Raw genomic sequence first — 63,379 nt, 5'->3', positions numbered from 1 at the left:
CTTTAAGTATCTACGTGTAAGCCCTCCCCCTTCTGTTATGTGGGCAGGTTTTTTTTTTTTTTTTTTTTTTTTTGTGGTAAGATGACAGCAGGTTGATGTTCATGGTGCTGAAGGAAACAACGGATCTGAAAGACAGAAAAAAAAAAAAAAACGTGAAATGTTGTTGTTGTGAAAGATTGTTTTTGGGGTATTTCAAATAAAGTTAACGTCCCCACCACCACCACCACCACCAACAACACCACCAAGTCTTTGTTGTTTTCGTGCTCGTACTAATTGCACCTGGATTCCCAAACTACTACTACTACTACTACTACTACTACTACTACTATACGAGAGCTATGAGCAGAACTACAGGACCAAAGACGGTCCTGGACCCTAACAAAGAGGATAAGGTTGAGCATCAAAGCAAGGAAGAAGAAGAAGAAGAAGAAGATGAGGATGAGGAGGATGAGGATGAAGAGGATGAAGAGGATGAGGAGGATGAGGAGGAGGAGGAACAACAACAAACGCTCCTCTCGAGAAATGGACAAATAACATGGTACACGTCTCCGTTGCAGGCCGACCGGTACAGTGGCTGCGAGGAGAGTGACGGTGGTCTCCGTGACGATAGTGATGATGATGCTGCTGCTGCTGCCGCTGATGCTGATGACCACCAAAGACAAAGGAAAAAACAGCACCAACAACAACAACAACAACAACAACAACAGGGACCCACAGAGTACGCAAGAGCTCGCATTCGGGACATGGTTTCGGCCTTTCGCCTCTTTCTAAAGCATGACATGGAACAGCTTATACTAGACAGCACAAACGCCGCGGGTCTGCGAAAATACGGCATACAAAGAAAAAACGGGAGGACCGTGAAGAGACCCAGACTCCTCGCGGGCGCAGCGGAAGTAGACCAGGACAAAGAACAAGACAAACGACACGAACAACATCAAGAAGAAGAAGACAAACAAGAACAAGAACAAGATGATGATGATGATGATGATGGAAACCAAGAAGAACATGAAAAAGAAAAGCGACGTACGCGTGGTGGTGGTGGTGGTCGCGGAGGTGGCAGTAGCAGCAGCGGCAGAAGCAGCAGCAGCAGCGGTTGCGGTCGTGGTGGTAGCAGCTGGAGAGAGATGGACGCGGTGGATCTGCGAGCGTACGTGGGCCTGCTCATTCTCGCGGGTGTGTATCGCTCTCGAGGAGAGGCTGCGGCCAGCCTGTGGCACGCAAAGAGCGGACGCCCTGTCTTTCGCGCAACCATGCCTCTCAAAGTGTTCTACTCGTACTCGGCCGCGCTGCGTTTCGACGATCAAAGTACCAGAGCGGAGAGACGCGCCACGGACAAGCTCGCGCCCGTAAGGGAACTGTGGGACATGTGGACGGACCGATTCTCTCTTCTCTACGAGCCCGGCTCCGAAGTAACTGTGGACGAGCAGCTGGTTCCGTTCCGAGGTGAGTGGAGTGGAGTGAGTGGAGTGAGTGAATGAATGAATGAATGAATGAATGAATGAATGAATGTTATGATGATGATGATGATGATGATAATAATTTTTTTTTAATCGTGTGTGTCCTTTTCTTTTTTCTTTCTTTTTTTTTGTTGTTGTTCTTGGACATCGTTTTTTCCCCGTTTTTCTCTTCAATGACCACCACCACCACCATCACCACCATCACCATCACCATCACCACCAACGCGGCCACCTCTCACAACACCAGGTCGTTGTCCATTCCGCCAGTACATGCCCAACAAACCAGCCAAATATGGAATCAAATCGTGGGTAGCGTGCGACGCCAGGTCCAGCTACGCGTGGAAGATGCAAATCTACACGGGGAAAAGACAAAAACAAAAACAAAAACAAACAACGGAGGCAACAACAACTGTGGCTGCTGCTCCTGTGACTGTTGCCGCTGCCGCTGCTGCTGAGAAAAACCTGGGCACCAGAGTCGTGCTCGAAGTGACCGAGGGACTCAGGGACCGCAACATCACGTGTGATAATTTCTTCACGTCCTACGATCTCGCTATGAAACTCCTCTCTCCGGCGGACCGCAACAACACCTTGGTACGCTTCGAAAGAACAGACCGGAGATCCCGGCCGCCTTGCTCGCGGTCAAGGGCAGGCAAATCTTTTCTTCCCTGCACGCGTTCACGAGCCGAGCCGCGCTCGTTTCTCACGTAGCTAAAAAGAACAGAGCGGTGGTGCTGCTCAGCACGTGCCCCGAACACCGCAGCTGTAGCCGCTGGAGCGCAGGTGGTGGGCGTGATTCTTCTTCTTCGGAGGAGGAGGAGGAGGAGGAGGATGCAGCAGCAGCAGCAGCAGCAGCAAGAGGCAAAGAGGGAAGCGCAAGAAGAAAAAGAAGAGGAGGAAAGCAAAAACAACAACAACAACAACAACAACAACGAGTCCAAAAGCCCGAGATCATCCTTAGCTACAATCGCAACAAGGGAGGCGTAGACAACCTTGACAAATGTGTAGCCACGTACAGCTGCCGGAGGATGACCTCTCGCTGGCCCGTGGCCGTTTTCCACAACATCATTGACGTGTCTTGCTACAACGCCTTCGTGCTGTGGCGAGAAATCAATCCGGATTGGTTACCGCGCAAGCGCAACAAGAGAAGGCTGTTTCTGGAGCAGCTGGGACTAGCGCTCGTGGACCCTTGGATCCGACGCAGGACCCACATGCCCCGCGGGGCTCCGGCTTCAGCTTCCATCGTGGTCGTTGCCTCTGCCTCCGAGAACAACAACAACAACAACAACAAGAACACCAACAACTCTGCCTCCGCCTCAACCAAGAAAACCAGAACGCTTGTCGAGCTTAGGAGGGCAGCATCGGCAGCGTCAGCAGCCACAGGAGCAGCAGCAGCAGCAGCATCGGCATCATCAGCAGCAGCATCACAACAAGAACAAGAACGAGAACGAGAACGAGAACGAGAACGAGAAAGAGGACGAGGACGAATACGAGGACGAGGACGAGGAGGAATACGAGGACGAGGAGGAATACGAGGACGAGCGTGTGTTGGGGGAGACTACGAGAGACCCGGAAGAGTATCCGAACAACAACATCGCACCTACTACAACATCCTCATCCTTGTGCTCAGATGCCAACGTTGTTCACGTGGAGGAGGAGGAGGACGAGGAGGAGGACGCCGCTGTCTCCGCCGATGATGCAAACACGTCCCCGGCCACAGCGTTGCCAGCGGCAACAAAACAAAAAAGCAAAAGGAAACGATGTCAGATATGTCCCTGGAAAAAAGATTGTAAAACGGTAAATGTGTGCTACGCATGTAAGAGATATGTGTGCAGAACCCGAGCGGTCATGTACTGTCCGTCTTGCTGTAACGCAGATGCGGAAACTTCAGCGGGCGCGGTTGTACCGGGAGACCGGAGAAAAAAATAAATGTAAAAAAAAAAATAAATAAATAAAAAAAGAAAAAGAAAAGAAACACAATAAATCATTGCAACAAAATCATGGTCCTTGTGTTCTTTTGGGTTTCCTGACTGACAGCAAAAAAAAAAAAAAAAAAAAAAAAAAAAAAAAAAAAAAAAATAAAAAAAAAAATAAAAAAATAAAATGACAGAAAAAAAAAACAGGGATGAACTCCAAAAAAAAAAAAAAAAAGAGGTCAGAGAGCTAACACGATCCCAAAGGCAAGAAAAAGAAAAAGAAAAACGAAAGAAAATCAAACCAAATAAAGTATGAGATAAACCAAAAGCCTGTGGTATACATTGAAATGAGCGAAGAGAGCACAAGGGTTAATAGCATGCAGGGGGATGGAGATATTCAGCTTTACAAATGTCCTCCACAGAGGACAAATTTGAACTAGTAGTCAGGAGGATATGAACTGAACATAAACTTTATAAACTAACAATGACTTAGGCCCAATCCCATTTCACCCCTTGCCCCTTACCCCTTACAACGGAGCTAGAAGGTGTAGGGCTGAAAAATCAACCCCTACGAATTGGGACACCCCTTCAACAGTTACATATGTCATCAGTAGTCACGAAAGAACATTTTACACAGGAACTGGAAGAAACTAAATAAAATCAAAACAATAAATATATTAAAAAATATTAAACATGGGGCTCAAACAGGAAAAACCAGCAAAACTGCTGGCTGTATTTAAAAAAAACTAGGAAAAACTATATTGTGCATCGTTGCCGTCTGTGAAGCTGAAATATCTCCCTCATCACTGCGTGTCAGTCTGATCTATGAGCAGTGAGCGAACCGCTGCTGCAACGCGACACTGCGTCTTCTTGACATATACGCCGGGACACCGACCCAGAAGTAATGCAGCCCACTGGGAATCCTCTAGAACTTCTTAGTTAGCCGGCATTGCTCTTAAAGTGTATTCCAGCGTGAGAAATAAGAGTTTTAGCGTGAGAGCGTAAGAAGCCAGTCAAATGCATGAGTCTTACGGCCGATGCGTGACAGTAGCCCTGTAAACAAATGCAGCGTACCGGCTCGCACAGGTTAGTGGTTCACCACGATCTCATGCTGCTACATGCTGCTGTCAAACATGACATGAGAGAGATCACTCTGCAAGAGCGTTCAGTCTAGATACTTCATAGTGAAACCTGTTGTCATACACAGTCTATGGTGAAGTAAGATGGGGGAGACTAATAAAATCGCGGCGGCAAACTTGTTGCGCTCATTTTTTCATTACAGTGCAATTAATTGACTTATTGCTTATCGACAGGCATATGTGGGACGTAATGTACGAATTTTGCATGCAATTAAAATTAATCGTGTGCTGGTATACTCTCTTTTACTCTGAGGCTGTTTTTTTGTTGTGCGAGTGTGTGTTGCCCTGCACCTCAAGAAAGCGTGATGTGCGTAGAAACACTTGCTTTCTCATATAGAACAGGAAATTTTTCATACCCCTCCGTTTCAAGTGGGCCTCTGAAAAATCTTCGTTTGAAGGGGTATATAGCCCTACCCCTACCCCTCTGTCCTAAAAGGAATTGGGACACCCCTACCCCTTCACGTGAACGCGCAAAACGGAGGGGAAGGGCTATGGGGTAGGGCCAAGGGGTGAAATGGGATTCACCCTTAAACACTTTTTAGACATTTTTTTAAACTATTTATTGTTTTAATATTTTAAGCTTTTCCCCCAAAATACAAGGCAACTGTATCTGGGCTACACTTGTTTTGAATTAAGTGTGGCGTATTATTTTATTTCATCTAGATTATTTGTTTTAGTACATTTTAGTTTTTAGTTTGCATCCATGTGTAGCTGCCCAGGTGTTTTGTGTTCACTATAGTTTGCTAGCAGCTCCTAGATTAGCTCATACTTCTGTCTGCTTTAGTTAAACTTGCAATCCAACTAAAAACATAGCTGCCCGGCCAGCATTACGTACCTAAGTTAGCATAAATTCAACTTCACACACAATATCAACAAGTGGCTACTACTGCTACAATCTATGAAGCTAGTAAGTTAGCCAGCGGTTTGCGGTCGGTTTAAGGTTATTGTTGGAACATTACAGCCGGTGGTTTAATGTTACGTTATACACCACCAAACGTTTTGTTAACTTATCACGTTGTCTTTGTGGTGAATTGTGACATGTCTCATCAGGTTTGTTGTCATAAGGTTTTTAAACTCCACTTCAGTGTAGCGAAAATGGGTTCACATATCACGTCTTCTCTTTCTCTTGGGCCCCGTGCAAAGCATGGCCACTGATGTTTCACTTTTAAATTTTTGCCATGAATCCACATCCTGTCTGTTCCTTGTGTTTTTGCGCCTGCACGCTGCAGGTTTGAAAGAGTGTGTGTGTGTGTGTGAGTGGCGGAAAAGCCGAGGAGACAGGATTTGACAAAATCATCTTCTTTTTTTTAGCTCAGTTTTTATTTATTGAACTACTTTTTTGTCTCATCTTTATTAGTCCACGAAAATGCATTCTGATTTAGTCCCAGTTACTGTTTATTAATGGGGATTTTAGTCTTGTCTAGTTTTTATCCGGTGAAAAATATGCGTTGACGGAAATATTTTCGTTTAGTTTTCATTAACGAAATTAACACTATGAAGTATTGATCATCATTCTTAGTATTGATATCGACTTTAAAATTTTAGTATCGTGACAACCCTACCACCACCCAGCTGGTCTGGGGCTCCTGCTGCATGGGAACTGCTTAGGGATGTTTAAGTGAGTTAGCATTGCTAGGTGGCTCCGCACCGGCTACAGGGGACTAGCTAGCTACTGGGTTAGCTTCCACTGTGCGAAGCCAAGCTAAATCCAGACCTCCAGGGGTTAATGATTTTGATTTCCATTGATCATTCTTTTTTTTTTTACTGTTCTCAACACATTCTACTGTTTAATAAATAACGATTTTTGACTGGAATATTTCATTCAAGATCTAAGATGTGTTGTTCAAGTATTCTTAGTTTTCAGTAGTGTATAGATCTACACGTATATGACTGAGTCCCACTGTATGTCTGACAATAAGGTTCCCCATAATTACCTTTGTAATCTAAGCCCTGTATTTAATTGTACTGAGTGATCCGTTATTAACAGTCGACTAGTATTTTGGTCAATGTTTATACTGCGGCTGCTATCATTACTTCCATGATCAGACTGTTTCAGCCTGTCGGTGTGATTTCAAGATGATTTACGTTTTTGTGGTCAATATAACAGTTTTAGTCAACAAGTGTTGACTACCATGCCAGCTCATTGTCACATGGGCGTCAGAAAAACACATCTTAACTCCATTTACCAATATTTCCTTTTACTGCCAGAATACTGAGTAGAACTTTGGTCAACCATGCCCAAAATCACTGTTCGATCCACTGGGCCACCATTACCAGGTAAATCTGGTATAGGGGGGATACACTCGATCAGGACCATTTTCTGTCTTTCTATGAATTGGTGGCAAACTTGCCAGTTTTTGGTGGCGTTTTAATTCTTCATGCAGATCAATCAGCAGGATTTGATCTGCTGATGAGGAGAAGGTTTCTCTTATTCTGCCTCTAGCGTCCCTCGTTTAAACAACTTTTCCCTTCATCCACTCATTTGGACTTGTTAGACATCCCAGGTGTGTGCACCGAGTTTATGCAGGTCTGTCTTGAGTCAGTCTGGATGAAATCAGGCTGAGCTGTGTTCCTAGAATGACATGATGCTTCAGTAGAAGATGGTGCTGGTTTGACTTTTTCAGGCATCTCTCGAGTGACTTTCCTGAAACACCCCCATGAACAGGAAACAGAAACCTGACAGAGACATACTGTAAACAACTCATTTACTTGTACAACTTGGCTTCCACCATCAGCGTGTGAATGAATAACAGATTCACAATGTAAAGCACTTTGGGTGCCTTGATAAAGCACTAAATAAATCTAAACCATTAGTATTATTATTACTCTGTTATGACTAACAAAGTACATAGTTATATACAGTATTATTTAATTCAAACTCAAATATGTTGCGACAATCACCTCACAGTTGCTACAGAACAGCTGCAGAACAGTTTCTCTTCAGAGGGAGGTCGTCTTTCTATGACTAAACTTCATAACTTTACTAAACATTTACAAGAAGTGGCTGCAAATCCCCCTACCGTTTGCCAAAACTTTACAAATATGCACAATATCATTTTGTTTTACCTCACAGGTCTTCTTAGTGATACCTTTGTTAATAAAGTTTTAATCCAGCAGTACACATTAGTTTTTCCACAACATTTAGTATAATTTTTTTTAATAGTCTGAATGAATAAAAGCTGCACCATCCTCCTGGCAAATTTAAGGTTTCTCTCCAGTGTGAATACGTTGGTGCCTTTTTAAAGCACCTGACTGATTGAAAGCTGCTCCACACTGATCACACCTGTAAGGTTTCTCTCCAGTGTGAATACGTTGGTGACTTTTTAAAGCACCAGATACAGTGAAAGCTGCTCCACACTGATCACACCTGTAAGGTTTCTCTCCAGTGTGAAGACGTTGGTGACTTTGTAAATGACCTGAATGACTGAAAGCTGCTCCACACTGATCACACCTGTAAGGTTTCTCTCCAGTGTGAATACGTTGGTGACTTTTTAAATGACCTGACAGACTGAAAGCTGCTCCACACTGATCACACCTGTAAGGTTTCTCTCCAGTGTGTATACGTTGGTGACTTTTTAAAGCACCAGATACAGTGAAAGCTGCTCCACACTGATCACACCTGTAAGGTTTCTCTCCAGTGTGAATACGTTGGTGATTTTTTAAAGCACCAGATTCAGTGAAAGCTGCTCCACACTGATCACACCTGTAAGGTTTCTCTCCAGTGTGAATACGTTGGTGACTTTTTAAATGACCTGATCGACTGAAAGCTGCTCCACACTGATCACACCTGTAAGGTTTCTCTCCAGTGTGAATATGTTGGTGACTTTTTAAATCACCTGACTGACTGAAAGCTGCTCCACACTGATTACACCTGTAAGGTTTCTCTTCAGTGTGAATACGTTGGTGCCTTTTTAAAGCACCAGATACAGTGAAAGCTGCTCCACACTGATCACACCTGTAAGGTTTCTCTCCAGTGTGAATACGTTGGTGACTTTTTAAATGATCTGACTGACTGAAAGCTGCTCCACACTGATCACACCTGTAAGGTTTCTCTCCAGTGTGAATACGTTGGTGACTTTTTAAAGCACCAGATACAGTGAAAGCTGCTCCACACTGATCACACCTGTAAGGTTTCTCTCCAGTGTGAATACGTTGGTGCCTTTTTAAAGCACCAGACATAGTGAAAGCTGCTCCACACTGATCACATCTGTAAGGTTTCTCTCCAGTGTGAATACGTTGGTGACTTTGTAAATGACCTGACTGACTGAAAGCTGCTCCACACTGATCACACCTGTAAGGTTTCTCTCCAGTGTGAATACGTTGGTGACTTTTTAAATGACCTGACAGACTGAAAGCTGCTCCACACTGATCACACCTGTAAGGTTTCTCTCCAGTGTGAATACGTTGGTGCCTTTTTAAATGACCTGACTGACTGAAAGCTGCTCCACACTGATCACAGGTGTACGGTTTCTCTCCAACGTGAATCTTCTGACATCTCTTTGGTCGTGATGCACCAGTGAAAACTTTCTTACAGCCTCGACCACCTCGATGTTTAGGTTTTCTTTGGCCTCCATGTTTCTGTAACGAGCAGGAAGAAAACATTTACATTTCACCCAAACTAAGTATTATGGACAAGTATTATTCAACCTCAAGCATCTGGTAGGTACCACAAACTGATTCTTATTTACAGCTGGATGACTGCAGACACAGTAGCAGGAGGTCATGTAATTCCTTGATCTGTTAGTGTTTGTAGTCTGTGCTAACAACCCAGAAGCTGCTTTAGTCTAAGAGAGGTGTCAGTCTAAAACTGAAGATGTTGTCTGGACCAGTCAGGTCACTGTACTGTAAAATGATTTGAATGAATGAAGTCACAAGAATCTTAAAAACACTGATAAGTAGAGAAATGTGGAGAATTTATTTTTTAGATTTCATATCAAACTTCCTTGTTTTCAAACTCAAATACTGTACTGTTCTCTCTCCAAACTCTGTCCTCAGACTCAGAAAGTCTCTAAAAACAGATTTAATGTGAAGCAGTCTCAAATATGATGCTGACCATACAGATACTTGGACGTGTGTATGTCTGTATTTGGAAGGATGTCCAGATTATAATCCTACCAAAAAAATCTAGTTAAAGACATAATATAGTTTGACGATTTTCACATTTGTTATGCTTTAATTAATTTCACCACTTTCTAGTGTGTAAAAATAACATGAACACTTCTTATATGTATTTTTTTATCCATTTATTTCTTCTGGTGCCAAAATCATAAAATGATCCATCCATCCATTTTCTTCCGCTTATCCGGAGTCGGGTCGTGGGGGCAGCTGCCTAAGCAGGGAAACCCAGACTTCCCTCTCCCCGGACACATTCACCAGCTCATCCAAAGGGATCCCGAGGCGTTCCCAGGCCAGCCAAGAGATGTAGTCCGTCCAGCGTGTCCTGGGTCTTCCCCGAGGCCTCTTTCCGGTGGGATGTGCCCGGAACACCTCACCAGGGAGGCATCCTGACCAGATGCCCGAGCCACCTCATCTGGCTCCTCTCGATGTGGAGGAGCAGTGACTCTACTCTGAGCTCCTCCCGAATCACCGAGTTTCTCACCCTATCTCTAAGGGAGAGCCCGTCCACCCTGCGGAGAAAACTCATTTTGGCCGCTTGTACTCGCGATCTTGTTCTTTCGGTCAATACCCACAGCTCATGACCATAGGTGAGGGTAGGAACGTAGATCGACCGGTAAATCGAGAGCTTTGCCTTTTGGCTCAGCTCTCTCTTCACCACGACAGACCAATGCAGAGCCCGCATCACTGCGGACGCCGCACCGATCCGCCTGTCGATCTCCCGCTCCATCCTTCCCCCACTCGTGAACAAGACCCCGAGATATGTAAACTCCTCCACTTGGGGCAGGACCCCATCGCAGACCCGGAGAGAGCACTCCACCCTTTTCTGGCTGAGGACCATGGTCTCGGACTTGGAGGTGCTGATTCTCATCCCAGCCACTTCACACTCGGTTGCGCATCGCTCCAGTGAGAGCTGAAGATCAAGTTCCGATGAAGCCAACAGAACCACGTCATCCACAAAGAGCAGAGACCCAATTCTGAGGCCACCAAACCGGATCCCCTCCACACCTCAGCTGCGCCTAGAAATTCTGTCCATAAAAGTTATGAACAGAATCGGTGGCAAAGGACAGCCTTGGCAGAGTCCAACCCGCACTGGAAACGATTCTGATTTACTGCCGGCAATGCGGACCAAGCTCTGACACCGGTTGTACAGGGACCGGACAGCTCTTACAAGCGAGTCCGGCACTCCATACTCCCGGAGTACCCCCCACAGGAGTCCCCGGGGAACACGGTCAAATGCCTTCTCCAAATCCACAAAACACATGTAGATTGGTTGGGCAAACTCCCATGCCCCCTCAAAGACCACAAAGAGGGTGTAGAGCTGGTCCACTGTTCCACGACCGGGACGGAAACCACACTGCTCCTCCTCAATCCGAGGATCGACTATCCGACGGACCCTCCTCTGCAGCACCCCTGAATAGACCTTACCGGGGAGGCTGAGGAGTGTGATCCCCCTGTAGTTGGAGCCCACCCTCCGGTCCCCCTTTTTGAAGAGGGGGACCACCACCCCAGTCTGCCAGTCCAGGTGGACTGTCCCCGATGTCCACGCGATGCTGCAGAGGCGTGTCAATCAAGACAGCCCTACAGCATCCAGAGCCTTAAGGAACTCCGGGCGGACCTCATCCACCCCCGGGGCCTTGCCACCAAGGAGATTTTTAACCACCTCAGCGACCTCAGCCCCAGAGATAAGCGAGCCAGCACCAGCTACCCCAGACTCTGCTTCCTCATCAGAAGACGTGTTGGTGGGATTGAGGAGGTCTTTGAAGTACTCCCCCCACCGCCTCACAACGTCTCGAGTTGAGGTCAGCAGCCCCCCATCCCCACTGTACACAGTGTTGACGGAGCACTGCTTTCCCCTCCCGAGCCGCCGGATGGTTGACCAGAATCTCCTCGAAGCCGTCCGGAAGTCATTCTCCGTGGCCTCTCCAAACCCCTCCCACGCCCGAGCTTTTGCCTTAGCGACTGCCGAAGATATAGAAGCAAAGTAAAGTAACCAGTAGGGGTTTGCAATATCGTATCGTTCACAACAATATCAATTAGGGCAGGGTGATATGGCCAAAGATACTTATCATGATATAAATTTGAAAATGTGCAATAATGATATAACTGATGATATAATTTACGCTAGACAAAATACTTCAAAACTGCACTTTATGGATGCACATTCAAAATAGGAACAATTTCTTCTCAACTGAACAGGCAGGCATAACCATGTATACGGTTAACAAAAGTAAAACAGAGTTGCTTTGCAACATAAAACTGCAGTGTGCAAAATAAAGAAGTTAAATAAGAAAATTGCAAAAACTCTTGAGTAAACATAAAAATAACATTTAGCTGAATAATGTTACTGTTTATGGAGGTAGAAATTATCTACATTTGTTCAAGTTTTAAGATTCTTTGTCAGAAATACTAACATGTTCACAGTTGTGGGCTTAAGGGATGACCTTTGACAAGTTACTGTGTTTCCACCTGTGCTGAACAACCTTTCAGATGCAGAGCTGGTAGCTGGAATGCATAGGTACTTTCTGGATAATCTGCTGATGTGGGGAAAGTTTACTGTGTCTTTTCCACCACATAAGTGGATCACAGTCACTGTCTACTGGTGGGTTATTCAGATAGCTGTTCAGCTCAGATAAAACCTTTCTGCAGTTACATCTGTCTTGGCACTAACTGCTCCCTTCAAAAAGCTTCCAGGCTCGTCTTTGGCTTTTTAGCAGCACCCCGACTCATCTAATCACCTGATGATGGAGGAGAGGTTTCTAAAACACCTGGAGCTGTGCTACCCTGGTCTGACACTAGATGCTCCAGTTCACTAAGAGCTTGGACTTTGCTGGCTTCACTCACCGGGATATTCTGTGTGAAAGCGTGGATCAAGGAGAGAAGCCATGTTACAAAGCCTCTCTGTGACACTGTCTTTGTAGCTTTTGTTCATGTAGTCAAGTATTGCTATTCTTTAGTGCTGGGCAACGATTAAAATTTTTAATTGCGATTAATCGCATGACATGCTGCGATTAATCGCATTGTTACACGCAAAATGTCTCTCTCCTTCAAAAAAGGCCTACAGCTATAAAAAGAAAATGCAGTAAGTTTTGGTTTACAAACACGACATCAGGGGTCTCCAACCTGCAACTCTGGAGCTGCAAGTGTCTCTCTCCTTTTATAAAGGTTTTATGCTTTTCTTTGTTTTAAAACCTTAAAAATGGAAATAAAAATGTGGTTCTTCAAAAATAACAAACATCCTATGGTGGCTCTTCATTAAAAATATATATTAAGTTTCCTTTTTGAAAAGTCTGGTAATATTTGCGTCTCTAAAGGAGTTTTATTTAGCTGGCTGAGGGAAAAATGTCTCTTTGGATTGGAAAGGCTGCAGACCCCTGAACTAAACACATAAACAGGTTTAGCAGCAGTTTTCTCTTTAAACAGCAACAGTTAAAAAATTTCTTCATATATAAAATCACATATTTATGAGAAAGGATGAAATGTTCAGGATTTACTACCTAAAAGGTAAAAAGTCAGCAGGATGGATTTAAAGCTGTGAAGCTGCTTCCTTCTAAACACAGAAGGAACAATATGTGATGAATATCAGCATCAGGTGAACAGACAGAAAGCAGGATGAGAATCTCACAGCTTCTAGATGGTGAGGAGAGAGAAATATTCACAATATGCACAATAACTTCCATCCATGCACCTTCACTGCTTCATTATCCAGATTTCTGGCCTTTAAATTCTCTAAACTTTAATTTTTAGTTTGACTGCACCTGCAGCCTCCGCTGCCCGGAGTTAAAGGGTTAACATCTCGTTTCCGGTAGCGTCATATGGCAAGCCGTTTGAGCATTTATTCCATATTCTTGATATCAAACATCAGTTTCCTTCACTAGCTTGCATTATGCACAAACTAGTTAACATGTGCTCATGTTTTATGGGCATTTTTAATAGACTAGTGGAACTCAAAATCTGACTAGTAACAGTTTTTTAACAACTAGTGACACTTTTGTGCAAGTAGTTTGAACAGAAGTTGTACAAGTGAGGCCACTTGCTATAATAGTCAAATAAAATGAATATCTTGTCAGCGTTTGAATGCACTAGTAGGACTTTGGACCAAACTAGTTGACTAGTATGTTTTACTAGTTAACTAGTGAACTGCACAATATCAGCATGTTAACTAGTCAACATATAGTCTTCTCCTCTAGTTAAGTAGTGGCCAACAATAATCTGCACTAAATTACCAGGCGAAGCCCAAATATTTAACTAATTATCTAGTAAAGATAAAAAAGCTTACTACTTAATTAGTAAATGCCAGTTTTGATCTTACTAGAGAACAAGTGTGACTAAAGAGGGATTACTAGTTAACTAGTGAAGCCAAAATACCCTCTAGCAATACTAGTAAGTGACATACCTTCTCAGCTTGTGAACACCTGACTGACGAAATCATCACTAGTGGACTAGTTAAAACGTAGCACTCCCTAGTTCACCTAGTTAATTATATGCAAATAAATAGGTGGGGCAAAGGCTTATTGAGGCCTCCCATTGGCTCCCCAATTCAAAATTTAAAATGCCTACAAATCATATCTCCAGGATTTCATTACAGCCCACCCAGTTCATTACCATTTGAGATACTAGCTAACATGTGGTCCAGTGAACTGCAAATAGCCACCTAGTGGCTGCAAGTTGCAGCTTACACGTAAACTTGTAAAGACAAAGTGCTAACTAGTTGACTAGTTGAAGTATATTTTGATGTTACATGTTCACTAGTGAGACTAAAGACCATGGACTAATTAACAAGTGTAAAAAAAAGGCTAACATGTAAAACAAATGACTTACTAGTAGCATATACATATCCACAAGTAACAAGAAATGAATAACTAGTTAAAGGACAGATCTAACATGTAAGAAAAATGACCAACATGTCATACCAAAGGCTTTACATGTTTGACAAATAGTCTGGCTGGTAGGAGACAACACTCTCCACTTGTTTACGTGTGCAAAACAGAATAGGTGTCACTAGCTTACTAGTCACTATTTTGGTAGCTAACTAGTTCACTAGTAAAATTGTAATTGTGTTACTTGTTAAAGAGTGAAAAAACAAAAGTGGAACTCAAACAATTTGTGCCTCACAAGCTAACAAGTAAATCTTTATGTCTTACTTGTTAACTTGTAAAATAAAAAGTAAACAAGTAAACCTTAGCTAGTCATCTAGTTGGCATTTTTGTCTTGATAAGTTGGCATGTAACCTCTTAAAACCTTATCATATTGCTAGATCAGTAAGAAAAGACCGTAGCTAGTGCAACTAGTAAGGATTTGGACCTATAGTTAACATGTAAAGAGAAATAAGCTGCCCCTAGTTAACTTGCATAATCTTAATGTCAGCAGGTTCACGTGTATATTGTATGTAAAGAGGCGGGAGAAGGATTCTGATTGGTCAGTGATCAAACTGTGTGCTTCAGAACCTTAAAGGGCCCTTTTCTAATAATGTGATATAATAAGAATAATAATATCATCATCATCATAATAATAATATCATCATCATCATGACCAGTTGTTGTTTGTGTGCACAGCGACAGTGTGTGAGGGAAACTATAATAAATTTACTTTTTAAATGGCTATGTATGTATTTGTGTGAAGGTTTGTTTTATTTTAATATGCAGACTCCTCCCACAGCTGCAGACTCCTCCCACTGCTGCAGACTCCTCCCACAGCCGCTTTAGTTTTATTCAGAACGAGTTGCAGACACCTGGACACACGTCGCTCCTTCTCCATCATTTTCTATGTAAACTTGCGTGAGGAAGTGAAAATCGCTGCCCTCCTCCAGTCAAGCGACAGGCGACAGTCGTGCATGTAAAATGTTGCGTTCGTGCACGCAGACGTGCACACGGGGGCTTGCGACGCAACACAAAAAAATAGAAAAATTTTCAATTTTTGTAAGTCGCGACTAAATAATCCACCAGCTCCCAGAGTCACAGAGAGACAAACGTTATAAACAAACAGAACTTTTTTCTCTATTAACACAGTGAACAATCCGGGATTTAAGAACCTCATCAACACTTTGGACAAACGGCATCACTGCCGTCTCACCACCATGTTAGTGGACTGTCTCTTTCTTCCCTGTATGACGAGTGTAGTGAGGGTGTGTGAAAGACGTGGTGACAGTCCGATGTTTCTCCACCGCTACGGACCTGTGGTAAAGCCGCACCAGAGCCGTATAGAAATGTCGCGCTACATTTTATTGACGTGGATTTCAACGTGAAAACGAAATGTCTCCAGACTATTTTTTTCCAGATCAGACCAAGCGGAACAAAGCTGCTGGTCTGAGACAAACAATAGCTATGGGGACCTGGTGGAAACAAACTAGTCGGCATTACCACAGTAAACACTTCAAATGTCCCCCCCCAAAACCTCTTATCTATAATCGTGTTAAATAATTGAGATCTCAATTTCAATCAAAATAATCGTGATGATCATTTTTCCCATAATCGAGCAGCCCTAGTGCATACAGTCCTTGTAAGTAAAATTGTACACATGAAGTAATGCTCTGTGTTCTTCTTGTGTTGAAAGGTTTACTTTGCAGTGCTTCTGTTGGGCAGAATTTCCCAAACAGCAGACGTCTCAGTTTTAGTCTTCAGGACGAAAATACTTTAGTTTTAGTCACATTTTAGTCATGACTAAGTTTGATAGTTTTAGTCCAGTTTTAGTCCAATGAAAAATGTATTAGTCTTTTAACAAATGAATTTAGGTCAATAATATGTATTAAAAAGTGGAATAAAGGTCGACAGGTTATAACAAGTAATTCATAAAACAAGTTAACCTTAAAGCTTTTACATAATAACCAGGTCCTTTACCAGACTGAAAGCTTTAGCCGAGACTTTCCCATCAACAGGGAAGAAATGCTGCCGCGTTTTACTTAAAATGCTGTTGGACAGAAACCTTTAATTTCTATATTTCAGCTTTTTTCATGAATTGATGCTTCATCATACAAACATGTCACACAAGAAAATAGCAGATCTATAAGTTTAACATACAGCAACACATTGTGTTTGGTTATTTTCATCAATAATTAGAAAATTAAAGGAAGGTTTGTAGTAGGGCTGCACAATTAATCGGATTTTGATCGTGATCACGATTTTGGTGGCCACAATTAAATGAACCTGATCGTCAACGATATTTACATTAAAAACGCAGCTCTGCTGCTTCTCTCATCACACACGTTCTCAACCTGCAGTCGGCCAACCACCAGGGGGCGAACGCGAGGTCAAAGCTTCATTAAGCTGCCTAAAGAACAAGAGCGCGCACCTTTTACAGTCGGCAGCTAGTTGTACTCAGTGTTGCTAGTGTTCACTCACCTCTAGCGACTTATTTTCAAAAAACGACTAGCGACTAGTCTAGCGACTTTTTCTAGTGATATTGGAGACTTTTGGAGACTGACGTGAAAGAGCGTATAGTTCACTCTTCAACGAGGAGGGGGGGCTCCGACCCTCCCCCGTCCAGAAGCACTCAGAAGAGGCTTGGTCCTCACGCAGCAGCTGGACTCAGAGCAGGAGACGATCTGTTTCATGACCAGGCTGAAAATGAAACGTACATAACTGCTGCTGGCTGGCCCCGCGCTGGCTTACCGTCAGATATTAATGTTTTTAACGAAGAGTGTTGACATTAACATTTGAAAAGTGTTGTGACGTGTTGCAGACTCCTAATAAAAAAAAAAATTACACTTATTAAAATTAAACTTAATAACAAAGAAAATATTGACTGAAGAAATAAATTTTTATTATTTCTTTACTGTTCTAAACATTTTTATGTTGTCTTTTCTTCAATGTTTGCCTTTCTCACAACATCCCTCCCACGCTACCATCCATTACTAGTGATGGATGTTCGGCTCTTTTCAGAGAACCGGTTCTTTTGGCTCCCAAACGACTCTTGATTTAGCATCTTTTGTAGCCCCATAATTTACATTAACTTCTCAAAAATGAATGGTAACTGTATTTATTGCATTATTTATCATCTATTCTAATTTAAAGTTTACTTTTTCACAAAAAAATTGTTGCAACATAGTTTGTTTATAATTGGTGCAATAAAAATACATGTTTTCCAAACACAGTGAATAATCGTGATTAATAATCGTGATTACAATATTGATCAAAATAATCGTGATTATTATTTTGGCCATAATCGTGCAGCCCTAGTTTGTAGACTTAGAAGGTTTCCAACCAACAGCAGATACTTTCTGATCTACTTCGGGTGATGCTTTGTACAGATAAAGTTCTAACTGTGGAATCAGTTACTCCAAAAAAGCAAAGAGCAACAACATCCTGACTTTGGTAACTGTGGCTTTATTTCTGAGAATTTTCTGAAGTGTAAAACTCCACCCTGAACACACACATGTCCACAATATGAGCAAAGGATGAGGAACACATGCTCAACGTGACCTGGTCTGCCAGTGAAATTATGATGGATTATAGTTAATATGTCCATGTATCGTTTCATCGCTTCCACCAAACCCCTTCAATTTAATGAAGACAAGACAGATTATTCTGTTTGGTAGCAAAGAGAAGAGGGTCAGCATGTTCAGAGAATATAAACCTAGCAGAGCTCTTAGATCCAAAGACTCTGGTCAACTAGTCCAGACCAGAGTCCAGACTAAACATGGAGAAGCAGCATTTAGCTGTTATGCTGCAAAGAAGTGGAACAAACTGCCAATGTCGACATTTTTAGATCCAGGTTAAAAATATTTCTTTTCTCATGCGCCCATGCATGAATTCTGAACAGTAACATTATAACTTAACGTTAACATTAGCAGCTAACATGAGGGCCTGCAGTTTTAGCGTTAGCAGCTAACATGAGAGCATACGGTTTTAGCGTAAGCTGGTAACGTGAGAGCCTGCGGTTTTAGTGTTCGCTGCTAACGTGAGCGCCTGCGGTTTTAGCGTTAGCTGCTAACGTGAGAGCCTGCGGTTTTAGCGTTAGCTGCTAACGTGGGAGCCTGCGGTTTTAGTGTTAGCTGCTAACGTGAGAGCCTGTGGTTTTAGTGTTCGCTGCTAACGTGAGAGCCTGCGGTTTTAGTGTTAGCTGCTAACGTGAGAGCCTGCGGTTTTAGCGTTAGCTGCTAACATGAGAGCCTGCGGGTTTAGCGTTAGCTGCTAACATGAGAGCCTGCTGTTTTAGCGCTAGCTGCTAACGTGAGAGCCTGCGGTTTTAGCGTTCGCTGCTAACGTGAGACCCTGCGGTTTTAGCGTTAGCTGCTAACGTGAGAGCCTGCGGTTTTAGCGTTAGCTGCTAATGTGAGCATCTGCGGTTTTACCGTTAGCTGCTAACGTGAGAGTCTGTGGTTTTAGCGTTAGCTGCTAACGTGAGAGCCTGCGGTTTTAGCGGTGGCAGCTAACGTGAGAGCCTGCGGTTTTAGCGTTCGCTGCTAACGTGGGAGCCTGCGGTTTTAGCGTTCGCTGCTAACGTGAGAGCCTGCGGTTTTAGCGTTAGCTGCTAACGTGAGAGCCTGCGGTTTTAGCGTTAGCTGCTAACGTGAGAGCCTGTGGTTTTAGCATTAGATACCCAGAAGCAGAAAACCACATTATAATATGTTTAAACTATCACATGGTAATAAATGGTAGATTAATGGATTTAATATTCTTAGTAGATTTTATTAACTTTAACACGTTATCTGAGACCTGAACTTTAAGAATATGTAGAGTGACTCCACAGAATGAAACAGTTTTATCAGGATAAAACTTTGTGTTAAATATGAGATGAACCACAAACCGCTAGTTGAAAGATGAAGAAGAGCAACAACAAAGTATGGCTGGACGATTAAACGCATTTTAATCTCAATTACGATCTGGGTTTTCAACGATCATAAAAATGAAATGATTATTTTCTCAGTTTCCTCTTTTGCTGTTTTCAGCTGTAAATCGAGCGGCGCTGGCATCGCAGCGCTCTGCTGCAGACTCCTCCCACCGCCCCAACCGCTTTGCTTTAATTCAACTCCAGTTGCAAACACCTCTCAAGTTACGGTCTGGACACACGTGTTGGTGGCGTGTCTCTCTCATGAGCATTTTCCTTCTTGGAGGGAATCTGGATCCAGTTTGATAAGATGTAGAGAAAAAGTGCAGCAGGTAGAATTGTGTGAATGAGTTTAATGCGGCTCTATGGAGCATCGTTGTGGAGCCGAGGTCGTTCTCCCTGATAGGAAATGTTTCCCCTGGACGAGAGAACATGCACTCGTTCAGTAGAGCTGGATCCTCCTGACTACGCTCTATTTCACCACGGAAACAGAAAAATAACAGCATGCAGGTCCCTTCACTTCTTGTTTGAGGCTTGTTGTTCCCTCACTGAGGTTTGCTTGAGTCTGGACCAACTCTTAAACTATTGGTTTCTAATGAGAGAGAAGAGCTGCTGAAACATTAAAACAATCATAGTGTCGCCTAAACTCTCATTTCCTCCAACATCAGCTTCATCATCATTTAACAAAGTTCTGATGCATGAACGTCGTGACATTGACGACACAGATCCTGGAAAGAAGTGACGTCCAATAACACGCTGGAGAAGTTTAGAAGCGAACTACCATCCAGATCACCTGGAAGGACTTTTACTCTCTTTGGCTCCGTTTACTTGATATGAAATATAACAGAATTTAATACGTTTAGTCCATGTTTCCATCGTAAACAAGAAGCTGTTTCTGGATGTTTCTGATCCAAAACGTGGCCTCCATGAAGGGAAAATAGGACGTGAACGTCTTTGCATTGACAGCAGAAAGTTCCATCCCATCATACAGTCGCTCATATCGTCTCTCTTTGAAGCCCAATCTCTGTTCAAACATCAGCTTTTTATTTCCACGCAGGCTGGATCATGTTTCATTACTCTAGTAAATATCATCCCTTTCTCCCTCCAAGAAAGCTGCTCTGACATCATTTCTGTCCCTTCTCCAGGTGATATTTAGCAGAAACGTCACGTCATCTTTTCTGACTCTTGTACATGTGCAGAGGTTTGGACTTTCTTTACTAAAGTGAAGCAGGGATGAGTTTCCATGTTGGAACATAAAAACATGCATGTTAGCTTCATCCATGTCTCTGAACTCTCCATTGGAGTGAGTGACAGCTTGTTTGTCTCTGTGTTGGTCCTGTGATGGACTGGTGACCTGTCCAGGGTGGAAACTGTCTCTCAGCTGGTAGCAGCAGGGATGGCCTCCACCCCCCCACCACCCTGTGTTGGACTAAGCAGGGACAGCAAATGAACGAATGGATGGAAGTGAAGCAGAGACACGTGCTGTGGTCGATGTTTATGGCTGATTTTTCTTTATAAAACCAGTTTCCTCTTTCTAGAAAGACCAGTGTGTTCAAACTGGAATTGTTTTATTTTACACACAGATCGTGTTTCATTTCTCTAGTAAATATGAGGACCTTTCTTCTTTATTTACTAAAGTTTTATGGGGAAACAGATTCTGGCTGAAGGACAAATACAGTCGACCAGAATCTGAATCCACAAACAAGTTTAGTAGAGAAAAATTAAATCTCCTCATATTTACTAGAATAACCACAGATGAGCTGACATGTGTGTAAACATGAGAAATAAATAAAAACACTGACGTTTGGACTGAAACTGTGTTTTATAGTTAGGGGAAACTATATCTGGTAAAAGGGAAAATACTACCAGAAAAATCTACTATTGAAATCCCGTGTAAAGACAGAAACCTGTAAATCTTTACTAGAATAATGAAACATGATCTGAAATATGAACAAAACTAAAGTTGATGTTAGAAAATACTCTGTGTGTTAAAGAAAAGGACTAAACTTTTAGTCTAATATAGAAAAAGCTTATTTATTAGAAAAAGAGGTTTTGACTAAAGTAAAAAAGTAAATAAAAAGTTACGTAGAGCTAATTTAAAATGGTGGAGTTGAACTAAAACTATTAAATAACGTGTAGAGTTCTGCTTTCTACATGTTTCATATCAAGTAAACTAACTGAGATTAACAATCATTACAGGTCATCTTGACAGTCGTGTGGTTGTGAACTTCTTCCAGCAGGTTACTGGACTGTTACAGTAAGATTGTCTCAGTGTTTCAGGAGGATACGAGGAACTAAAAACCTCACTGAGGGAACAACATTCAAACAAGGACTGAAGTCACCTACATGTTATTTTTCTGCTGTGGATCCAACTGAATGATTCATGTTCCTTCGTCCAGGAGAAACATTTCCTATCAGGAGTAACTACCATGACTCAGCAATACTGCTGGATGGAGACATTGTCCAGCAGCATTTAAAGCGGGAACTGCTCCATAATGACGTCAACAACTCTCGGACGCTCGGAATTATTAGACAACGTGAACGCAGTATGGCAAGCCAAAGTGGTCAAAATTCGCCACTTTATTGGCGCGTTTGTAATAAAAACGGCGTCAAATACGCCGTTTTGTGGTAAAAAAAAACGGTGTTAAAAGCGTCGTTTTATGTGGCAAAAACGGCGTAAAATTTGCCGTTTCTTAAAAGCTTCGGTAAACGCCGACAAATACGATGTTTTTGGTGGTCGTTAAACGCCGCTTTTTGCGGCGTTCAGGGAACAAGCGTAAAAAGCGCCGTTTTGTTGTATTATAATTATTCCAGCCCCTTTTTTGTACAGCCAGTAAAACTGAACCGTGATCATCCAATCAGTAAAGAATAAGAGCAGACCCTCCAGTTCATCACTGGTCTCTGCTGAAGGATTGTCTGCATTGTTCCAGTAACCATGTGGTCTGCTGGTGTGTTTACATCTCCAGCCATATGCCAGGATACAGATTCAGATATAGATTAAATTTGTTTTATATTTTCTAAAGAAATAAAAGAAAGAAAGAATTCTTTCTTCACAGATGTCGACATACATACATTATTGTCTGAAACCACACTGAGCACCAACCTATGCATTACAATGAGACACACTAAATTAATAGTATCTATATTTAATAATATAGATAATAAAGTATATATACTACTATATTTACTATAGTATATTGTACTTATAGAAGAACAGCATAATAAAAGATAAGAAAAAACCTTATTAATCCCACAACAGGTAAATTTGTGTGTTACTATAAATCAACTACAGAAAAAAAGAGGGAGAAAAGCAGATAAAAAAAATACAAATATTAAATACAAATGCAAAAGAATGAAAACTATATACCACAGTAACTGGTGTTCTATGTACAAGCATCTATGTATATCCATACATACACCACCTGCTGGTGGTGGTGGTGTTAACAGTCCAGGGCGGATACTAAACTGTCCAGAGAAAATGACTGTTCCTGCCTTTCATTCCACTTTGAACAGGGACACACAGGGCAGTCATGGTCGGAAATGTTGTGTGATCTTATAACTTTCTTGGTGACAGTGAGTCATGAACAGCAACAATTTTTGTGAAATGTAAATAGTTTATATGTGTTTAGACTTCTTTTTCAAAATGATAAATGTTTGTAACCCTGTTTATATTGTAAACAGTTCATTAAACTTTATCATGTCATACATTATTTTTATCTTTATGTTTTGTTTTGTTTTTTTTTTTACTAATCACCATGGACACCATGTTGAAAACTGGACATGGAGTCAGTGACAAGTCTCCAGACTCATTGACAATTCACAGAATTTGAAGGACCCTCCGAATCCACCCTTCGAATCCGCACTTCGTTTGGCCTCAAACGAAGGATGCTGGTGATGCATCCTTCGCGGCCTCTTTTCTCCCACAATTCGTTGCGCACAGGACGGTGGCGAATCAGCAACCTCAGAAGAGTCGTATTAAGTTTAAATAAAGTTTTATTTAAAAAAAGTACGTTTTTTTAACTACACCTTAGTATATACGTTACAAAATCAAGTACATTTAAAGCATGTTTGTTAAATGGTGACATTAAAATTCGGTAATATTTGATATTCAATGACTTTTAAGGGGTTAATGAAGTGTGTACCGGCTGGAAAACAACAGAGCCTCAAACCGTTTTTTTTTTAATTTTTATTTTTTTTACTGTCGTGTTGCCGCTCCATGTTCAGTGTCTACTGACGTTTCCTACAAGTAATTTCTGAAGTTTAAGTGATTAAACGTCCTGTGTTGTTGCTATGGGAAATTCTTGTAGACTAGGTAGGCTGTCCCATTTCACCAACGTTAAGCAGACTTCGAAGTGTGTAGACTACGGAGGACACTCTGTAGCCTACGTAGTCTGCGCACTTCGAAGTGTGCAGACCCTGAATTGGGACACAGCCAATGAGTTTTTCGGCCACTATAAGGCAGGAGCAGCAGTGACGACATCACACCGGGTCCAGCCACCCAGCCTGCACCCTGCTCATGTGAGATGTACCTTCCAGAACATCTGCATGCAGAAGGCAGCTGGCCTAGATGAGTCCCAGGATGGTTCCTAGGGACTGTGTTTCAGTTAGCTGAGGATATTTACTGGTATCTTGTACTGTTCTCACCTGTCTGAAGACCTGTCATTCTGGCATCCCTAAATGATTCCAGTTCAGAGGCTTTAAACATCACAAAATGTTTCATGAGACTGATGCAAAAAAAGACTAACAAAAAATCTTTATTGATCCCACAGTAGGGAAAACAACCTGTTAAAGCAGGTCACATGACAGTACAATGTGCAAAGAACATGAGGAAGAGTAAAGTCTGATCAAGGTGGCTTTCCAACCATCCTGGATCCTCATCGGTCTGCAGACAGGACAGGATGAGACCATATCAGCACACTGCACTGCAAGATGTCCAAGCTAGTTACAACAAAACATCTGCCTGTGGATAAAGGTCTTCTTCACCAAATAGGCCACAGTCAGTCTGTCAGGATGGGGCCCTTTCATTGCTCCACCCTGACCCTGACCACAGGAACCCTACAGGGTTGTGTGCTGAGCTACTTCCTTTCCTGGCTGTACACACATGACTGTACTCCGTCACGTTACACCAGTTCCATCCACAAATGATGTGACAACAATGTGGTTGATCTGTAAGAGCGATGAGTCTGACTACAGGGAGGAAGGACGAGGGCTGACAGTGTCATGCAAAGAAAATAACATGACACACTATGTAAAAAAATCAAACAAAATAGAAACAAGTCATTATTTCCTTTAATAAAAAGAATAAAACAACACTGTATATCAACAGTGAGAATCTGGAGACGGTAATAAGCTTTAAAATCCTGAGCAGCCACATCACAGAGGACCTTCATGTTCTGTCAATACCAACATGCTGGAGGAAAAGCATGAAGAATGGAAGATAAATTTTACTAAATCCAGTTGCTAAATGATACAGATCCACTAAGAAGAGGCACCACACAATTTCTATACAGCTTTTGCTCCAGAGACATAAGCATCAAAAACTACCTTCAAGTCAACAGCATGTGTCATGTGCTACATCTTAATATGTTGTTCTTTAGGCTCTATGTGCTATAGTTCCTTTAGTCATTTATACTACACGTATAATAAATAGATTCGTGTAAACACAAACTATTTACATTTCACAATAATTATTCACACATATGAACATACAGTACATGTATGTGTATGGCTAGATATTTGTATATGTGTGTATATATGTATGTCCAAACATAAACCCTTCCTCCATAATGTGTGTGCTGTGTGTGCGTGTACATAGAACACCAGTTACTGTGGTATATAGTTTTCATTCTATTGCATTTGTATTTAATATTTGTATTTTTTTTTATCTGCTTTTCTCCCTCTTTTTTTCTGTAGTTGATTTATAGTAACACACAAATTTACCTGTTGTGGGATTAATAAGGTTTTTTCTTATCTTTTATTATGCTGTTCTTCTATAAGTACAATATACTATAGTAAATATAGTAGTATATATACTTTATTATCTATATTATTAAATATAGATGCTATTAATTTAGTGTGTCTCATTGTAATGCATAGGTTGGTGCTCAGTGTGGTTTCAGACAATAATGTATGTATGTCGACATCTGTGAAGAAAGAATTCTTTCTTTCTTTTATTTCTTTAGAAAATATAAAACAAATTTAATCTATATCTGAATCTGTATCCTGGCATATGGCTGGAGATGTAAACACACCAGCAGACCACATGGTTACTGGAACAATGCAGACAATCCTTCAGCAGAGACCAGTGATGAACTGGAGGGTCTGTTCTTATTCTTTACTGATTGGATGATCACGGTTCAGTTTTACTGGCTGTACAAAAAAGGGGCTGGGACAATTATAATACAACAAAACGGCGCTTTTTACGCGCGTTCATTGAACGCCGGAAAAAGCGGCCGCAAAAAACATCGTATTTTTCGGCGTTTACCGAAGCTTTAAGAAACGGCGAATTTTACGACGTTTTTGCCACATAAAACGACGCTTTTAACACCGTTTTAACCACAAAACGGCGTATTTGACGCCGTTTTTATTACAAACGCGCCAATAAAGTGGCGAATTTTGACCACTTTGGCTTGCCATAACGCACGTTTTGTGTAGAAGTAACGTGATATTTTATCTCCGTTCCTCTGTACTGCAGACGTAGCTCCTACGTTGGGTTCTGTCTGAGAGGAAACGCGGATACTTTACGGTTTTTAAAAAGGAAAACCATGAAAACACAAACTTTTACTACTTTTCTTTTTCACCTCTGACAGAAAACCAGAACAAGCGGATGAGACACGGAGCCTCGAGACTCGTCCTCGTGTCTTTAGTGTCCTCAACACTGACCTGCCGACCGGTGGTATCAGAGGATGATCCCGCTTTGTTCCTCCTCGTGGGGTTCTGGTCCTGGTTCTGCTCCTCCATTCTGGTTCTTTTCTGAAGACTCCAGCAGCTCTCCGCTCCGTCTGTAGCCGCCAAAATAAAACAAACCGTCGAACTGGATTCCGTGGCGCATGCGCAGCTGTTACGCCACTATGCTGCATTCAAGTACACACGAAACATGAGCATTCAATTCAAAATCCCATCAAATTCGAGGGAAAACTCAAGATATAAAAATTTAAGACATGTCGGCATTACTGAAGCAAGACGAGAGACACAGAACATACGTAACATATTTATTTATAATATCAACAATGATTAAACAGAGGATGTGTTTATCATGTGTGATTCCTACTAGTGACTCTGAAATCCCGTGTTCTCGTTGCTCCGTGAATGCAGCAGCATGGCTCGTTTGTTCTCCAGCTGCCGCTGATCGTGGAGCTTCTGATGTTGGGAGAAGTTTGCCTTCAGGGTTTTCTGTTGAAAGTCTTTCTGACAGAAAGTTAGAGGCTTCAGAAAGTTTTTAAGAAGTCGCGACTGTTGTTTTTCATAGTTTGAAATCTTTCAGATGACTCTCTTTGTGTCTTCATCATCATCTTCATCAGAGGAGCAGCTGAAGAGCTGCTGCAGTTTCAAATCTGCATTTTCTCCACACATTTAGTTTCTTCATTAACCAGAATGATTCAGGAACTCCTCACAGTGATTCCAGAAGGTCTCATCAGACACTAATGACTGTATTGATTATTGATTAGTTTTAGTTGATTTTAATAAAGTGAGTTGAACGTCTGCAGTGGCGGCCATCTTGCCACAGTCAGCTGTCTCACTGATCACATTGTTTTAATGGTGCATGCACTTTATAAACAACCATAACTTGTTTAATGCATAATTAAGAATAATTATAACCAAAGATTCTAGATTCAGAGCTACAACCATGAACTTTCATATGTAAATAAACACATGTAAAATAAACACATGCAATGAATACACACACACACACACACACACACACACACACACACAGGTTCATGTTAAATCAATATTTAGGCTACTAACTAATATATATATACTGGGTTGCAGCTTAAGCAGACTGCAGTTTGCTAAGAGTAGTTAATTTTAGACTCCATGTAGAGACGGGCTGATGTAAGACACACTCAGGTTCTTACCAGGTTCTCTGTCTTAGAGACTGGACTTCAACACAAACACCATCTATGTAAACATGTGTGTTTCCACAGGATTGGTCAACTCAGAACTTAAGGAATGTCTTTGTTTGAAAGGTAGATAAGGCGCCTCACACATGTGGTTTTGGGATTCTCAAGATTGGCCAGAGACCTCACAGACTCTGCAGATCTGTTTAAGATCACTTCTTGTAATAAAATCATTCTTTTTATACATCAAGATGGCGTCCAGAGCTCTTCTTCTTACCTGAAACTATTTTTCCACATCACCTGCTTCCACCAAACAAACAACACCCCTGCATGGGATGTACCACCGACAGACAGCCGACGTGGTGGAACAAGTCCAACCAACGGCTAGAGAGGGCTGGACTGAAGGACAGCACAGAGGCACTAATCATGGCAGCACAGGAGCAAGACTTGAGTACCAGGACAATCGAGACCCAGATCTACCACACCAGGCAGGACCCCAGGTAAATATCAGGACAAAGAAACACGAGGAACTGGAGAAATACCAAGAACCCAAGATAGAGCTGGAGAAAGCCTGGAAGGTGAAGGCACCAGTAGTAACAGTGGTCATGGGATCACTGGAGGCCGTGTCCTCCACACTGGAGAAGAAGCTCCACCAGAAGCCTGGAGAACCATCAGACATCTCCATCCAGAAGAGCAGCTAAGAGCTAAGATACTGGTAGGACCCTCAAGCTCCCAGGACTCTGGTAGAGGACCCGAGCTGGAGATGAAACACCACCCAGCCTACCCAGGAGAGATGGGAGGTTGGGTGGAGGAAAAGTTTATTTAAATATTATTATTTTATATGAATATATTCACTAGATTATTCCTCATCAGAGAAAAACAAGATTTCATTTAGTTTAATGTCACAATGTGGTTCTTTCTTACCAGTAATTTACATCCTTTCATCATAATCACCACAATAATCATTTCACACTCACTGTTTAATGTTCACTGTCATTAAGAACAACGACAAACATGTTTTTCAATAAACACTGTTAAACAATAATTAAACTATACCAAACTAGACCAATATTTACAATAAACACTCAAACAATCAGAACTATTTACAATTATTGACGAGCAAGTTCCCTAAATTCTGTTTAGGATCTTTCTCCTCCACATGCTGGTATCCAGCCACATTCTGCTCATCAACAGCCTGCCAATGTTATGAAGCAGAAAACAGAAAATTACTGTTTAAAACCTTTAGTTTCAATAACATGCGTGAACATACAGTATGTAGAAAACAGCAGCAAATAACTGTTACTGACACAGTTTCATGTGAGGAATCTCCAGCCTCAGATATGCCAGAGGCCAGCGTGGAGGAGGTGCTGGGAGCAGGTTGAACCTCCATATCCAGCACTGTGGCTCGTCTGTGAGGTCAGAAAAGCCCTCATCTTCCTCATCAAGCACCACATCGTGCTCCTCAACCAACCGGGCGGTCTCCTCTGAGTCAGGGTTCATGTCCTGCAGCTCCTGACCAGTCTGCTGGAACAGATACTGAACTCCTACGAGTTCGCCTGAGACAAGACCGAATAAATAAACACCATGCAGACTGGAATGAGTAAAAACCAGTCGGCTGGAAGAATCATGAAATACATACACAGTAACAAAAGGCTAAATGTTGTTTTCACTAAGCAACACAGTTTCACAGGTAAACAGTAAAACACAAGAGTTTTCAGAGAGATGCAGCCTCATGCTTTTCCTTTGTCCTGGTAACACGGATGTAATTCTGACCTGTGTAACATGAGGACGGACAGAACTCTGGCGCCACCTTTCTGCCAAACAGCTTCTTGTAGGTTTGGTTGACAGAATGCAGCAAATCACCGGAGTAGCAGCACAAAGGAGACTTCTCAGTTGCCATGGCAGCAACACCTGGTCCTGGTTCCACCTGTGTAGCCCTTCCAACAGGTAAACCTGAACATTCAGGCTGTTGGCACTGCTCCCTAGAAGTACATTGAAACGTAACATGAAATATCAAACTGAAACATTATTGGCGTACACAACACATGAACCACATCACACACACACCCACACGTCAACAATAACACACACGTTCTGGTTTCAGTTCTCTCAACACAAACCTGCTATGAAGCGGTTTAGCTGCAGATGAAAAGACTCCAAGGAAGTTGAGCCTCTGGTTCACCTAAACACCGGCAGACACACACCTCCCTTGGTCAGCTCCCAGTTTTAGTGCAGAGAGCAACACCTGGTGGATCTTGGATGCTCTTCACATGCTTCTTCTGGACCCGCCAGATGTGCTCCATCCTCTCCCGATCAAACGGAGGAACACCAAGGGAGTTTGGGGGTCTAGAGCCTGAACAAAGTTTTATCATCGGATGTTTAAATCTGTAGGAAAAGACTTTAATGCTGGACAGACAATGAAGTGTAGAACTACAGATGCTCTGGCTGAAAAGGTCATCACTCACTGAGATGCAGTGCTGACCGGAGAACCAGTAATCTCCACCTTCCATGACTTGTTTCTGTAAAACAGAGTCTAAGTAACTTGTATTAACAACCCACTTTTAAACAGCTGACGTGTGATTGCAGTTTACCTGAGACACTTTCCTGGCCATGGCGACATTCGGCTCTGCAGCTGCAACATGTGAACCACCAAGTCTTGGTTTGGTAAACTGAAAGGTAAGAACTGTGTAATGAGAGGCCGTTTACTGAACTAAATATATTTATCTGTAGCCAAGAGAACTAATATTAAACATCTGTCATTGTGAAACGGAGCTTATTATGTTTTAAACTGTTTACCTGTTCACATTCGTTCTGCTTGTAAAGCTGGTATTGTGATAACTGTGTGGGGTATTTTAGTGACGCTGGCCCTTTAAGAGCAGCTCCAGACTAGAGCACGCAGGCTCGTAGGTTTCCGTCACACCGCGTGCTGCCAGCAGGAGTACTGGAGTAGTGATGTACGATGCCACTCGCTTTCTTTCTGATCCGATACCAAGTAAAATACAAGCCAGTATCAGCGATACCGATCTGATACCGGTCTGATACCGGTCTGATACCGGTCTGATACCGGTCTGATACCAGTCTGATACCAGTCTGATACCGATCTGATACCGGTCTGATACCGATCTGATACCGGTCTGATACTTTGTCCAGAAACTTCATGTGTTTGGAAAATCACTTTGAAAGCAGCTCCGCTGAGGAGAAAGGAAGTGGTGGTAACATTTTCATAGAATACTTAGTCAATCAAACTTAAATTACCAGTAAAATTGATAAATAAATACCACAATAACTGCATGTTTGTCAACACCTACATATTAAAATATTTAGTTTAGTCAGGCTGGGAGGCGGCGCAGACAGGAAACAGCTCTCTGGAGGGCAGCCAGGAGGCCGCGACCACAGGAGCTGGATAGTCCAGCAGGATCCACCCAAAGACAGGCCCTGGAGTTAAAGGTGGAGGAGAGTGTCCCCCTCTTGTTGCAGGAACCAGAGGCGAAGAAGGAGCCTTCCTTCTGCTGCTACACCTGTACAGAAACACAACAAAGAAGTTCTTACAGCTTTTACAAGTAAACTAAGCTGACAATCATCAGGAGCTCCTAAAAAAATAACCCAGACAGCAACAAGATGTATCACATCAACAACCAAAGTACCAAAGACACACACATAAATAATAATAAAATAATCCTAAACAAAAGTATTTCTTAGTGTATAAACACACTGGACAACTCAGTGACTGTCAGCATGAAGAGGATGAGGAATGAGGAGCGATCAGAGATGAGTGTGATCCTGCAAACGCGATCACGTCTCCACGGAGACTAGAGGCAAACTAGGGCGGCCTAGAGATCGGGGTGATCGTTGGTAATCCTGGAGCAGGAACCCAAGCCACCCCACCACAAAGACTACCCTGGACCCACCCCAAGGGCGGCAGAGCAAAGCCCCAGCCAGAGCCCCCCGGGGTCACAGGGTCCAGGTCCCGGTGGGCCAAGATCGGCAGCTGCCGACCCCGCCAGACACCAGCCATCCAGGGTGGCCAGAATGAAGGGCCCAGGGCTTCAAAACCCCAGAGGCAGCACCTCCTCCACCCAACCTGTTACCCCCATCTATCCACCCTGTAACCCCATCGGGGTCACCCCTCACTCAGCTGTCCTGTTTGTGGGCAGAGGGCTTCCACCTGAAGACCATGGGTGGTTATCAGAAGCCTTGTTTAAGATCGGGGGTAAAGGGAAAACTGGAGCTCCAGGACAACCTGAAGCTGTGGTACTACCCACCTCAGCCGAGTCTCTACCACCAGGAGCCTTCACCAGACCATCTTTTCACCCATCCACTACTCGTCTGGATGCTCTATAAGCTGTGGAAGGTTAAGGTGGTCTGCCCCAATCCTTCTTGTGGTGGCATCAGCTGGTAAAACTCAGTTAAGGAACTCCTTAAATCATCTGAACTTATCTGAAGTTATCTGAGATGATGACTAAGAAAAGAGAGACTGCAATGAAATCTGCACGTTAATCTGAGGTACGAGTAGGAGACCTGCAGTAAAACTCACTGGTAAGACCCCCCAAAGAGAACAAATCCCTCCTATATGATGCATGTAAGGGTGGAGCCCCCCCATTATGAAAAATGAATTTCAGGCCCTGAAATTAACGGACTCTGGCAGAGACTGAATGAAGAGGACCAGCAGCGGGTTGTTTATGCAGCTGCATCAAGAGACTTTTAAGTGGACGCGTCCGAGTTTCATTTCATTTCAGGATTCATTTAAATTTGTGAGACTTTTTCTTCAGATAAAATCTTTCATGATGACAGGCTTTAATATTTAAGACAATTTAATAATATTTAACATAAAGCTGGTCAAAATCTCATAAATAACATCACATCATAATGATATTTATAAACAAAAATAACATTTTTTACATTTGTTATGCGATTAAAATGTGATTAATTGAGATGAATTAATTACATACATGTGTATATAATATACAAAGTTTCCATCACTCTGACTTTAGGTTGTGTTATTGTGGTTGTTCTGAATAAAACAAAGTACTACATCAAAAACTGATCTCAGCTGCAGGAATTGAGGCCGTGTTGTTCAAATAAGAAAACTTTATCGTTACAATTAATTTTCTAATAAATGTTACAAAGAGACTGAAACTAACTCAGCAGTTAGTGATAATCTACCCTGATCCATCATCCACTCAGGTCAATAATCCACTGTCACAATGGTCCAAAATAATCAATAACAGGCCCAATATTTATTAGTTATTTAATAAATAACTGCTGTTTAGAAAGCATCACACACTTCTACTCACAGGCCTATAAAAGCCACAGTAAACTTAATAAATGAATCATCAGTAATCCTAAAGTAATCTAAGTGTCAGTCAGTCCATTCACGTATGAAATGTTCATTTTAATTTAACCAACTTTAATAAATGAAACACTAAAACTGATTCATGAGTTAAACTCCTAGCTAGCTAACTATGGCGCAGGAGGGGGGCCAAAATTAAGACTATCGCGCACCCAGCGGAGGCTATATCCTTGTAGCAGGAGGCTACATCCAATCCGAAGCCACCTACTGATCTGCTTACTGATAGGCCCGCACTAGTGACTGAGCGGCCGGAGCTGACAAATGAGAAGGCGACTACTCACTTTACTTAGGCGGTAATTTTTGTGTCGAGCTCGGCAACTCATTGGATAATCTGTTGTCCGCGATGTGCGTTAGCATTGGAGAGGCTAACGACTAGCATGCCTAGGCTGGTCATCCACTGGATTGTATACTCCCTTTGCTATCCATTAGCACGGATATGCTGGCGTTAGCATTGGAGAAGCTAACGACTAGCATGCCTAGGCTGGTCATCCACTGGATTGTATACTCCCTTTGCTATCCATTAGCACGGATATGCTGGCGTTAGCATTGGAGAGGCTAACGACTAGCATGCCTAGGCTGGTCATCCACTGGATTGGACACATCCTCAAGCGATTGTGCAGTAGATACTAATAAAATAATTACGATCACCGACTTTTCAAGCCCCTTCAACAGAAGGCATGTGTGACTACCTGGTAAAAGAAAACAAATAAATAAATTTTAAAAAGTGTCTTTCTTTAGCTTTAGTGTTTATTGTACTTTAGCAGAAAAGCCAGAGCTAAGTGGGGGGGCGGGGGGCTTTCAGTTTCAGGCAGGGTAGTTGAATAATATTTATTTGCAGCTCTACATTTTATTTAAGACTTCAGTAATAATAAGGGTGATGTCCACATATTTAGTTAACATACACTACAGGTTTATTTGCTGATTTTCTCATTTCCCTTTGGGGATCAATAAAGTACTTCCATTCAACATACTCCTTCTCCTAAACACTGCTGCTGTTAGTGAGGGTTAAGGATGTGAATATTTGTGCCAAGTGATAACATCATAGAAAAATGCAATATGGAGCAAGACTCGTTATACACTTTGTAAGCTGGACAAAGAGTATAAATAAGCTGCATTTTAACTGTGACTAGGTGTCGCTGTACAACACAGTGAGTCTGTTAAAAACTTCTCCGCCCCCAACAGCCGCAGTTTGTAGATGTTTTACCTAATTTACGGTACTGGAGTAATAATAAGAAACCTTTACTAGTCTCTCAGTGGGGTAATTACTTTGCTGCAGCAGGCAGAAGCACACAGGTGATTTTAAGAGAGACCACACACACACACACACACACACACATAAAACGTGCAGAATCTGGTCTGACAGGGTGAGTATGTACAGTAGATAAATATGTACATAAACATGTATATAAATGTGTAAACATTTTCCATGTGGTCATTGTAAAATCTGACAGCAGCAGGGAGGAAAGGCCTGTGGTATCTCTCATTTGCACAGCGAGCATGGATCAGTCTGTCACTGAAGCTGGACAGTCAGTCAGTGGAGGTCAGTTTTGACAGGACCCTTTGTCACCTACGTCCTCCACTGAGTCCCGAGAACAGCCCTGGACAGAGCTGGACTTCCTGAGGACTTGATCACCACCTTATTTATAACTGACTTTTATCTGAAGAACTCAGAACTAAAAATTATTTACCACAAATAACATTCCACTATAAAGAAGACCCAAGACACTGTGACAGGACAAGGACTCCACTACATGTCCTGCTCTACATTTTCCATTGAGCCTTCCGCAGTGGGCTTGGCACAGCTCGGTAAAGACTGGTCACTGCAGGTAACAGCTTCCATCCGGTCAAAACCACCAACTATTAAAAGTATTATGACACTGCATTTCATTTCAAAGTATATTAATCTAAAATTTAATCATTTGTGACTACCTACCCCTATAACACATAACATTCAGATTATTTTAGAAATTCACCCATTCAGCAATATGCAGTCTTCACTAAGGGCTGGTTGTGTAAACCAAAAGGCATGAAAACAGCAATATACATGCAGTGCCACAACTATACACAAGATTGAAAGACACCAAAGACAATCTGTAAAAAGAATTTTATTTAAGGAATACATTAACTCTGCTCTGCATTAGTAACAAAAAAGTGCTTAAGTAGTGGGCAGGAGATACCTTCTCTACTGGAGCCAAACAGTTAACTTACAGCAGGCTATGCATCTTCAGAATTTGGGATATATTCTGTAAATTGTGGAGAGATACAGCTGGAGCTGTGCACATTTACTTCTGTTTAGCTTTACAGCTCATCTTTGTCCTCAGCGTCACATAAAGAAAGCAAGGAGTGAGGCTGGGCTTCAGACCAAATTATGGAAAAAGCTACATCTTTCCATCTAGTTAGACGCAGAACCAGGGCAAAGACAGGCTCACAGAAATAGGATTATCTAAAACCCAGCTAGTCTTAGTGCTTCCATGTACATGTCTGCCCCAAAAGAAGAGCTGACTGCCAAGGGGTTTATACTGTCCATTAATATTCTGTTAACATAATGTGCTTGTGGGACTTGGTGTTCTGGTACAGCAGTGGGATCAGAGGCAGGTAAAGATCGCTCCGACTCAACCTCCCATTCACCAAGGCTCACCTGTGTGGACAAACAGTACATGTATCATCCACAGAATCACAACAAAAGAGCACATTTAACATGTAAAGGCAAAGTATCACTAGCTAAAACCTATAGAAATAACAAGTTGATCATACTGGTTGAGATGGTTCCACTTCACTTGTCAACTGCCCAGAGATCCACAGCTGGTCAGGAGAACGGTTTCCAGCAGAGGAAATGCGGTGTCTGTCCCAAGTGCTCCTGAAGACATTGAGGTGGGCATTGATTCTGGGCATCATTACATAGTGCAGGCACAACAGGTGGATGTTGTTGTCAGGATCCAGGGCACTTGTAGTTTCTAGGTACTGAAAGACTGCATGATAGTTGCATGCTACTGACTGCCACAGATCACGCCAAAGCCTTTCTATCCGCTGATTATGAACACTCCGGCCTGTGATGAAACATCTGCTCTCTAAAAATAAAAGAAATGTTATTTAAAAACAAAACACACACAGCCTCTTATACATCAGCTAATTTATTGCTTCACAAGATTTTCATGATCTGGGTAATCCTGAAAATAGCTAGAAAAAAGACAGTTTAATTTATCTTGATAATCGGGGTTTGACGCTCCATCTGTATCAGTCTGTAATGGCTGACATATAATGGCAGATAAAAGATTGTGAAGCTCTCTTGGATTTATATAGGACTTCATGGACATGCAGTGATTACATCAGGTTTAATTTCAGCGGTAAACCTAAAAACAAACTTTTATAAAATATTAAATACTGTTGAACTTGACAGCTTTTTTGACTTAAAAAAACAATTTTTGTCAAACTAAAAACTAAAACAACCTACTAAGATTTTCTCACTTGCCCTTTTAGGAATGCATCTTGGGTGTTTTACTTATATCTTAAAACAGGCAAAGCACTACAAATAGGCTCTCAAAGTTTTTAAAATCAAGAAAGTGATGGCAACATTGCTGAAATATCTTCAGCTATCACACTGTTTGTTATTCCAAGATAATGGATGCAAATAATCTACCAAATGCAGCTTTGCAGACTTCCCAACAAAATTATGTATTTATCATAACATTGTTTGCTAGTTAATTACTAAGTCAAGAATTCAGTGACTGAAGTTCTGTGGGGAACAGTAAGTGTAATATAGATACCTGGTCCACGGAGCGGATGTTCAAGCATAAATCTGGCCACTGTGACATTTTCACCACCCTTGTCACTGCGGACACAGTGTGGCAAACCAAACTGCTGGACAGCTCCCATAAAGGCCTGGTGAACTGTTGAAGCCTTGTTGTTGTTAGAAGCATGGAGGTACATTATCTTTCTGCTGTAACCATCTATGCACCCATGAATAACAATTCTCCACCTGGAACAAACCCCAAAAACAAGTAGAACCAATACTAATAAAAAAAAAAAAAAAAAAAAAAAAAAAAAAAAAAGAGAACACTATCACTTAGGTATGGATAATTTAGAATACACTACCGCTCAAACATTTGCAAACACTTTTCCATTGGATTTAATGGAAAAGTGATCGCAAATGTTTGAGCGGTAGTGTAGGTCAAATGTTTTAGAAAGTTAATTACCGAATAAGTTTGTGATACCCATCCATGTGCCACAATGACAGCGGGGCAGGGACAGAATATGACCGCCGCTGAATAGGGTTCAAGCACAGACCACGAAGGAGGTTCCCAAAGGGGTCAACAGCTTGCATGGTCTCTCGCAGCCTAGATTCAGAGACTCTTAAGAAAAAAAAAACACCACAATTATTCAGAATGTAACACAGATGTACTTGTAACCAGAAAAATACTGCATTTTCTGAAAAAGAGGAAGGCAGTCATGAATTACATTTTAACATATTTAGCACAGTTTTACAATAAATGCCACTAGTCCACAAAATATTAAATTCTCGTGAGTAGAAGGCATGCATTGATGATGTCACAACTAATAGATTTTAATTGACTTGCTCAGTCGAATTTAAAAAATCTCTTAAAATGCCCATCCATACACTGTAGTCACCATATTTTACAATGTTTGCGTCAACTGAATCCAAGAATCTCAGCTTTCCAAATACATGCCAAATATTCAACAACCTAAACCACTTACAGTTTACACTTACAAACAGAGGTAATTTATGGGTGGTAGGGTAGACAGCACATCACAGGACTTACCACTGACTCCCAGAGAGAATTTGGAAACACGCATGCAAATGATTTTTTTTATTTATGCAGTTGAAAGCAAGCATACTAGAACTCGTGCACAGGCAGAACATGCCAACTCCACACAGAAAGACTCTCACTAAAGTTTAAACCAGGACCCTTCTAGCTGTAAAATGATATCACTAACATCCACACCACTGTACAGACCATATTGAAACCAAATAAATGAAAATGTGTAACGTCAAGAAATTTAAATTTAATTACGTTGCTTAGTTCACACATCCAACCTTACCTGATACCTATGCTTCTCAGATACCCATTCACCATTCTGTATCCAGAGTTTGTATTGGTATTGAGATATGCAGTGATAATATCTTGCAAGTCTGCATTTGTGATGTCGCTGAAAGCTTGTTGCACAGATAGGCTGTGTTCTGCAAGTCTTCTCTTTATTGTCCTTACACTGACACACAACAGACGTGCAATGTCTGGAATTGTAAAGTCAAAATGAAGCAAATACTCCAATTGCTCTCTTGTTATGTGGAAAGCTGGCCGACCTCTGTTACCCATCCTTACAGTAGGGACTTGGAAACCAGTAACTGATGTTGGGGATCCACTTTCCAAAAGGTGACATGCTTCCTCCAGTTTCTGTAAAGCCTGGTCAACATTCTCAAATTGGTCTGAGTATCTTGCTAGAAGCCTCATTATGCACTCCAGCTGGTAGTAAGCACAATCTGCCTCTTCTGTGGAATGCTGCTGAGAAAGCCTTTGGCTGATAGAGTTCAGCACCCCTGTTACCCGCGTTGCAGCCGTAGAAATATCGTATTGACTGTCAACAAAGGAAGTTATTATGTTAACTGCTATCACAGCATACACACCCCCACACACACCCATATATATGTTTGATATAAAGCATTGCAAAGCCTTAATTACATGACTAATAAATCAGACATCTGTGAATACCTTCTATTTAATTGACAGTCACATACAAAGCTGATCTATTGCATACTCAATTACATTAATTGATTAACTTTGCTTAAGAAAAAATTTGCTTAAAAGAGAAAAATCCCTAGGTACAATAACCCAATTTAATGTAAAAGTGGTGATGTAAAAGCTTTTACATCACCACTGCATTAGCTTTCATTTAGCAGAATTAATTTACACTACACAAACACCACAGAAGGCAAGGTTAGTGGGCATATGGGGAAGAAAAACAAACAGCAGCAGTTCATGAGCCACTAACATGTCTATTTCATATCATGAAGTATTTCGCGCCAACCAGCCAAACACAAGACGAATAGACTGTAGACCTTGAAATCGATTGTAAATCAAGTAAATACGGTGGCAGATGAAATTTGTGAAAGTTACATTTAATTATTTTAATAGAATAATTGCTAAAGTCATATTTGAAGGTTTTATAGGCAATACTGCACAGTCGATCAGGAGTGTACAGTTAACCAAATCTCATAATTTAGCCTAAAAATAACTTTGGCAAATATATGCTATGAGGCCAACAATATTTGTGGTTATTCTTAAATAACTTCCTAAACTACTGATACAGCACACATTTTCACATTAAATTAAAAAATAAACAAACAACAAACAGCAAAAAATTATTAACTAAAAATGTGACTGGCCAATGTAGCTAACATGTGAAGTTACCATCATAGCACTTGGTGTGAACTACGAAAAAAGCAACGTCTTGCAAAGTCAAGCCACGAAACAACAGAAATACAATGCTAGTTTGCAAATACACTGTGCCGTAAAATACATGTTTAACACAAAACATGAGAAGATAGCAACAACAACGTTAAAAAGAAGTTCTGGCGAAATGGAAAAAAAAACAATAACAATAATGATTTGTATGTAAAACAAATACAATACAACTAACCTCATCACGTTTCCACAATCCGTCTACTGCTTTTTGGCGGTTTTTTTAAAGCTTCTTCTTCTTCTTTTTCTTCTTCTTTTTCTTCTTCTTCTTCTTCTTCTTCGTCTTTAGTGTTTATCAGAAGCTGCCATTAGTCATATTTGCTTACTGCCACCTTGTGGCTCCAGAAGTTACTCCGTTTATACTTAATATCTCAACATCATTCAACCAGCTACCATAAATGAAATAATTTTTACATTTGTTATCAATATATTAATAATTTTTAACAAATTTTTAACAATTATTTAAGGGGACAACTCAACCGAGTCTTTCTGGCATCGATTCAGCAATTAGAGGACCCCTGCATTCGGTGCAGCCATGTTCAAGTTGGTCCAATTGTAGTAAGAGGAGCTGACCATTTCTCCCCCATCTGAGTTTTTCTCATTCATTAGTTGGAGCATAGCCAAAACTTATTCTGCATTTATTCTTCTGCTTCTGTAAATTTTCTTTTTTTTGTGTGTATTATTGTAGTGGGTGGGTGATGAAGGAGTGAGGAGAGTGAGAGAGGAGAGCAGTGATTACACCTGAGGAGCTGAGTGATTGCACTGGGCTGAAATGTTTGTGAGAGAGGAGGTGGTAAGAGGAAGAGGTGAGCAGGTGTTTACCGTCATTTCACCAGTAAGGAAAACATGCAGAGGGAAAAAAAGTCTGGTTGTCCTGCATTTCAGACTCTTGTATCTCCTGCCTGTGGGGAGGAGAGTGAACAGTCCATGCTGGGGGTGGGTGGGGTCTTTGATGATGGAGGCAACTCTCCTGTGGATTCTGTGCTAGTAGATGCTCTGCAAATGGTGCCGCAGAGTCCTGGTGATCTTGCACACTTTTGCTTCACTGCTCTCTACAGGCGTTTGTGGTCCATGACGGTAGAGCTGCCGTACCACACGGTGATGCAACTCAACCATGCAGTTGTAGAAGTTTCTGAGGATCTTTGGTGACATGCTGAACTTCCTCAGCCTCCTCAGGAAGTACAGCTGCTGCTGAGCTCTCTTCACCAGCTGTATGGTGTTGAGTGTACAGGTGAAGTCCTCGCTGATGTGGACCCCAGATATTTGAAGCTACTCACTCTCTCCACTTCCAGCCCGCGGATAAGCAGTGGCTGATGAGGGTTCCTCTCCTTCCTCATGTCCACTATCATCTCCTTGTTCTTGTCCGTGGTTGAGGTTGTCGTTATCACACTAAGTCACCAGAGAGCAACCTGATGTAGGAGTCTTTATTCTCCAGGTGTGAGGGGGAGAACTGCAGGGCTGCAGCCATAAGGTCTGAGGTGGACCTGTTGGACCTGTAGGCATACTGCAGGGGGTCCAGTGTGTCTGGTAGGCAGCTCTGAATGTGGGTCAGCACCATTCTCTTGAAGCACTTCATAATGATTGGAGTGAGTGCTACTGGCCTGTAGTCATTCAGGCAGCTGGGGGGGGGGGGTCTTTTTGGGGAGGGGAACAATGGTAGTGGTGTGAGAGCCTGGATAGCGGCGCTTGGTGGAAGTGACAGGGTTACAGCCCAGTCAGGTTAGAGGCGCACTCATGCATGGGAGGTTGTGCCATTCGCATGCTGCTTAGGGCTGCCGGCGGTGAAGATAGCCAAGGGCAGTAGGGATTGGTTTCTGTGCAGGCAGAGTAGAGTGGCAGATAGTGGGAATTCTAGGAGTGCAGGAATCTGCTTTACAGCCGTGGAGAAGTTTCTAATGAAGCTTGTGAAGATCCTCTTGGCTCCGGACAAGCAGGCCCCCACATACTAAATTGTGGAGCCAGCCAGCACCAAAGCGTAAACACTTAGCTTAGGTTGCAAGACCCTCCCCTGGGGTCTGAGTTTTTTTTTTTTTTTTTTTTTTTTTTTTTTTGGTGTGTCTAATTTCTTTGTATATTTTCATTTGTGGCTAAGCCAGCCCTTTAGGTGGCGGAGCTCATAGGCAAAGGAGGAAACTCACAAGTGCATTGGTATATGTGTAGGTGTAGGTGGGTTTGCAGTGGAAGACAGGTGGCTTGTTTCATCATCTGAGATGGAGATGATGGTTCATGCCTTCATCTCATCCAGACTGGATTACTGTAATTCCCTCTTTACATGTTTAAACAAAAAATCGCTTGACCGTCTCCAGTTGGTTCAGAACGCTGCTGCAAGGCTGATAACTAAATCCCCTAAATTCACCCATGTCACTCCACTACTAATCCAGCTGCACTGGCTGCCCATCTATTACAGGGTGCATTTTAAAATTCTGGTGTTTACATATCAAGCCCTACATGACCAGGCACCCGAATACATCAGGGATCTCCTACAGCTCTACGTGCCCAGCAGGTCCCTGAGATCGAGTCATCAGGATCTGCTGGTTGTTAAACCAACACGGCTGAGGACTAAGGGGGACAGAGCCTTTGCAGCAGTGGCTCCTGTCCTCTGGAACTCCCTTCCTCTAGGCCTCAAATCTGTGGACTCCATGATCTCTTTTAAAAAGCAGCTAAAAACACATCTTTTTAAACTTGCTTTTACTTAGTTTTATTTGTTTTTATTCTCTCTGTATTACTGTTATTTAGTGTTTTGTCTTATTGTTAAGCACTTTGTGATTTTATCTTGAAAGGTGCTATATAAATAAACATTTACTTAATTACTTACTTTACTGGTAGTGTAATGCTGTGTGTGGTGCTCAGAAGGGGTTAAAGATTAGTGTGGTGTTGCCCTGTGGTGGTGCAGTGAGGTTTTAAGTGGCAGAAGCCCATACACCTGTTTATGGCCACGCACAGTCGCTATGGATGATTTGGGGAGAAGTATTGTGATGTTCACTTCAGAATAAAGGATGGTTTGCTGTCTTAAAAATCAAAAATAAAGATTGCTACATTGTAACCCAGAGGTTTTGTCTTCTTTGGATTTCAGACATTAGGGAAATACACATTCACCTCTAGTGGATGCAAGGTTTTATTACATTAAGTATTGTCGTGCACAGAATGAACATAATGATGTCTGTTAGTAACACAACTCAAAAAGTTATGGGCAGATTTTGATTAAATGGAAATGTCTGAAAGGGAATAAGGAACAGGTAATAAAATTTTGGAGGCAGGCTAAACTGGATCACTTCTGGATCCAGAATTTTTTTTAAGGATTTCTTACTATTGGGATATAGGTATAATTTCGCCATTAAAGTAAAGTTAAATATGCCTTCTTTTATCAATAGATTTTTTTCCTTCTTCCTCTTTTCCAGCAAGTTACAGTCAACAATCTGGTCTCCGCATAGACAGACAGATGGATATGAACCGTGGTCGCCACGAAAATCGACGTGAGATTCGTTACTTGAACTGAACGTTTTTGCAGCGAGCCAATCGGACGCATAGCGAGGCGTGCTTCAAAACCGTCAGGAGAATTCTCTGCTTTACCGCTAATTTCTCTTAGCTCCTTCCTGTTCCTCCCGCTGCATTCTTCTACTTATTCCAGTCACCACAAAATGGCTAACATTCAAAGGTAAGCTTCTGAGAAACCTCTTAACAAAGGTTCCCTGAAGGTAACACCTGTAACCATCAACGAACGTTAACGAGATGTTTAGAAAACTTTCCATGTCGTTAGCTGAGCTAACCTACTGGTGTTATACCGAGAACAACATGTCTGCCGGGAATTGCAAGCCATCAATGCAAGGGGAATCTACTCTTGTGTCAATTGATGTAGATATTGTTATTTTGTGATGCGTATAACATCCTTTTATTATTTAAACAAAACGACACAATGGGATTGCATTAAGATCTGTAGTGTTTTTTTTTGTTTTGTTTTTTTTTTTCCCCAGCATTTCAGTCATTTACATAAAACTAGCCCGGTTTGAAAATGTGACGTGACTTAACTGCTGAGTGTGCCATTGAAATGATATATAAATTATTTAGTCATTATATGTTTTGGGTGGTCAAATATGACTTTAAAAAAAAACAGAAGTTCTGATAATGAGGTTGGCGAGATTTGCATTCTCACGTTTTAATGGCAAATACACATGTTAAAACAGACATTCTAATGTAAGAAACATAATTTGAACTCCACCAGTTTGTAAGGAAGATGGTGCATTTTGAGCTTGCAGAGAAACTCTTTTCTAGTCCCTCATTTCATTTTTACGCTAATTTTCGTTTATGTACAAAGAGGGTGAAACAGGTTATTATTATTATTATTATTATTATTATTGTTGTTGTTGTTGTATAGATAGCTTATGTAAGTTAAATTGTCTATACCTGTAATAACGTTACTCTATGTCTAATGTCTGTTTTCAGCTTTGAAGAAGCCAGCAGGAGAGCAGCAAATCTGATACAGGATGCTGTTGAGTGTCTCATTCCTTTAGTACTTGAGAAAAAGTCCTCTGACTCTCATGTGACCTCAAAACAGGAAATGAACATAAGTACAATCCCTTTAAATGATCATCCTCTTCGCATGCTGAACTCCCAGCCAAGCACCTCATCTCATCTTGGCCCTCACATAGCTTCTGCTCCGCCTCAAATTTGCACTGGACAATCAAGAGAAGATATGATCCAGTCCAGGATGTCTGCCTTATTTAGGCCATATCCCCAAAAAATTGGATCCAAAAGAAATGGCTTAAAAAGACAGTATCAGACACCATGGTCTCATGACTTTTTTTTGCCTCTCTGATCCCGAGTCAGACATGTCTCCATCTCTAGAGGAGCGTTGCACTCTCCAGAATATGGGCTTGGGAAGAAGAAAAGTGACCTTCCCAAATAACAATGGGACGCATAAAGATTTCGTTGAAGGTCTCTTCAACGCATACCCTCAGCTGGCTGATGCAGGGGGCTTTAAGCTGATGTGTTGTGGACGGAATAGAGTATTGGTTGACATAGCAATGCCCTCCTCAGGATACAGTGTCAGATATTTAAGGTTGGAGAGTGGCCTGAACAAGGCCTTAGCCTACATTGTGCCACTTCAAAGGAAGCTTGTGGACATTGAGGAGTGTAAACCAAACGATTTGGTAAGTGTTAGAAACTTTTAACCTTTTCACATTTAAAGTTCCTCTTTGATGTTTTTAACAACTGGCCCACAACCCACATAACAATGTAGAAAGACAGGATGTGGTGAGTACAAGATATACAAGATAACTGCACTTCTTCTCTGAAGTATATTCGCATATCTGGTGCTGATATACAAGATAAGGGTGCACTACTGAATGTTTTGTTTTTCTAGTTATGTTGTGTCAGTCACTTCAACTGACGCTGCACTTCTCTGAAGTATGTTCGCATATCTGGTTTGGCTCATTTACACAATCCACTAAATAAAAAGGTTCAGCTGGGGTGAAGACTTTGGAGTTGACAGACAGACACTCTTGAGTTATTATCTGACTCTGGTCTTCCCCATCATGATGTGCTGAAAACTTATCCTGAGTTCTTGTGTCTTATTTTATGTTAGGAAAACCCTGACAGTAAGACACATCTAGTAAATTTGATATTGGTTTAACTCATGGAATTTCATTTTTTAATGGACTTTTAGCTTAATTTATTTCTACAAGTTTATTGTGTTATGGTTGGATTGCAAAGCCAATCTCTGTCATCCAAAACATGAGCTCATTAGAGTCAACCCAAGGCATTATTTAAAAATACATTCATTTAAGAGTACAAATGAAGAAGTGCTGGTTCTATTATGTTATTGACTATTGTGCTTAAATTTTGTGACCTAAATTTTTAAAAGTATTGATGTTAACCTTTTCATGCAGCAAGACAAGTATAAAAAAATAATACCAATATCTTTTGTACTTTAGGATACTGTGCTGGAGAAGTGCAAATCCTGCAATCAGGATTTCCCCCTCTATAAACTTGAGAATCACTTCAATGAATGTGAGAGGTATGTATGTTTATCCCAGTGTGTCAGGATTCTTTTCAATAAAAGAAGGCTTTTAAAAATTGAAAGGGCTTAATGTCAGTGGTGGACCTTTGAAACTGTAATGAAAAAATAGTGACATAGGTTTTTATTGTCCAAATAGAAATGCATTTTCATCGAAAAAATGCTCCTATGCCTTGACGTGTATAGAAACGTTCTAAGACTTGCAATATTGAATGTATTATCCACATTTTTAAAAATACGTTAATAATTTCTTCATCGAAAATGTTGCTATAAAAACGAGTAAAAATGTTAATGCACAAGAGGAGTTTTAGATAAACTTTCATAATCTCAAAGTTTTTCATGTTCGGACCTCACTGAATGCTCACTTCTTTTAGGTCATACATTGACTTAACCAAAGATGATGAGAAAGAAACTGAAGATGAAATCGAGACCGAGGAGGTAGCAGAGGAGACGAGTGGAGAAGAAAGTGAAGATTTTACACTTCAAGCTGCACTAGAAGAGTCTCTCTTGTAAGTGATTTTTTTTCTTGACTTATATGTTTCTATAGCTGAATGTCGGAGAGCTGAGAGCATGAATTTGACCCTGGCACAGCTGATTCAGACTGTTCAGCGCACACATTTAAATGCAATTAAGCCAAAGTAACTATGCTCACTTTTTGGGCAAATTGTCACACTGGATTTCTAATGGCTTTTGGATTTAATGAGTTGAACGGGTTATATTACATATTGTACTACATCTTTAATACTTTTTTTATTATTATTGTTATTAGGACTCAACCCCATCATTTTCCTGAGCCAGCAACTGAGGAACAGGCCACTTCAGAGTCTAATGGAAAGTAAGTACATTTCTTCACTAGCGACTGCTAGTTAACACGCAGGCTTTATAAATCCTGTTTCAATCAGTACTGACAGTACTGCAACAGTATTGTTGAAAACATGCAAGTATGAACACATTTGTGATGGAAAAGTTGTGAGATATGAGCTTTGATCCATTTATCTCAGTTGTATAATTATCTTCTGCATTTACTACTTAGTGTTTTGTGGAGTTTATGAGGATACCTCTGCAATAATGTACTGAGTAAATTTGTGTACAAGACAAAACGGAACGTGGCACTGGCCTTCTGATAAATCAGGTCTATTTGTGCTTCAATCTTTTCATGCAGACACATTGCAAATGTTCTCACTGCTCTGGAGAAGGCAATTGATTACTGTGATGGAAGTCCTGCATCCTACATTAGTGTTTGCAGATCTCATATTTGGATGGGTGCCAGATTGGCCCTCAGCCGGAAGACTTTTCATCCTCATTGGCGCATCAATGTTAAATTCATGGATGATGTTGGAGTAGCAGAAGGAGCTGTTGACACAGGAGGACCAAAGCGGGAGTTTTTCACACTTGTTTTGGATTACCTGCATGGTAGTGGCCTTTTCGTGGGGCCAGAAAGCAGCAAATTATTGACTTTCTCCAGTTCCGGTAAGATGCATACACAGCAATGATACTGACATACTCAAATCTAGGGTTTCATAGATGTGACTTCATAGTTGTGTCTCCACAAGAACCAGTGTGACTAAGGGTCTGAGGAAGGACCAGATAAAGGTCATCTTACCCTCATAGTGAACTTTTAACAGAGCATGTATATGACGACAATAAACCTTAAAAGTGAATAAAAGCATGATGAGTAAAAATGTACAATGTAAAAACTGTAATATAGTAACAATCAATGAATAAATATATAATAAAAGAGATAATGGGATGAATGAACCCTTAATGAAGTGAATATATGATGTAATAAGGCATAATAAGTTAACAAGCCCCCCCCTCTTTCAGCTATGGAAAAAGATGACTACTTCTACGCTGGAATGATGATAGCAATGTCTCTTGTGCATGGAGGACCTGCGCCCCGGTTCTTCTCCAGAACTCTATTCCATGCAATCACAGGATCACCCGAAAAGACAACAGTGACCATTGATGAAGTTCCAGATTTGAAACTGAAAGAAAACCTTCAGCGAGTCAGTTTACACATACACATGTGTAGATACTGTGTATACCTTACTGCTTGTGTTACAATTTCACAATATTTTATAGGTTTTGTCTGGTGAAGTTCCTGAGGACCTTGAAGACATCATAGATATGGCAGGGTCCCGATGTATTATGGCAACACCTGAAAATGCTCAACAGATGGCTCTGGACACTGCGCACTGGTACATCTTTGGCAGAACACGGTCAGCATTTGAGAGGTACTGATAGTACACCCATGCAACTGTATCCTTGCTCCCATCCCATAGTATTTCCTCTATTATGGTGTTTTATCAGGTTTTTTTTCACATGTGTTTTCCCCCTGACTTTATACCAGTGTGATGTACAGATTTTTTTAAATATATTAATTATTGAGGAGTAGAAATTACCACAACTTTACACCCCACAACCCCATCTTTAAATGTCATCATAAATATTATCTATAATACATATAATGTCATGTGGGGAATTGTGTTTTACAATATGTTCTGGTTAAATTCCATTAAATAGTATAATCGCACTTCTTTTTGTAAATAAACTGGTAGGTTGCCTGTAATGTTTCTTTACAAATACAGTATAACATGTAAGACCAGAGTAAGTTTAGACTATTTTTGGCTGGAAAAAAACTGATATGTGGTAGTCTTATCGGTTTTGTTGATTGTTTTGCTGCATTCAGGGGCAATATCATATTGTTCGCAGTGATACCAGTATAGTATTTGACACGGTAGAAAATGTAATATCATGATATCACGTGATCACACGTTTCCAGGCCAATGACATGTTTAACACAGCTCAGTGTCGCTCTATACAGGCTGTGCAGAATTATTAGGCAAGTTGTATTTTTGAGGATTAATTTTATTATAGAGCAACAACTATGTTCGCAATGAACACAAAAGACTCAAAAATATCAAAGATGAATATTTTTGGAAGTTGGAGTGGGGCTTTTTTAGTTTTAGTATCTTAGGAGGATATTTCTGTGTGCAGGTGACTATTACTGTGCATAATTATTAGGCAACTTAACAAAAACCAAATATATACCCATTTCACTTATTTATTTTCACCAGGGAAACCAATATAACAACTCAAAATTTACAAATATACATTTCTGGCATTCAAAAACAAAACAAAAACAAACCAGTGACCAATATAACCACCTTTCTTTGCGAGGACACTCAAAAGCCTGCCATCCATAGATTTTGTCAGTGTCTTGATCTGTTCACGATCAACATTGCGTGCAGCAGCAACCACAGCCTCCCAGACCCTGTTCAGAGAGGTGTACTGTTTTCCCTCCCTGTAGATCTCACATTTGATGAGGGACCACAGGTTCTCTATGGGGTTAAGATCAGGTGAACAAGGAGGCCATGTGATTATTTTTTCTTCTTTTAGACCTTTTCTGGCCAGCCACGCAGTGGAGTACTTGGATGCGTGTGATGGAGCATTGTCCTGCATGAAAATCATGTTTTTCTTGAACGATGCTGACTTCTTCCTGTACCACTGCTTGAAGGTGTCTGCCAGAAACTGGCAGTAGGACTGGGAGTTGAGCTTGACTCCATCCTCAACCCGAAAAGGTCCCACAAGCTCATCTTTGATGATACCAGCCCATACCATTACCCCACCTCCACCTTGCTGGCGTCTGAGTCGGAGTGGAGCTCTCTGCCCTGTACTGATCCAGCCACGGGCCCATCCATCTGGCCCATCAAGACTCACTCTCATTTCATCAGTCCATAAAACCTTAGAAAAATCAGTCTTGTGATCTTTCTTGGCCCAGTCTTGACGTTTTATCTTGTGTGTCTTGTTCAGTGGTGGTCGTTTTTCAGCCTTCCTTACCTTGGCCATGTCCCTGAGTATTGCACACCTTGTGCTTCTTGGCACTCCAGTGAAGTTGCAGCTCTGAAATATGGCAAAACTGGTGGCCAATGGCATCTTGGCAGCTTCACGCTTGATTTTCCTCAGTTCATGGGCAGTTATTTTGCGCCTTGTTTTTTCAACACGCTTCTTGCGACCCTGTTGACTATTTTGAATGAAACGCTTGATTGTTCGATGATCACGCCTCAAAAGCTTGGCAATTTTAAGAGTGCTGCATCCCTCTGCAAGACATCTCACTATTTTTGACTTTTCAGAGTCCGTCAAATCTCTCTTCTGACCCATTTTGCCAAAGGAATGGACGTTGCCTAATAATTATGCACACCTGATATAGGGTGTTGATGTCATTAGACCACACCCCTTCTCATTACAGAGATGCACATCACCTGATATGCTTAATTGGTAGTAGGCTTTCAAGCCTGTACCGGTTGGAGTAGAACAACATGCATAGGATATATATATATAAGAGGATGATGTGGTCAAAATACTCATTTGCCTAATAATTCTGCACACACTGTAGAGCTCAGCTAAGCAAGTGGACAAGGAAACATGGAAGAGCAGAGTGTGGTTGTACAATATATAGAATATTGATTTTGGCTTTGAACAAAAAACAAACTGTGATTAATATGTTCCTAAAGACAGCACACTTCTGCCGCTTCTGATGGTGATTACGGACAAATACTAGAAGTAGACCTGTCGCCAATACACCCCAATGCTGCTAACTTTGCGGCTCTGCTACTATATTTAAACTCTTATAGCAACGCATATAGCGATTCTTTGTTAAAGCAGGAGTAGCAACAAATCCAGCAATTTTTGGAGGTCTAATAGGAGACTAATCTCTTCCCTGATCTCCTGTCTACCGGCTGTGTTGTCTGCTGCCATTTCTCTAAACTTAACGTCACACAAACAGACGCGTCCGCAATGCACGCGCACTCAGTCAAAACATTGACAAACAACACATTTGAATGTAGCTGTGGCTTCAGCATCGCTGTAACGTTTGGGTATTAAAAACTTAATAATGAGGGCTTAATAATGAGGGACCGGTATAAGACCAGCAAACCACAACATCTATGGCTGGATCCACCACATCCACCCTAAAATACACCTGGAGAGGTTAGTCACTGTAATATGAAGCTAATGTTAGCATCTACGTTAACAACGTGAAAGCCACAGCAACACATTTGTTAGCTTGTTACTACTTTTGTACTAAAACAATGTTAACTCATCAAATTGGCTCCACTCCACGGTTTAGAAGAAGAATGAGACATTTACTGAACAGTTTCCATAAACGGCTGACTTTGCCATGATGACGTTAAACTGGGTTAGGGTTAGGATCAGGTGTGTTGCTGCAAGAAAATGTCTAGCAGGACAGTTGGTGCAGCATATTGGCCCTTCTCTCTACATTTCAGAAGTTCATAAGGAAATATTTACTAATCTGAGTAAAATTCATCTCCAGGTTTTCCAAATTTCCAAAGAAATCATCCAGAGGAGGTACAGAGTATTTCAGTTTAAGCTACAGATCAATGCTGTTACTAAATGCTGGTAGATAAAGGGCGAGTGAGTATAGATTTTAAATTCCATGGAAGTATATATATATCTATATATATATAGATATATATATAAAGAATTTTACTGAGGCTGTTATTCTTGTTTGGCCAAAGACATCAATATTGTCTATATTATTATCGAGATATTTTAGAAAAATATTGTGATATCAAGACATAATATGACTGATCAAAGCATTTTTTAATTTATCAGTTAAAAAAGTGCGAAATATTAGTGCAAATATTAATGAACATGACCACCGTCCATGGTCTGTTTTATGAGATGACGGTTGCATCACAGCACTTTGTTGGTGCTATAGAGGACACTTGACACAATCATATAATAAGCTGCAGTGGGGCATCACTGCTGTTTTTGTTTATACTCAAGACATATTGCGAAAAGTTAAGGAGTGAAAATCCTGGGCTCCTTGGAACATTTAGAAGTGACACTTTAAATGCTTATCAGAATGTTAAACTGATGTGATCACCTTCTTTGTAGTATCTGAAATATGACACAAATTTTTATTATGTTTCAAAGAGTGTTAGATTTTTTGACTTCTTGATTTGCTATTTCAAGGGATAACAAGAATCTCTGGTTGGAGCAATGCTATTTGACTTTCAAATCACAATTTAATTTCAGTTGACAGTTAGAAGTGGGTGTACAACATACATCTAGAGTTTTTCTTTTTCTTTCTTTTATTTGTTTTCTTTTCAAACGTGGATGTAATTTAAGAAATCAGTAATTAATTTCATTCTATCATACAAGGTTCAAAGACGGCCTGAAGACCCTGGGTGTTTACTCTGCAATGTTGGAAAACAAGGAGTCCTTCTTGCATGTCATGTGTCATCAGGACAACCCAATCACAGCAGAACAGATCAAAGAAGCATTCAAACCAGTGCTAAACTCCCCTGGTTCTAACAAACGTTCCACTGAGAACTTGATCCTCTGTCTGTGGGAGAACTTCATCTTTGAAGCAGAAGGTATGGGAACAATACATTATAAATGCAAAGGTGGTTAAATCTTTGGTTAAACTGGAACATTTCTTTCCAGTGTTGTTTTTGTCATAGATGACTATGACGAATTTATTTAGTTGACGAACCTTTGTTGACGAGATGTTTGAGATTTCATTGACTAGAAGAAAATGTTCAAGGGCTGATTGTCTGACATTAAAATGCACGACATTTCTGCCTGTTGTGAGCGCAATCTGCACCTTGGACATGCCCACCACCTGACGTGCAGTGCGAACACAGACAAGCAGTTTATTCATTCATAGATGACTCATGACGGCAGCGTCGACGAAGGGGTTTGGTGGAAGCGATGAAACGATACATGGACATATTTTAACGATAATCCATCATAATTTCACTGGCAGACCAGGTCAAGTCAAGCATTTGTTCCTCATCCATTGCTCATATTTCAGGCATGTGTGTGTTCATGGTGGAGTATTGCACTTCAGAAAGTTCTCAGAAATAAAGCCACAGTTACCAAAGTAGGATGTTGTTGCTCTTTGCTTTTTAGGAGTAATTGATTCCACAGTTAGAACTTTATTTGTGCAATGCATCACCCTAAGTAGATCAGAAAGTATTTGCTGTTGGTTGGAAACCTTCTAAGTTTAAAACATTCCTTTTAATTTTGTCATTATTGATAAAAATAACCAAACAACAAGCTCACAATGTGTTGCTGTATGTTGAACTTGTAGATCTGCTATTTTCTTGTGTGACATTTTTGTTTGAAGTAGGGCATGAATTCATGAAAAAAAGCTGAAATATAGAAATAAAAGGTTTCTGCCCAACAGCAGTTAAGCAGCACGGCAGCATTGCATCCCTGTTGATGGGAAAACCTCAGCTAAAGCTTTCAGTCTGGTAAAGGATCTGGTTATTATGTAAAAGCAATAAGGTTAACTTGTTTCATGAACTGCAATACTTGTTATAACCTGTCAACCTTGATTCCACTTTTAATACGTATTATTAACCTAAATTCATTTGTTAAAACACTAATACTTTTTTTGAGTTTTCATTGACTGAAAATATCAAACTTAGACATGACTAAAATGTGACTAAAACTAAGAATTTTAGCCCTGAAGACTAAAACTAAGACTAAAACTGAGATGCCTGCCAAAAATAACACTGCTTTCAAAGCAATACAACTTGGAAAGAGGCCCAACAAAACTAATCAGGTGAACATGTTTTAAGCCTTTTTTGTAAGTTGATTACTTAAATATGTAAATTTATCATGCCACCCTAACATAGGTGCAAGAGGATCCTACAGTTGATAGGAATATGCATTTTCAATGTGACTAATGCCTCCACTCCTCTCTCCAACATGTTTTTTTATATTGTCTTTATTTTGCAGATGAGGATTCCGATGTGTCGCTGGAGAAGATCCTGTTTTTTTCCACTGGCCTGAAATCCTTCCCTCCACTTGATCTGAGGCCCAGTCCAACTCTTTGCTTTCTTCATGATGCTGAGGACAGTGGGAAGCTGTCCAGCTACCCAAAAGCAAACACATGCACAAACCAGCTGTACCTTCCCACAGTTCACAAAACATATCATGAATTCAAAAACCACATGGTTTTTGGTATTTGTGCAAGTGCAGGGTTCGGACTACCATAGTGGTGTTGGGCTGTTGCTCCATTGTTCTGGGTTTTAGTGATGCTGAATTTAAAAGTTCATGTCATATGTTTGTGCACTGTTAGCATCTGTATTTTGACAGCCTACCCTTAAAAGTAACTGTTTGGCTCCAGTAGAGAAAGTATCTCCTGCCCACTACTTAAGCACTTTTTTGTTACTAATGCAGAGCAGAGTTAATGTATTCCTTAAATAAAATTCTTTTTACAGATTGTCTTTGGTGTCTTTCAATCTTGTGTATAGTTGTGGCACTGCATGTATATTGCTGTTTTCATGCCTTTTGGTTTACACAACCAGCCCTTAGTGAAGACTGCATATTGCTGAATGGGTGAATTTCTAAAATAATCTGAATGTTATGTGTTATAGGGGTAGGTAGTCACAAATGATTAAATTTTAGATTAATATACTTTGAAATGAAATGCAGTGTCATAATACTTTTAATAGTTGGTGGTTTTGACCGGATGGAAGCTGTTACCTGCAGTGACCAGTCTTTACCGAGCTGTGCCAAGCCCACTGCGGAAGGCTCAATGGAAAATGTAGAGCAGGACATGTAGTGGAGTCCTTGTCCTGTCACAGTGTCTTGGGTCTTCTTTATAGTGGAATGTTATTTGTGGTAAATAATTTTTAGTTCTGAGTTCTTCAGATAAAAGTCAGTTATAAATAAGGTGGTGATCAAGTCCTCAGGAAGTCCAGCTCTGTCCAGGGCTGTTCTCGGGACTCAGTGGAGGACGTAGGTGACAAAGGGTCCTGTCAAAACTGACCTCCACTGACTGACTGTCCAGCTTCAGTGACAGACTGATCCATGCTCGCTGTGCAAATGAGAGATACCACAGGCCTTTCCTCCCTGCTGCTGTCAGATTTTACAATGACCACATGGAAAATGTTTACACATTTATATACATGTTTATGTACATATTTATCTACTGTACATACTCACCCTGTCAGACCAGATTCTGCACGTTTTATGTGTGTGTGTGTGTGTGTGTGTGTGGTCTCTCTTAAAATCACCTGTGTGCTTCTGCCTGCTGCAGCAAAGTAATTACCCCACTGAGAGACTAGTAAAGGTTTCTTATTATTACTCCAGTACCGTAAATTAGGTAAAACATCTACAAACTGCGGCTGTTGGGGGCGGAGAAGTTTTTAACAGACTCACTGTGTTGTACAGCGACACCTAGTCACAGTTAAAATGCAGCTTATTTATACTCTTTGTCCAGCTTACAAAGTGTATAACGAGTCTTGCTCCATATTGCATTTTTCTATGATGTTATCACTTGGCACAAATATTCACATCCTTAACCCTCACTAACAGCAGCAGTGTTTAGGAGAAGGAGTATGTTGAATGGAAGTACTTTATTGATCCCCAAAGGGAAATGAGAAAATCAGCAAATAAACCTGTAGTGTATGTTAACTAAATATGTGGACATCACCCTTATTATTACTGAAGTCTTAAATAAAATGTAGAGCTGCAAATAAATATTATTCAACTACCCTGCCTGAAACTGAAAGCCCCCCGCCCCCCCACTTAGCTCTGGCTTTTCTGCTAAAGTACAATAAACACTAAAGCTAAAGAAAGACACTTTTTAAAATTTATTTATTTGTTTTCTTTTACCAGGTAGTCACACATGCCTTCTGTTGAAGGGGCTTGAAAAGTCGGTGATCGTAATTATTTTATTAGTATCTACTGCACAATCGCTTGAGGATGTGTCCAATCCAGTGGATGACCAGCCTAGGCATGCTAGTCGTTAGCCTCTCCAATGCTAACGCCAGCATATCCGTGCTAATGGATAGCAAAGGGAGTATACAATCCAGTGGATGACCAGCCTAGGCATGCTAGTCGTTAGCTTCTCCAATGCTAACGCCAGCATATCCGTGCTAATGGATAGCAAAGGGAGTATACAATCCAGTGGATGACCAGCCTAGGCATGCTAGTCGTTAGCCTCTCCAATGCTAACGCACATCGCGGACAACAGATTATCCAATGAGTTGCCGAGCTCGACACAAAAATTACCGCCTAAGTAAAGTGAGTAGTCGCCTTCTCATTTGTCAGCTCCGGCCGCTCAGTCACTAGTGCGGGCCTATCAGTAAGCAGATCAGTAGGTGGCTTCGGATTGGATGTAGCCTCCTGCTACAAGGATATAGCCGCCGCTGGGTGCGCGATAGTCTTAATTTTGGCCCCCCTCCTGCGCCATAGCTAACTAGCATTTAGCCGAGGCTAGCTGAGCTAGCTAGCAGTACTAATTACAATCTCTCTCTCTCTCTCTCTCTCTCTCTCCACATCACGCGCCAGTGTCCCACCTCTGACTGTCTCTCTTCCTCAGTTTTTCTGAACCGCTACGGTAACTTCTTCCTGAGGCCATGACGCCGTTTTCCTTTTATCTCACCACTAACAGGAAAGATGGCGACCTGTCAATCATCCCGATCCTGCACGTGAACTCGTCCTCTGGAAGCTACGTAGAACTGTGTCACCATACTGAACTACAAACAGCTGCTACGTTACTGCGCATGCGCGGCACGTATCCAGGACTCCACGCTGCCTTTCTGACGTAGCGTTCGGTGAGACATAATAAAGACAAGTTTAGAACGTCTCCTTCTACAAGCAGCTCTGAAAACCTGTTAGAGAGACTCTGGACCTGCTGGATGAAGGAAGCTTTCCTGATTTATGGAGGAGTTTTACTTTTCTCAGATTGTAGAAGGAAACGTTTCTGGTAAGTGGAATATTAAGGAAACTAAAGAGAGGAAGGAGAGCAGCAGAAGACCTGCCTGCAGCTGTTACAAGGTAGGAGGGATTCAACCTCTGAACACATAAAGTTAAAGAAATATATTTCTAATTGTTCATTTAGCAAATGACTTCAAAGTAAACTGAAGTCATTTCACATTTTATGGTTTAATATGACTGAAATGTTTAGAAAAATAGTGCACATGTAGTTACACACATGACAAAAGTGTAACTACATTACAAAACTTTGTCATATTTTTCCAGTTTTCCAAACATTTCAGTCACATTATGTCACAAACGTGAAATGAGTTCAGTTTTCTGAGATGTCATTTGCTAAATGTAAACTTTCTGCCAGCTTCAAACAGTTTAGATTAGACAGTAAATATCTGATTATGTGACTTCTAGAAAACTGACCTCATGTCCATCTTGCAAACTTGTGCAGCTGCATTTAATGGTAACCAGTTTGTATGTGTTTGGTCGTTTCTAACACAGTTTCAGCCGTCAATAACATGGTCTGTGGGTTTAGTTGAGTTCTGGTTTGGACTCTTTTGGTTTCTTGATCAGACGTTTTGTTTTGTTGTTTAGTTTGATGAAGGTTTTTTCTTGTTTCAGTGTTTCGGTGCCAGGAAATTGTTATCTGATGTAAATATAGAAAGTTCATACCTGCTGCTTATTTCATGGCAGCTGTACATGAATGTGTTAAAGTTGACACATAAAAAGCAGGAAATGGTGGAAGTGACTTTACTGACTGAATATTCTCTGATATTCTGACAGAATTCTGGTCAAAAGGTTTTTAGTTTAGATTAAGATGCATAATCGGCCAAATATTTAATAGATTATAAATCATAATGATTGTGATTGAATGTTGTCATATTTAGGATCAGGTCAGAAGTCAGAAAATATGTTTGTGATGTTATAGCTGATCTAAAATAACTAGATGTCATTTATATCATAATGTTTGATTATTATTGTAAGAGGACAGAATAAAGCTCAAACATGTCAGAGTAACGTTTCTGTAACTAATATTTATCATTTATGTCCTAAACTTTCCTTTTCTTCTGCTTTCTGTCATGTACAGTTTATATTTCTAAAGTCGTTTTCAAACATGTTTTCCTCCCGATTCTAAATAAAAACTTGTGACATTGTGTGAAATGTAAATAGAAACAGGATGCAATGATTTGTAGATCATCTTGCTGTGCAGTTTATCTAAAGCAGGTTTATTTTCAGAGCTTGTGATGAATCAAATGTCATCACCTTGGATGGAAACAGAAGTTATGCAGCAGAGATGGTCCACAGCAGTTTAAGGCTCATCAAGAGATGAAAAGGGACTTTATGACAACGCTTTTTCTCTCAAAGTTTCTACATTCCAGAGATATTTATATAAAACCTTCACACAATGAACTTTTTTCTCTTTCCTGTGTCACCATAAGCATTGCAGATGTCATGGAAAGCCTGAATGAAAGAGAGGATAAAACCAACATCTTCAACATTTGTGTTACGAGGGATCAAATACTAGAAAGGAGCATGAAACAATGGCAGCGTCAGAAAAAACCTCCTCCCCTTCATCCCCTCAGAGTTTCTTTTACTGGAGATAATCTGAGGAAGGAACTTTTAACTGGGATGTTTTTCTTCTTAATAGCAGAACTTATGTTTTGTTATGTCATTAGTAGCTTGTTAACCTTTATCTTGTATGTAAGCATCTTATTATTTCCTGTTTATTCATTCTAATCTATAATTTCCCACATTTTATACATTCCTGCTTAATGTTGGCTAAGAATTTCCTAAATGGTTGCGTTCATATTTACTAAGATCATTTGATCAAAAGTAGGATAATTTGTTCTGAATTATCTTAAATAAAACATTTTCCATTTATTTTACTTTCAGTAGAAATCAAATGTCAGATTTTTGTGTAATTAATTATTTTTATGAGCTTGCAGGACAGTTGGAGAGGTATTTGCTGTGGTGTTATTTAATTTGGTACAAAAGTTGTGTTCAGTGTCTGAGTACAGTCCCCAATATATTTTGAAAGTGTATCATACAGGATCTTTACTAACAATGTGTTTTTCCAGAATGTAGATAGGACCAGACCTTTGAAGAAAAGAGGCAGAATAATCCTCTAAGGTCTGCTGAGACAAAGACAGTCTACCCTTTGTTCTCTAGACAGGAAATAGATGGTGTTTTTATGTTGATCCAACAACTGGATTTATTGTCTGAGTTCAGTCCTCAGACAGTGAATCACATGTGGCGTGTTGTGAGGTTGTGGATCTCTCAAATGACATGGATGAGCAGACAAGGAAGTCTTTATCCTTAGTTAGGAGGATCATTTCTAACCTGGTTTGTTGTCCTGTGAGTGATGTGCTTGTTTGCTCTGTTTCAGACTGAAGATCTACAGGAATTACCAGATAACGGACCTGCCTTGGACATTTTCCTGGAAAAACCCTCAGATGACTCCTAGAAGTGACTTGTCCATGACAGTAAGTCTTTTTCAGAAGTGCAGTTCTAGTTAAACACACAAGCTCCCAAACAGAAAATAATAACTAATATTTATATTGTTAATAATAATGTTTGACAGTAACACCTTTAATTATAATAAAGAAGCAAATAACAAAATTAAATCTAAAATTTTAAAGAGAGATAAAATTAGTTTGTAGTAAAATATTGGACCTGTAAAAAGTAGAGACACATTTTTATGGAAACAAAATCAGAGTTTTCTAATAAATTCTTCACTATGCAAAGATTAGTGACAGAGCCATAGGGTGAACCAAAATGAACCATGTTGAGCTTCAGGGGCCATAAAGACTGTAGGAAATTTGTTTCAGTGATCAACTGTCAGTCTTATAAGTATTTTTCTAAAGCATGAATATTTTTACTGGAAACATAGTTTTTCCCAACAATACAGTAAAGTTCAAGTTCAGATCTATCACGCCTACGGAAAAGGGGTTGTCCAATGGCAATCCCTTAACATGGGCCCTAGGAGGGGTTTGAATAAATTTCACAATTTTGCTCTGACTTTAATTATTCCAAAGTCCGCCTTCGCGCCCCTGGCACTCCAAAAAGAACTTTGAAAGAATGACTGAACCATCATGTCATCCTGCAAAGTGAATTTTTTAAACTGATGTTTCAAGCTCCAGTAAATGACAGGAAGATGTCTGAATGATGGATGAGACTTCTTTGGAATGGGCTGGGCTTTTGGGTGACAAAACTCACACTTTATATGGGAAAGTTTTACCCTCACCACAGCGCAGTAGAGTGAGATTTTGGTATTTGCAGCACTAATACTACACAATACCCGGACTTCACCCTCAGCACAGTGCAGCCAGGTGAGATTTGGGTATCTGGAGCAAGAATGCTGCCTCATAACCAGACTTTGTCCTCTAGCCGTCCCTGGCTTCCAGTGTTAAGGGATTGTCACTGGACAACCTTGCGGTGGACAAATGGACAGAGCTGATACTGATGGCAATCAACTGGTTGGCGACCACTGCCTTAAGCTGGATTTATACTCGTCTGGTGTCTACGTAAGATTACATCTGCGTAACCGTCTGCGTAGCAGGGTGTACGTTAGGTGTACAAGAGGTGCTCATCAAGCCTCCACAGACACACTCGATGTTTGTGGCGATGACGCCGTAACCGCCCTCACGCAGAAGCCTCGCAAGTGTAAAGGGTGTAATCTTTTACAATGAAACTCTGGCAGCTTCCAACTCAGCAGTTACTATGAGCTTGTTCCAAATTGTATAGTTTACCTTTGGTAGTGGATGTGAAGCTTTTGGGCCTACAGAGCTTTCCTTGTTAGTATAGTGACCAGTATCTCCGCCTCTCATGCAGAAGACCAGTTTGATTCCCTGACGAGGAGCTTTTGTTGTTTATTTGAGCCATAGTCTCTTACCACTGAACCCTTTTTCAGACACACAAACACACACAACACTGGGCAATGTCTTCACAGTGTGTTGAGAATAACTGTAGTTTGCCAAACAACCTTTATGGTTCAGATGCCTTTTCAGAATCAAAATGCTCTATACTGGAAACTGGATACACCTCATACAAATCAGGTCATGGTGAAGACTCATTTTTTTGCCCTGTTTATGGTTGTTGATGGGATGTAACTGGATAATGGATGGTAGTGATAAAATGCTGCAAAACTATTAATGTTTAGCAAGGTTTTTGGAAAATCTTCAGTGTGTGGGAGTAGCAATGTAAGATGCCCTCAGCTCACCTAGTTTTTGCTGGTTATTTAGTGTGGTTGTGTCTGTATCAAATCATAATCTGGTGCAGCTGTAAATACGCTGTATTTGCTTTATATGTAGAAGTAGTCTGTCAGGGTGTAGTTTCAGACTGACGACCCTGAATTGGTTTAAGACATATAGAAAATGAGACTTCAGACTGGTTTAACGGTGGTTTGTGACTAGATGCTGAACCAGTCTTGCGTGTGGGCTTTACAGCCTTTCAGTTAATGATTTAAGACTTCATCTTAATATTTAAGTCCTTATTTTGGCATGAATCTCATTTTTAAGGCTCCTCGGAGACCAAGACTGAGTGTCCCCGCAGCTCTAGTAAGACTCCTGTGTGTGTTTGTGTGTGTGGCCCCTGGGGGTCCATTGAAAGCATTTCACAGCTTTAAACGTTACTTGAGAAAGACTGGAGGGTGCAAGGCTGACAACAGAGCTGCCAGTCAAACTTATTGTCACAGTAACACACAGTCTGACAGCTGTCAGTCTTTGCATCTCGCTCTGTGTGTGTGTTTGGTCCTCAGGAGGTAGTACTGCCACTTGAAGCCTCACACACACTGCTACACACACACAAAAGCACACACAGATTTCATTAGCGTGACAAACAGTTAAAGCTGCATTAGACTCTGGCAGCTAAATCAACAGGAGACAAATGATAGGCCCCCTCGCAGAGCTCCACGGTGGGGCCTACTAAGCCCCCTCGCAGAACTCCACCATTAGGCCTACTAAGCCCCCTCTTAGAGCTCCACAGTGGGGCCTACTAAGCCCCTTCACAAAGCTCCACGGTGGGGCCTACTAAGCCCCCTCTTAGAGCTCCACGGTGGGGCCTACTAAGCCCCCTCGCAGAGCTCCACGGTGGGGCCTACTAAGCCCCCTCTTAGAGCTCCACAGTGGGGCCTACTAAGCCCCTTCACAAAGCTCCACGGTGGGGCCTACCAAGCCCCCTCTCAGAGCTGCACACTGACCTGTGCTGACTCTGGAGTTGGCGATGACTGTGGCGTCTGTCCGCTGGTCGGCACTGGAGACGGAGTGGGAGCGTTGGTGCATGCCCTCCAGGCTGCAGCTATTGAAGGACACCAAGGTGACGCCGCTCGCCATCTGGGATGCTGACGAGCTGCTAGTTTACCGCACCTGAGGAGGAGGTCAACAAGGAGGTTACCATGGCACTGTCCTCTACAGGCGGGAGGAGGAACTGGAAGCACATGAATCCAAGCGCTTTTTATAAAAACAGGAAGCCCAACAGTAATCAGGAGGAAGAGGAGGGTTTCCTGTTGTCGCTCCAAACACACAAATCTTCCTCTTCTTTGCATCCACATCTCAGCCTCACATAGGGCTCATAAAAGCAGCCTCTCACTCTGATCCCGACAGCTTAAATCAAACAAGGCTTTGGTGGGGCACCCACTGCAAATAGGGCTTTAGGGGAGGAGCCAGACAGGAGGCTAAACACCACCTGCAGGAGGGGCCATAGGGGTCGGGTGCAGTGTGAGCTGGGCGGTGGCCGAAGGCGGGGACCCTGGCGGTCTGATCCTCGGCTGCAGAAGCTAGCTCTAGGGACGTGAAACGTCACCTCTCTGGCGGGGAAGGAGACTGAGCTGGTGCGCGAAGTGTGTGTTTATAGAAATCTTTCACCATTCCTCCAGAAGCACCTCTGAGAGGTCAGACCAGAAGGCCTGGCTCTCAGCCAACGCTCTAATTCATCCCAACGGTGTTCTTTCGGGTCGAGGTCAAGACTGTGCAGGCTGATCAAGTTCATCCACACCAACCTAATCATCCAGGTCTTTATGGACCTGCTTTGTGCACTGGTGTACAGTCATGTTCAACAGAAAGGGCCATTTCCAAACTCTTCCCACAAAGTTGGGAACGTGGAATTGTCCAAAATCTCTTGGTATTGTAATGGAAAATTTATTCATATCCCCTTATAGTTTGTAGGTTACACTTTGTATGTCTGTGTATTTAGATAAGAACTCCTTCTCACACCTTCCCCCCTCTCTCATCCCCTCAACAGATGTTGAGAGTTTAATGAGCTTCCTCCTTTGCACCCTTCACTCCGTAACATTTGTTAACAGCTATGTGAGAAATTTAAAACAATGACCTCCTACTGTGATGTTATCAGCTCATGCCTGGTATATTAACTAAGTTCACTTGTATCTCGCCAGACTCACGCAGACAAACTCCTTTGACTGTGGGACTCTCATTGCTGATCAGCTCTTAATAAATAATACTTTGTTCGATTCTCACTTAGTGTGTGATCTTTGATAACTAAAAATTCCACAACAATTTGGCGTTGTCGGCAGGATATCTTGAGTGACTGACCGGAGGACCAGAACCCGTGATTGCGCATCCTGAAGGATACTTTAGCCCCTGGGTCAGCCTTAACCGACAGGGGACGGTGGAGGGACTCCGTTCAGGCACCACTGATATCCAGAACGAAGTCTGCATGTGGAGCAGCATCCAGAATCACACACGGTGAGAAGTTTTCATATTGGAGTCTCATTTACCACTCCTTCTCTCACTATCTTATGAAAATAGGGTAGGAATCCCACTATCTTGTGAAGACAAGATAGGTTTTCACTATTCTGCGAAAGCAGGGTAGGTCACTATTCTACTGCGGTAGGGTAGGTTAAGTCCGGTGGTGGAAGTAAGAGGCTTTTTAGTAATTTTTGTGCCTGAGTGTGGACTACTCGAAGTGAGAAAAATCCAACTTGGAGACGTCCTAGTTGCATAAGGGAACACAGCTGGTAAGGAGAAGGAGGGTGAATGGGACTCCCCAATATGTAACAAAGGGAAAAATAAATAAAAGGGCCAAACAATAATATTTAAGGATATATATAAGTAATAAAATAAATATATGAAAATGTCAAATAGGTGCACCTCATAAAATAACTAAAGAAGATAACGAAAGAGTTAAAGTGTTAAAGTGTGTGGTTGGAGATTTCTCTCACATTCCGAAGCAGCAGACAGAGAGGACACGCTGCCGGTAATAATGAAGCTCTGTCTAACAGTTTAAGTAGGATTGAGAAATCTCATGAAGAAATAAAATGGGTACTTTTTACAGTAAAAACTAAATTAGAAGGAGATGCTAAAATTACGTCTGGAAAAGATCC

General features: G+C 41.3%; 1 protein-coding gene and 3 long non-coding RNA genes across 6 annotated transcripts; 2 read left to right on the top strand and 2 right to left on the bottom strand.

Annotated features, from left to right (window-relative positions):
- Positions 1–3,041: 3,041 nt before the first annotated feature.
- LOC121635339 lies at positions 3,042–26,482 on the bottom strand. The gene is made up of 4 exons (XR_006009410.1): positions 26,272–26,482; positions 26,162–26,172; positions 6,558–6,566; positions 3,042–3,054 (listed from the first exon to the last, which is right to left on the bottom strand). It is a non-coding gene; the product is annotated as an uncharacterized LOC121635339 (long non-coding RNA).
- Positions 9,811–22,038, top strand: LOC121635373. Its single transcript, XR_006009445.1, has 3 exons — positions 9,811–9,821; positions 16,118–16,122; positions 21,937–22,038. It is a non-coding gene; the product is annotated as an uncharacterized LOC121635373 (long non-coding RNA).
- A 1,928-nt stretch (positions 26,483–28,410) lies between the features above and the next one.
- Positions 28,411–55,764, bottom strand: LOC121635327. Of its 3 annotated transcripts, none has more exons than XR_006009395.1 (8): positions 55,632–55,764; positions 30,758–30,967; positions 30,246–30,640; positions 30,041–30,118; positions 29,915–29,968; positions 29,570–29,802; positions 29,223–29,431; positions 28,411–29,005 (listed from the first exon to the last, which is right to left on the bottom strand). It is a non-coding gene; the product is annotated as an uncharacterized LOC121635327 (long non-coding RNA). The 3 variants fall into 3 exon arrangements; XR_006009396.1 differs by lacking the exon at positions 55,632–55,764 and adding an exon at positions 31,712–31,758; XR_006009394.1 differs by lacking the exons at positions 30,246–30,640; positions 30,758–30,967; positions 55,632–55,764 and having other exon boundaries at positions 30,041–30,237.
- LOC121635283 (G2/M phase-specific E3 ubiquitin-protein ligase-like) lies at positions 44,281–53,511 on the top strand. The gene is made up of 9 exons (XM_041978417.1): positions 44,281–44,422; positions 45,206–45,288; positions 45,663–45,797; positions 46,058–46,123; positions 46,451–46,758; positions 47,113–47,294; positions 47,371–47,522; positions 51,475–51,689; positions 53,062–53,511. Exons 1-9 carry the CDS (start codon positions 44,297–44,299, stop codon positions 53,319–53,321), a joined length of 1,527 nt encoding a protein of 508 aa, XP_041834351.1. The 5' UTR covers positions 44,281–44,296; the 3' UTR covers positions 53,322–53,511.
- Positions 55,765–63,379: the final 7,615 nt, after the last annotated feature.

This window comes from Melanotaenia boesemani, chromosome 24 (genome assembly GCF_017639745.1).
Source record: "Melanotaenia boesemani isolate fMelBoe1 chromosome 24, fMelBoe1.pri, whole genome shotgun sequence".
NCBI lineage: Eukaryota > Metazoa > Chordata > Actinopteri > Atheriniformes > Melanotaeniidae > Melanotaenia > Melanotaenia boesemani.
This window is presented reverse-complemented; position numbering and strand designations above follow the sequence as displayed.

Excerpts from the sequence above, each read along its gene's own strand:
- LOC121635283 (XM_041978417.1), top strand. The coding sequence starts at position 44,297 with ATGCCCTCCTCAGGATACAGTGTCAGATATTTAAGGTTGGAGAGTGGC. Across the intron at positions 45,798-46,057 it reads GCACTAGAAGAGTCTCTCTT|GACTCAACCCCATCATTTTC; the intron begins GTAAGTGATTTT and ends TATTGTTATTAG. Across the intron at positions 51,690-53,061 it reads CTTCATCTTTGAAGCAGAAG|ATGAGGATTCCGATGTGTCG; the intron begins GTATGGGAACAA and ends TTTATTTTGCAG.